Here is a 72,089-nt window from a genome sequence, read left to right as displayed (position 1 = left end):
CGGAACTAGATAAATTAACAGAAGAACTTGCTAGAGAGAGATCTAGTTGAAGAGAAGACGTTGGACACGAACGGAAAGAAATAAAGACATCCAAGAAACCCTATACGCTAAAAGAATTTTTTTTAGTGTTTATACTTACCGTGGTCATCCAGGTTAGACTCCTAGAAGAGAAGAAAAAGAAACAACGGATTACAAGTTTTGTTGAAGATACTTGAATCAACGTAAATTAGTTTTGTGATTTACACAAAGGGATTTGGTCAGGGTTTTTTTTTTTTTTTTTTTTTGTAGGCCTATGTATTATTCAAACCGACTTTCTACGGAGGAGCCACCTTAGCACCGAAGTGACAACAAAGTAAGATGGCGAGCCTACCCAAGAGAAAGGACGAATGCGAGAGCGGACTGCTTCGCAACATGGAGGATATAACATGGTCGGATGTATAATTTTTCTTCTTAATTGAAGGACTCGACTCTGAAAAAAACTGAAGGATTGAACGTTGTGCACAAACTTTTAAAATCAGTTGATTGACTTGCAGTTTTGTTATGAATGTGATGTGTTGAAATTGTGATGTGTTGACGAAATTGTAAGTTTTAACTTACAATTTCGCCGGGAAGCAAAACTGCGGTGAACAAAAATACCTAAAAGTAGAAGGAAGAAACATATGTATTAAACAATATAATTAGACAAAATTAGACAAAATATTCCAAAATAACATTTTGAAGTAACATTCCGGTACTTTTCTAACTAAATAGGGATCGATAGGTTAGAGATAACCTAACTGAAGTTTTAATTAGTGAATAAAATTAGAACTGATATGTCAAACAAACTCGGTGAACTTAGTGAGCCGCATCTAACCAAAGTAAAGTCTGATTTTTATTTTCTTTAATATCCAAAGAGGTGATGTCTTTTGTTGTTTCAGACTCTGGTAACCAATTTGTTAAGATTTCAATTTACCTTCTTTTTCTATAAATAAATAATCTTAGAGATGTGCGCTTCTCTGTTTACTGCCTCTCTTGATACCTAGAGTCTTTTCCATGGCCCAGTTTGTACCTATGGTAACACTACATTAGGGGTTACAGTTGGACACATTGATGGCGGCACTGGTACAGCATTTGCCCAGTCTCTCCAAGGCCAATTCTCCATCATCAAAGGCACCGGCAAAAACAAACTGTATTTGGTGAAAAGCCTAAAAGCTGAAGACACAGCTGTTTATTACTGTGCCAGAGAATCACAGTCACACAAAGAACTGCAGTGCTGAGCAAAAACTACTCAGGCATGTTTCAGTGAGAAACGCCGACATGGGACTGAATATAAATATTCTCCGTGTGAAAATCTCATGAGCAAAACAAACAGAAATAAGACAATAATATAAACATAGCTTGGGTTTGCTGTGAACCCTTTCTAAACTGAATGCTGTGTAAATAATTGATTTGAACTATGACTAATCGTTGGGGATCTATCTATAGGTGGTACCTGTAAGTGGAGCTGGTCACAGTTCATCATCTCAGATCATTTTATCGCTACTAGTTTTTATGTTGTTTCACCAGTTGACCATGTGCCATTGTGTTTGTCAATAATCAGTGTAAACAACTGGCCACTGTCTATTAGAGGTGTACAGAGACATTATTGTCTGTATCTGTAGCTGTTCAACCAACAAAATTATCTGTGTGTCTGTATTCAGAGAGTGCACCAGAAGTTTAAGTTAAGTTTCAGTGATTGCGCGCACACACACACTGTGAACAATTTGTCCTCTGCATTTAACCCATCCAGCACACCAGTAGTGAACACACACCAGATGCAAGAGCAGTTGGCAGCCTTCCCCGGGGAGCATTGGGGTTAGGTGCCTTGCTCAAGGGTACACAGCAGTGGACGTTGGGCCTGGGAATCAAACCGGCAACTCTCCAGTCACAAGCCCGGTTCTCTAACCTTTAGACCACGGCTGCCACCTTAGACCATGGTTGTCACTGGGTGTGGTTTATACAGGAAGTCATGTTAAATCGGTCAAATGTTGTATTTTCTAACCTAATATTTATTGGCAATGCAATTTTTTGTGCTTTCAAATCATCACATTGATTCAGTATTGGTATATAATTAATTAATTCCACATCCTTGAACTGTACTCTCTCTCTCTCTCTCTCTGTCTCTCTCTCTCGCCCTCTCTCTCTTATTTTTATTTCTAACTAAACTAAAGCTTTATGAACTGTCTCCCACCAACACCCCACTTTAAATGGGGGACACTTACTATCCGAATACAGATACAGAGACAGATCATTTTGTTGGTTTAACAAATACAGATATAGATACAGATACGGATAATGATGTCTCTGTACACCTCTACTGTTACTGTTATTGCATTTTGCTAGGGAAACATGAATTACTATTTTACAACAGTGATTTGCGCTGACTCAGTGGGGGCGACTGCAGAATATAGCGATCACTTTTCAGTAATGTGTAGTAAATGAAACGACTTCCAACTGTTTTTTTAATGGGGAAATTAACACATACAGCTAAAAACTACAGGTTGTAAACTTCATTTTTGATGTATAGGTTGTAAGGGTAATCCAGCTGTCTCGCTAGCTCTTGCACCTGACTTGGTGGTGGTGACTACAGAACATAAGTTCAAGTTTATTTAGAGCCCAATATCACTGTTTACAGTCTCAAAGGGCTTTACAGGCCACAACAGTCAAATCAAAATATGACGGCACCCCCTGACTTAATCCTCATGGCGGGCAAGAAAAAACTCCCCAAAAACCCAAGAGGGAAATGGGAAAATGGGAGAAATCTTGAGGAGGACCACAGAGAGAGGAGACCCCTCCTTGGCCAGACAGGCGTGCAATAGGTGCTGTCCACGTGGGCAGTTACAATTGAAAGTAAATTGGGGCATGAACAAAGGGGATGGCGATGTAGACAGGAGGCTGACGGGGGATGGAAGATGATAACACCAGGATGGATCAGTCCACAGGGCGGGAGGAGTCAGGATCACTGGTGTCTCAGGAGTAGCATGTGTGGCTCGACAGAGAGAGAAAGAGAGGGAGAGAGAGAGAGAGAGAGAGGGAGAGGGAGAGGGAGAGAGAGAGAGAGAGAGAGAGAGAGAGAGAGAGAGAGACACACACATTGTCAGATGTTCATTTCCACATAATGGTAAAGGTAAATATACATCGTGTGCCGAGTGCAGGCAGGGACTCCAGCAAGACTAACTAGTACAGCATAGCTAAAAGGGAGAGCTAGAAGGTAATATGGACATGATGGCACTCTGGGACACAAGGCGGCCACCCACTCCACAGTCAACAAACCTGAGTGAACATGTTAGAGTGGGGGGGCGACAGCATCCAAACATCCCAGTTCACCAAACAATCTATGCCCGAGAACCCTCCACATCTGCTCCTTTGCCTAGTGAAGAGCTATTAGTAAAAGGCTTGGCTAAACAGAAAAGTTTTCAGCCTTGACTTAAACATAGAGACTGTGTCTGAGTCTCGAACATTAATTGGGAGGCTATTCCATAACTGTGGGGCTCTGTAAGAGAAGGCTCTGCCCCCTGCTGTAGCCATCATAACTCGAGGTACCAACAAATAGCCTGCACCTTTTGATCCAAGTTGGCGTGGTGGATCATAAAAGACCAGGAGTTCGCGCAGGTACTGTGGCGCAAGACCATTTAATGCTCTATATGTTAATAGTAAGATTTTATAATCAATACGAGATTTGACGGGGAGCCAGTGCAGTGTGGATAAGATAGGGGTGATGTGATCATATTTTTTGGTTCTAGTAAGAACTCTGGCTGCTGCATTCTGAACTAACTGTAGCTTATTTATACATCTATTAGAGCATCCAGACAGTAAGGCATTACAGTAGTCTAACCTAGAGGTAATGAAAGCATGAACCAATTTTTCAGCATCTTGAAATGACAATGCATTTCTTATCTTGTTAATATTTCTAAGATGAAAGAAGGCTATCCTGGTAATATTATCTACATGAGATTCAAATGAAAGACTGGGGTCAATAATTACACCAAGATCTTTTACATAGTGATCACTTTTCAATATTGTGTAGTATATGAAATGACTAGATAGTGAAATCAAATTCCGATGTTGAATTGGGAATTTTTATCTTGTGGCCATCCACAATGATATGAATCGATCTGAAGAAACATAACGGCTGACACACAGACATGTCAATCATGTTTTTTTCCCAGAATAATAATGAGCAACTTCTGCTAGAGGAAATGTTTGTTTCCATCACATTATTTGTGCTTTCCCGAATGCCGTATTCGGTATCGGGTACATCCCTACTGTCTATAGTGTTGATTTTTCTTTCCTGTGGTCTCCTATTAAACCCATAGAGCAGTGATGAATTAGGACTCACTCAGAGACTAATGTCATGTTCAGAGCTGGTAACAGTTCATTGTATCTGTTCATTTAACTGCTGATGTTTCCTCTGTCTGGTATTGTTTTTGAGTGTTATTGATTTACTTATTACAGTTCATCTTCTGGTAGGGCATTCTACTCAACAGACAATATCTTACAAATACCTTGTATATTTCCATGATGAAATATTCATAAATACTCACAATGTCATATGACACACCCAAAAACACAGATAAACAACAAATCATCTCACAATTATTTAGATGCTGTGAAAAAGAACCAATAAGCACAACCCAGCTACTCACATAGTCTAAGGTTTGTCATGATTTCAGTGACAAGTGAATAATTAAAAAGGTTTTGTGAACAGTACATTTAGAATTTGCATTATGTCATGGAGTTGTATGACTGAAGACATTTTACTCTTCAAGCTCTTTTTACACCATTAAAAATGCAGCTCTCAAATCACTACTTTTGACAACACTATATAGGCCTACTTTTGACTTCCCATAATACCTAACATTTCCTGTGGATTCATTCATCCTACAAAACATAATTAGACAATATGTTTGATGTCCAAGTTTTGGCAGTAAGCGTGTGACAAGCGCTCTCTATACCTTTAAATAGAAAGGGCTACGAAATGTGTTTAAAGGTCAGGGCAAACTACTAAAGTGCGACAATAATCCACACTGGTGTTGTGCAAACAAAAGGTGTTGCTGCCCTTCATGCTTCGCTGCTCCCCCCCAACCTAACCTGCCTCCTGTTCCATCGTCCCCCCCACTGTTTGTCAAACCAATCAATGGGAACCTATTTATTTTGCCTTACTTATTAATAAAACAATTATATATATATATATATATATATATATATATATATATATATATATATATATAATGCTATACAATTATATGATTAAGAATATTTTAACATTCACCCGTTTAATCACAGAGTTTTCACAGTTATGTGAGTCCATGAATTTCGCTCCTTGAACTGTCCTCTTACACATGACTTTTCTAGATTTAGAAGTTGGTGAAAATTCCTTAATTTTTTTGTTTGTTAATTTGTTTGTTTTGTTTTGTTCTCAGCCACAATTGTGATTGGTTGGATTAAATGGCCAGATACTCTAATCACCAACATAATATAACGGATTGGAAGCTACAATAACATTTAAGCAGGCCTCTCTCTCTCTCTCTCTCTCTCTCTCTCTCTCTCTCTCTCTCTCTCTGTCCATTTGGCAATGGATGGATTTAAAACTGATGTATGAGGGTAGAGTAATTGCATTATACTTAACATGTGTCTGTTTTAACCAGTATATTTTGGGTTAAGAGAAGAATCCTCTATGCAAATTCTCCCTCTTTCTGTCTAATGCGACCTGTTGGAAAGGCCGCTCCTCTGCGCATGCGTCACGCAGAACTTTCTTGTGAGACCCTAACGAAGTAGAGAAGCCCTGTGTGTTAAGTGTGCGTGATTGCTGTGAAAGTGAGTTCTACCCTGTTCAGTAATATATTCATTGTTAGTTTAGCCTTTTCCCTATATATATTCTAGCATTGTTATAGTTCGTGGGGTTTCTCGGAACGTAGAATGAAGCTTGTTTACCTCGCATTAGTCTGCGCCATTGTAAATAGAGTTCACTGCTTGTTTACGGATTAAGTAATTGATGCCGTCACGTTTATATCGTTACATTTTCAGTTAATTCCTTATTCGTTGCACAAATGTACACTTGTATATACTTGTGATGCCACAGTTACCGCCTTTATTTTGTGTATAAAGTGTTCGCTCGTTGTCGCAAAGTGAAACTAGCCTGGTATCCATGTTTGTTTTATATCCTAGAGCTTCACGTCCGCCTTGTGGTTAATTCAGAAAGCGCCGCTAGATGGCACTGTTGGACCGTATACATTACTTAACGTTCTGTAACAGCAATGCATGTTCCCTGCTCTAACGATGTTTATGTGACTACTATTAATGTAAATAATGTAAATTATTGTTTGTTATCACCTGTCTCTGTCACATTGATGTAAATGTGGTCTTGCTGTTTATTGTTACAGACCACACTGACACATACCTTTGTATCCTGCTGTCTTTGGACAAAAGGGGAGTAAAGTTATAGTTGCATTAGACGGACTACTGTGTGTCCTGACCGACACCCCAGGGAGACACCTACTTCCCTCATACTACACCTTACAGTCCATCCAGCCACAGCTATCCAAAAGCGACCAATCTCTATTTAAATCCTAAACAGCCTCTGAGCTCTACAGGAAAACATTCTGAAAAGTTGAGCTTCAAAACCAATCATGTACTCTGTGTCTCTAGTGTTGCTATTGACAGCCACATCCTGTGAGTTTATCGGAATTATCTGGTATGTTGGGAACTTACACTACAAAGACTATATGAAAGCAAGTTCAGCATCTCAAGAGACACCAGCAGTAACACAATAACATTACGAGGGAATAACCTCCAGACTGAAGACACAGCTGTGTGTTACTGTGCCAAAAATTATTTCACAGGGTATTATGAACAAGCAGCTATCCTGTGCAAAAACCTCCAGGTAGGCATTTGTAAAAAAGCATAACCTTAAGCCAACATATATTCATATCCATAGTTACTATATTCCCCCCAGAAAGAAAGTGTGACATATCAAACAAAAAAAAAAAAAGAAAGAAATTAAGCATCACTTTAAAATTAAGAAATATTAAGAACAGACATGATAATAGTCCAGAGTATAGTTTATTGACATTTGGTACTAACTTGTAATTGAACTTTGTATCAATAAGATATTTGTAGATGGGCCCTTTCTATGACCCTGATAGGCTCTGAGCCTGTACATCAACGAGACAGAGAATAGTAGGGTTATGGAGGTTACACATGGGCAAAGACAATCCCAAAACCTAGCAGTGAGTTACATATTCATACCCCTCCCCTGTTCAGTCATTCAGCATCCCAAATCACCATTCTGATCAGCCAATTATTACACATCTGTGAACACCTGGTTTGTCTTTGTTTACCACTTTAGTTATTGTGTACAAAGAATAATTTCTTTGTTCAGCTCTGTGAAATCTCTGCTTAACACAAGACCATAACTCTTTCTGTGAGTGATTCGACACTGTTAACCTGTAAGTTAATTCCAAATCAAAACCTGCACCTGCGTCCTGTGACCTCATCCTGCCTGAATCTAGTCTTCCTTTCTGTTTCTGGTTTTTGATCCTGTAGATGTTCTTACACTCTCCCAGTCTGTTTAATATTATCACCCAGGACTTGTATATGTATCATATCTCTCATGAGTTCTCTGATGCACTGTAGTGTCACAGAAGAGAAATATATAAATAGTCATATGCACTGAAGCAAAAAAAGAATCCAGACATGACACATTTAAAGTGGAGGCAGAAACACTCATTTGCTTCTCTTACGACAACAGGAGCCTTTTACTCTCAATATAAAACATGCTCCTTCCTTACCCAACACTGCAGCATTTTCTTTAAAGCAGCTTGGTTTATCCAATCAATATTTGGCAGTTGAACACAACAGCAGGTTTCAAAATCACCTTAAGCATAGTGTAAGCATTTTTCTTTGTTTACCAACATTTTCGATATGACAACACCGTCCGCTTTACAATAAATGTCATTAATTTCAATATTCATGAGTAATTTCTGTTTCCAGCAAATAGTCATTTTGTTTTTAAGCAGCTCATTTACATCTTATCACAAGTTCTCCAAAGAGGTAGGACACAGGTGCAGATAAAATTGATGATAGATTTAATAACTTTAAATTGAGATGATACAAAATCAACAGGGATAAATAAAACAGAAACATGTATTCAACCAGGCAAACACTAGCGGTATGAATGCGAGTGCTCAGTAATCACAAGAGAGTGAAGATTTCGCAATGAGAGCAAGAAAACAAGTAGTATAAATACATGGAGAAATCAAAGGCCCTGTTTACACCTTGCATTAAGATCCAATTTTGGTGATCTGATCACAAGTGGACATCTCTAAGTACATCTGTTTACACCTGGCTTTAGAATCCATGTCTTGAGTGAACACTTGAGATCAGATCTCACTTCCCCGCTCTACTTACAAATAAACATGTAAATCATTTCCAACATGCTACCCCTTTCATTGAATTTCAGTTTTGCTTTTTTTTGACTGGAGATAGTGCTTATGACATGTGAGATGTCAGACAAATTTGGTGATCATTGATCACTATTTTGGGACATTGAGGCATTTAAAACCCATTTAGACCAATAGAGCTATGGGCAGTGGCTGCTTCACCGTTTCCACCCAGTTGAAACCAATAGGATATAACTGGTGTTGTCTGCTATTTATTTCAACTGGAAACAATTGGTCTCAACTGGACTAACAAACCCAATACCTTGGCAGTTGGTGAGAAAGAGCTGTAGATTGAGAATGCACTCAAAAATAATGAAATATCATGAAATAAATTGCTTGATGCATCAATTAACAACATACAAAGTGCACTAAAGAGAATACATTGTTTTTTGAGAATGTCAAGTCATTTGTAAAATGTTTTAACCGTTAGCGTATCTTTTAAAAATGAGTGTTTTTAAATTGAATATGAATATGAAACACTCATTTTTAAAGTTGTATATTACTTAAAGAAAGTTTTCTGCCTTCTTATTGGTCAGTTTTTATTAATTATATTTTGCCGGCTGTAAACTGACAAAAGAAGTGCACACATTGTTTATTTTGACATGATCGCTATTTACTGAAGCAATTATATCAGAGCAAGCATTTTGATTACACGATCAGCTTTGTGGGTGAAATTCTCAGCCTGGGCCAAATGAGACTGAGTCCCAACGCTACACGACACCTGTTCTGTGACAAAACAACAGGAGTCTAACAATGAGTCAGATGCAGTGTAAGTTTATTGTATAGTTCAAAAGGCATACAACAAACTGAGTCAGGTCCCGGGGAGTGACTGACTCCATCTCACAAAGCACCGGCCTTTATACACGTTTTCTTAAAAAAGATACACATTCCTTAGTCTCTTTGTATGTAGGGCACCTCGGCCAGCCTGTCTTCACAGACTCCTCTTATCATCATTATTTTCTAGCACCTTTTACTCCTAGCATAAGTTGTCACCAATAGTTACTGCCCTGCTAAGACATACCATGAGACCTTGAACATTTCGCCATCTGCCTGCGTTGTTGATGACAACAACACTCTGGCAGAGGCTCCTTCCTTATCTCACAGGCAGTCCTTAAGAGCCTCACTGACCTCTTCTTTTTGAACACAGAGAACGTGATATTTCTTGTAATACAAAAGATTGTATAGTTATAACTTTTAATATAAATGATTACATTGATTCACCCCTATAATAATGAATACATTGTGGTTACATTGTTTATCATGGTTACTATGGTTAACTTAAAGGAGAGTAATAATTTTCCAACAGCTTGTCCTCCGTCTTGATTGAGGAGATACCTGGGAAGGGGGCATGGCTTCTAGCCCTACTTGAGTAATCTGATTAGTGTAATCAAAAATACTTGCTGTAAAGTCGGGCCAAGGCAATCAAAACCCACGAATTTCGCTTCGGTTAAAACACAGCTTTACAGTTAGCCTAAATTCACAGTAAAAAAAAAGTTTGCTCTGGTAAGGTACTTGGAAGATCATTATCGGGCTGTTGTTCCCATTTCTCGTATAAAAAATTTCGATTTCGGCAAAACTGCCAAGTACTGAATGTTTGGATGACGGAGCCTACAAGGTCAGGTTTAGCTATACTGGTAAGCTACCCATTGCATTGTTTAACATATTTTACTTAACTTACTTTAGCTTTTACATATGACAAAAACAAATATGTATACAAACTTCTCCTCGAATTCGAAAGAGAATTGTGATGAATCTGAGAATCGTTTAAATGTATAAGAAGTTGAAAGTGTCATATTACAGAAGTTCTTTCATTAGGAGGAAAAAAGAATGTGTAACAGAAACAGACACAGAGCAGATCTTCCTGACTCTAGGCGCTTTCGCACCGAACAGTTCTAAGGTCTAATTCGATAGGAACTACCCCCTGCGGAGCTTCCCCTAGAACTACATTCGTTCTAGGGCCTTTTTTCTGTTTGCTTTCGCACCGCCAGTAGGAACGCTGAAGTGACGTAAGCCGGCCGACGGTATAGCAGCTAAGAGCTGTTGTTTATGACTAACCAGGATAGCTGCACATTTTGAAGTACAAATTTAATGACTTTTAAGACCTTTTAAATACCTCCAAAAGGAAAAAAAGAACCATTACTGCGGCAAAAGAAATCGTCAAACTAGACTACAGTATACGCAATGAGTTTTATTGAATTTGAATGACAGAAATATTGATTGCACATTAGATAACCTATAACTGCCTTCTCATTAACGAAAATAAAACTGTATGGCGATAGACCCAGTCCAATGGAGAAAATAATTTCCCAATGCATTTATGCATTTACCACTGCAGTAGCAGTGAATGACTTGATGGGCATAGTACTTTTCGGGTGCTAGCATAGCGCTTGTGCCTGACCCTTGTTCGCGGCATCGTGTTTTTTTTTCCCCTTTTTCCCCGCCGCAGCCCTAAAATCGTAAGCTGGATAAACACATTCTTATTTTAGGTTAAAATGCGGATCACAGCCACACAAGCGGACACACAAGCACCTACCGAAGCGGAGTGTACGCTACCTCTTCAATGTACAAATATACATTGGACGTTGCAAAATGGTCATTGTTGGGGGATATAAAATACCGGTAAAATAAAACATAAAAACTATGTGCCCCCTCCTACAATTTCAGACATTTTGAGACATGAATATCAAAAGCTAAATGTAATATGTTCTAAGACTTTATATTTTGCACGGATCTTTAAAAATGGCGGTTGCAATCATCGTATACCTGCGTCTGGACCAATGGCTGTACACCTACGTCACAAGGTTCCTATTGTGCTGCAAAAGTACCTACCCTGGAGTAGGGGCTAAAAAAGCCCCTCAAAACGGCGTTCTTAGAACTAAAATCATTCTAAGTTCCTGCGGTGCGAACACGCCAAAAAGGGGGTACTTTCTCCAACAGTTCTAAGAACTATGAAAAGTTCCTCCGGTGCGAAAGCGCCTTCTGTGTCAGCCTATAGAAAACAGGTTATGCTAATTAACTATCAACAACTACACTTTATATAACTTTTCACTATATTCACTGAAGAAGTGGAGTGCTGTGCAGACATCTATAGTATAACCTTGTTGGGCAGACACTGTGCAGCTTTCAGAATGAAAAGGACACTTGTTAACCTTAAGTGTTCCTTAGTAATTAAAGTTGCAGTTGTGTAAACTCTCTCCCTCTTTTTCACCCTTCCTTATCTATTTCTGTCACTCTCACTCTGCCCCTCTATCCCTATCCCCTTTGATCAGATAAAATGCCAGACTCCGTACTATCCTAAGGTTCAGCTCCAGTTGAGCTCCGGTTGTATCAGCTGTAATGTAAGTCCGTCCGTTCAGTCCTGCTCGTCTCCACGAAGAATCAGCCCAGGCTCACCGTTACGGAAGATACGCGACGCCATCAAAAACATCACTCAGATAGTTCTTTTGGTTAAGCGCGCCTTCTCGTGAGTAATGCCTCATGCTCGCGTAGTTGTTCATTCATACATACTATAGGTAACGAGGATATTGTTGTTGTCTACCGTTAGTTGTTCGTCTTCTTGTTAGTAGTTTAGATGCTGTTGTATGTGTGTGTTTGGCGGATGTGCCTTAATTCCACCTGAATCACAATTTATTCACCACTAGATTCATTCTGTACCGTTTGAATTTGATCGTTGTAATAAACGTGTCGTTTGTATACCTACTCTTTGAGTACGTGATAAGTTATTTCCTAGTTACTGAATGTGGTGATCCAGGAACTTAGCTAGAAGTATTGAATTTGAAGAGTATTATTGTACCTGCTACTTTAATGCTTTTATTTATTATATGTATGGCTAAAGAAGAGGTATTCGGAATAATTTCTAGGTTCAGTGTTCAGAGCGCTGAGCTATAAATAGAGTTTTTCAGAATATCTGTAATTTCACTGGGTTCAGGTTCAGAAATAAGGATATGGTTACAGCTAATTGATATTAGTATTAAGTCTAATATTCACAGTGAACCATTAACCAGATTTACCTCCCACCATTGGCCCGACAACCTGTATATGAAAGAATTTGGCGATGGAGACCAAATCCCTGTTGTGTGTCATCTTTTTATCTCACTTTTACTGTAAGTGTTCAGTGTTCTGCTTATTTATTCTCTATGAGTGTGTGCTGGGATTCAGAGGGTAAATCATATTAAATGTCTATATGCCTTTGTTTTAACAGTCATCAGGTGTGAAGACATAGGACCGGATCAGCCTCCTGTTGTGGGGACTAAAAAAAAAAAAAATCATTTAAGATCTCCTGTAAAATCTCTGGTTTCAAAATGACAAGTGCTTATATGCACTGGTTCAGACAGAGACCTGGGAAAGCATTGGAGTGGATTGGGAGAATGGACGCTGGCTCAAATTCTGCTATTTATGCAGAGTCTCTGAAAGGCCAGTTCACTCTGACTGAGTATGTCTCCATAAGTACACAGCACATTGAGGCCAAGAGTCTGTGAACAGAAGACACTGCTGTTTATTACTGTGCTCGACAGTCACATTGACTGAGGCTGGTGAAACAGTTGTACAAAAACCACAGACTACTGTTCTAATGAATGAGTCACAGTACAGGAAAATACATTTTGTCACAGAGAGCAACTTTTTCACTTGCTTTTCAGGAACATGATCAGACCTGATCTGAGTCAATAGTACTGTTTACTGACATTCAGTAAACCCCTAATTGAAATGTTTATAAGATATATTGCGTGTGAAAGACACAGGTCCTCTGTGTGGTCCTGATAAACTCTGGATTATGAAAAGTCTGTACATCTGCCGGGCGGATGTACACACTGCATCTCTGTGTAGTATCTCAAATGCACAGCAGCTGATAGGAAAGCTCTTCAGCAGGTCGTCTCCAGACCAAGGAACATCACTGGGATGCAGCTCTGAGCCCTGGACATCCACAGCTCACGCTGCCTCAGAAAAGCTACCAGCATCTGTAAGGACTTTAAACACCCATGTCATCATCTGTTTGAACTCCTTCCACGTGGCAGATGTTATAGGGCCTTCAACACTCGCACCTCCTGACTGAGAAATAGGTTTTTGCCCAGAGCTATGACTGCTCTGAAAGAAGTCCACCAGTTCCCCATAGTCTGTCTGACTGACCCCATAACTGTCTGGCACAACTGACTTCACATACATGTACCTATTGCACTATGCCACCAAAAAAACTATATGGTACACAGGGTCCATTCTCATCCATTCTGTGTTATTGTCTGGATACTGTGTTCAATAATCCATATCATCAACATAGTGACAGCTGCTGTAATTAATTACCTCCGTGTACAAGACTAATACACTCACCCAAATTGGGTTTTTATGAAGACTCTTTATCTGCATTTTCATACTGGTCTGGCTTTGTTGCTGTGGTTTGCACATCTGAGCTGTTTGCATTATCTTGCTACTGCTTGGTCACTGTTTATACTGTCATATACTGTTTATACTGCAGTTTGGACATCTGAGCTGTTTGCACTACTCCTTACTGCTGGACACTGTTCACACTGTCTATACTGCCATATACGGTTTATACTGTTAATCCATACTGCATTGGCTCTGTTGCTGAATTGCACATCTGAGCTGTTGCACTATTTATTAACTACCACCGGACACTGTTCATACGGTTTGTTGCTTTTTTTACTACCTCATTGCTTTTTTATCTCATTTGTTGTTTTATTTTTACCTTATTTATAGTTTTTAACAAAATCAAGTGTGGAAGTTGCAAACTTAATCTCGTTGTACTTGTGGAGTGGTGTTACGTCCCAGGTGTATAATGGTGTATAGGGGTATGATTTAGGGATGTAGCATTAAGGAATCCCACCACCTGTGCTGGTTTGGATCGGACACGGGAACAATGTACAGGGGAAGTAAGTTATATTGGTAATATTTATTAAAAAAAAATAAAATAAAATAATAATTACAAATATATACAAGAATATTTACAATGACAAATATACGCATGAATGGGCAGAGGACGACAGACGGTGCCAAGGGAACGAAACGAAACAAAACAAAAACCACCCTAAAATACCTACACGAAAAACACACACTGAACTGCCAAACAAAAAAGTGGCAGAGCCAAAGGAATCCTAACTACACTAACTATCTAATAACAAAAATATACACAAGTGGCACTCGCCTCTAACTTATCTCTGTACACAGTGAAATACACCCGAGGGGATCCCCTACCTTACATGTCCTTCTCCCACGATAGTCAGAAACAACCAGAGCCAATGTGCAAACCACAAACAAAGTCAGTAACGAAAAGCACAGAACAGCAAGTTTGTTGAACAGCAAAAACATGAAAGCACAGTGTCAAAAAACGAGATCGAAATCTAAACACAGCACATCCAGCTTCTTTAAATCTTGACGCTCCGCGTCCACTTGGTTGAAGTGAGAGGGATATTCCCTTACTGGTTGGTCAAACGGGAGTGAGAAGGTGGGGCACAACACCAGGCCTGATGGGATCGACAGTGGGTCGTGCGGGCAAGACACACAAATAAAACGCACAGTGCACCGCATGTAACAAGTGGCAATTGTACTTGTCCAGTGACAAAAAAAGATATTCTGTTCTATTCTATTCTATTCTATTCTATTCTGTTCTGTTCTGTTCTGTTCTGGGGTCTCACTCCTGTGGGTAGGAGGTTGTCTCTTTAGAGGACTGAAAAAACAGTAACTCTGGAGGGCTCAGGATGGACCATCTTGCAGCTGAAGCCAAACAAGTTTTACTGTCCTTAAAACCCAACCACTGGGCTGGCAAACTGCTCAGACCTGCTCACAGATATAATCCTCAAAGGTTCTGGTGCAAGAATGGCACCCTGTGTTATTCAAATCCCAATTTAACCTTCCATCATCAAAAAAAATTGCTCCTGGTTAAACATACAACAAAAAACAAAACAAAAAGCAACAAATTAAAAGTAGAAAAAATCTAATTAAATGATCATAACTGACACCCAACAACATCCAGTGCTCGTAGAACAAGCTGTACAGGTGATGACCACACTTCAGAAGGTAAGCAAGCCCATTCTTTTTGTGTGGTGAGTGTTAACTTGCAGTGATTTTCTAACGTAAACAAAGCTAGTGCTATTAAATAATTGCAGTTAAGACACTGACTGGCAATGATGGTTATACAAGCATAATCAACTTTAACATTGCTGTTAATGAAATGTTAATGCTGTTAAAGAAAAACATTAGCTAAGCAGCTAAGTTAGATAACTGGTGGTTAATACAGGCTCCTTCATTTCATACAGGAAGGCCAAAGGTATCATTACTTTGGAAACACATGTTTTTCACAGTTCAACAGCTTTTTAAATTGACTCCAAGTTCCCCCATGTGTATTTTGTAGTGATGATTTCGAGATTCATATCTTCCTCAAGAAATACATACAAGTGTTGAGTGCATGCAGTAATGTTCATAAGTAATATCATAGTTTCACTGTATTGAATAAATATATAATCACCTAAAGCACTCCTTTATAAGAGACACTGCATGTATCAGCATGGATGATTTAAGAAATAGGTGCAGTCTGTTTAATAAAGCACCACATAGCTGATATTCACAGCATCTATTTATTTATTTAGAAAACCTGCACTTTACAGCAGGTATAAGAGTATTTCTTTTTTTCTTTAATTAATTGTGCCAAGTGAATGAAGTGTCCTTATTTGTTGGATCAGTTTATGGCCTAAATGCCATCCCAGAATCTACTTTAAAGGTCAAATAGTGTTGTACCTAAATGATGAAATTTAAGGCTGGGTATTAAGCACTCCTTCAAGAAAGGCTCTATTTAGATATATCAGCATTAATGATTTGAGAAATTAGTGCAGTTGCTCTAATAAAGCAGTACATAGTTGAGATTCAAGATGACCCCCAGAATAATATTAAACACCAAATGACCTTGCCCCTTAAATGATGACAGTCAAGGTCTGCTGGGTCATCACTGTCCTCAAAACCAGCTGGCTGTATTCACACAGTTAAAGCATGGGGCAGTCCCTCAGTTCTGTTTTCAAGTCATTTACATGAACATTTCACTTCAACTTTATAGATTATATTTGCATAAAGTATTTGACTTGTCACTCTTTCACTTGAGGGAAAAGATCAAACATAACAGATTTTCTCTGTAACCTTCACTCCCTCTGATGGTATGCATTTTTTTTTGTCCAAAATCCTATAATTAACATTTAAATGTGGAAATGGTTTGGTTCTTAAGTGCCTTGCTTTAGACTGGAACTCAGTGCCTCTAAAAATAAAAAGAACTTGTTTTCACTATAATATCTTTTATCTCTCACTTCTCTAATGTGGTTATTTTAGAATTATTTGAGGTCACACTATGCTCTTTCTTCTTTCATATATTTTGTGTGTGTGTGTGTGTGTGTGTGTGTGTGTGTGTGTGTGTGTGTGTGTGTGTTTTCATGAGACGTGTTTTAAAAATTCCTCAACATCAATATTGCTCTCAATCATTTTTTTACTTTTCTTTGTATCTTTCAATTTTATTATTTCCATCACTTCGTAAAATTAGGTAAGAAAACATATTAGTTCTTCTCCTTACAAGATTATACACAATTGGTATATTATATAGGCATTCGTAATTGCACATCCATTACATTTAATCTACCCATAATAAGTTATTGTAGTAGTTTCTATCTTTTACTTTAAGAACATTGTTAAGAAATATGACTCGACTTCAGAAGAACTGAAGCATGACCCACAGGAAACACCTGCACTCTCAGCAAATTTCACTACAGACTATAAATAACATCTACATGAACATTTTAAGTTCAAGTTCAAGTTCAAGTTTATTTAGAGCCCAATATCACTGTTTACAGTCTCAAGGGGCTTTACAGGCCACAACAGTCAAATCAAAATATGACGGCACCCCCTGACTTAATCCTCATGGCGGGCAAGAAAAAACTCCCCAAAAACCCAAGAGGGAAATGGGAAAATGGGAGAAATCTTGAGGAGGACCACAGAGAGAGGAGACCCCTCCTTGGTCAGACAGGTGTGCAATAGGTGCCGACCACGTGGGCAGTTACAGCTGAAAATAAATTGGGGCATGAACAAAGGGGATGGTGATGTAGACAGGAGGCTGACGGGGGATGGAAGATGATGACACCAGGATGGATCAGTCCACAGGGCGGGAGGAGTCAGGATCACTGGTGTCTCAGGAGTAGCATGTGTGGCTCGACAGAGAGAGAGAGAGAGAGAGAGAGAGAGAGAGAGGGACATTGTTAGATGTTCATTTCCACATAATGGTTGAGGTAAATATACATCGTGTGCCGAGTGCAGGCAGGGACTCCAGCAAGACTAACTAGTACAGCATAGCTAAAAGGGAGAGCTAGAAGGTAATATGGACATGATGGCACTCTGGGACACAAGGCGGCCACCCACTCCACAGTCAACAAACCTGAGTGAACATGTTAAAGTGGGGGGGCGACAGCATCCAAACATCCCAGTTCACCAAACAATCTATGCCCGAGAACCCTCCAGATCTGCTCCTTTGCCTAGTAAAGAGCTATTAGCAAAAGGCTTGGCTAAACAGATAAGTTTTCAGCCTTGACTTAAACATAGAGACTGTGTCTGAGTCTCGAACATTAATTGGGAGGCTATTCCATAACTGTGGGGCTCTGTAAGAGAAGGCTCTGCCCCCTGCTGTAGCCATCATAACTCGAGGTACCAACAAATAGCCTGCACCTTTTGATCTAAGTAGGCGTGGTGGATCATAAAAGACCAGGAGTTCGCACAGGTACTGTGGCGCAAGACCATTTAATGCTCTATATGTTAATAGTAAGATTTTATAATCAATACGAGATTTGACTGGGAGCCAGTGCAGTGTGGATAAGATAGGGGTGATGTGATCATATTTTTTGGTTCTAGTAAGAACTCTGGCTGCTGCATTCTGAACTAACTGTAGCTTATTTATACACCTAGTAGAGCATCCAGACAGTAAGGCATTACAGTAGTCTAATCTAGAGGTAATGAAAGCATGAACCAATTTTTCAGCATCTTGAAATGACAATGCATTTCTTATCTTGTTAATATTTCTAAGATGAAAGAAGGCTATCCTGGTAATATTATCTACATGAGCTTCAAATGAAAGACTGGAGTCAATAATTACACCAAGATCTTTTACTGCTGCACCTAATGAAAGAGAAAGGCCATCCAGAGTAACTATGTGGTCGGAAAGCTTACTCCTAGCTGCATGTGATCCTAGTACAAGTACTTCTGTTTTTTCAGTGTTGAGTGAGAGGAAATTCGTAAGCATCCAGTGCCTAATATCCTTTAGACATTCCTCAATTTTGTTAAGTTGGTGTCTCTCGTCTGGCTTCGCTGAGACATACAACTGTGTGTCATCAGCATAGCAGTGGAAGCTAATACCGTGTTTACGAATAACATTACCTAGAGGTAGCATATATAAAGAGAAAAGCAGTGGGCCTAAAACAGAACCTTGCGGGACTCCGAACTTTACCTCAGTATGTGCAGAGGACTCAGATGCTTTGTCCAGCAAAGATGCATAAATATTTTCAGAAGAACATATAGTTCATTGTGGAAGAAAAAATGACTGTTCTGAGTGTCTGACTGGGGGGGGGGGGGGGGGGGGGGGGGGGGGGGGGGGGGGGGGGATGGGGGGGGCAAGAGTGAACAGAAAGTTTAAGAATTATAATCCACCACGCCACCTTAGAGTATTTAAAGCTCTGGAAACTTTCAGCATTTTAACATTCTCCTTGACTTTTTTGTTGGAAGGTAAAGAGTATCAAAATCAATAAAGGACAGAATAGGTTAATGGCTCACCATTGCTGGCAACTCGTCACTTAATATGCCCCCTGGTGGTGCCAGTCAGTTTTATTAAAAGAGAAAAGGGAAATACCCAGCCTAAAATAGACTTGGACGTTCATTTGATGTTACAGGTTGTGGGAAACAACACAATTCCAACAGTGTAGTTAGGCTGAAATTTAACATTTAAAATCGTGTTAGTCAGTTGTCTGTTACTATCTTTGCCTCAACATATACAAAGTAACCTCAGAGTCTAGACAAATATACAAAAAAGATCATGAAAAATCATAACGTCGATATGTGATTAAACGTTAGAGAGTGACACTATGAAATATCAACTCTATGAGAAAATGACTAAACATTGGAAAAGTGTTAAAGAATAGACTCTTTTACAGAACTTGATAAATGATCAAAGCATTGCATCCGTTATTACAAGGCTGGTTACAAATTAAACATGTTTATCAGGATCTTTAATATATTACATTGGAATATTGATTCAAAATATAAAAATAAAGTATATATTTGAAATATTGCATAATCCTTGAATTAGAATATATGGTATAACTGTTCAGCTTTTAATAAGGGTTTTAGGAGTAAACCTGTCTAACTGATAACAGCCATGTGATTCTCAGTGGTGAAGTGGATGAGAGACACTGCTCTAAACAAATTCACTGTCTCACATCTTCATATTTAAACCATGTCTGAGTGTATGTGAGCAGAGAAACACCAGCTCCAAACACATCTGTCTCCTCTTAGACCATGTTCTCCTCCTCTCTGCTACTGCTGCTGCTGCTGGCAGCTGTAAACAGTGAGTACCAGTGAATTCACCTGTATTTTAAAAGTGTAGAGGTAATGTGAATTAAATTAGTTATTCTTGACTGTGTTTGTGCTCTGACAGGACTCCACTGTATTGAACTGAACCAGCCTGATTCTATGGATGTGAAGCCTGGTCAATCCATGACTTTGTCCTGTAAGATCTCTGGATATTCACTGACTGATAGCAACTACTGTACAAACTGGATTAGACACCCTGCAGGAAAAACACTGGAATGGGTTGGACAAATATGTGGTAGTGGTAACGCATTTTACAGTGAAAAACTGAAGAACAAGTTTCAGGTCTCCAGAGATACCTCCAGCAGTACAGTGTCACTGCGAGGACAAAGCCTGCAGACTGAGGACACAGCTGTGTATTATTGTGCTCGATAGTCACAGTGATACAAATCAGAGGACTCCCTGTACAAAAACTCCATTACTGTCAAACAGGCCTGTAGAGAACTGTAGAGAATTACACAGTAGATATTCTGTCAAAATGATATATAAAAATGTGCATCCCAAAAGTTACATAGTTACAAGTCCCACAGATACAAAGCAATACATAATCACACAGAGGTACAATGAGAAGTGATCTATATTTTTACAGATTAACAGGTTGTTCAAGAGTGAAAACACAGCTCTGTATTCTGTGTCAGAGATAATAAACAATCTGTAGTTAAGAACATGCCTTCTCTGTTGTGCGTGTGTGTGTTGTGGGTGTGGCATCTCTCTCGCTCTATCTACACTTCCAAATTGCCTACACACCTGCGATCAGTTGCCTCATCACGTCATAATATTTAAACCCTGGTGTTTCATCCACTCTTCGCCAGATCGTTGTTTCAGCCTATGCGGTAGAGCTCGCTTCTCGGTCACTCATTGTATTCTATTGTGTTTTCGTAGTTTGCATATCTGTGTTTATCTGCCTGTTTTTCTCGAAAGGATTACCTCTGTGCCACTCGGTATCTCCAGTGTGCCCTTCTCCTGTTATCACCCTTCAACTCCGTCTCATTAGTCTTACTACTAGCCTCACTCACAGCTCCACTCTGCAACCTCTCCCATCATCTGCGTCCTTGCCTCCTGCCTTCATCTCCTCTGCCTATTTCCATCTCCATACTACAACGTGTCAATAAACTCTCACTCCATTCTAAACCTGAGTTGTGTTCTGCATTTGGGTTTACTTAGTAGATTGCCACACCAGTATTCTGTGAGGTCTGATATGAAAACTGAATGAAGAGAGCAGCTTTCATCAGTTCATTTCAACACAACATGGTACTTGTGTTTGCTGCTTCTGTCAGTAGCCATACAAAATGCTTTAGTGAAAACATTTAAAAGATTCAAGATTAAATCTTAATTTTTTTAAGCTTAACACCAGGAACTTCCCTTTTTAAAGATCAAAGACGCACTCACGTACTGTGAACCTGTCACAGCCTGCACCTCAGTTTGGACTTTTAGTTTGTCATGTCTGTGTGCCTGATCTCTGTCTCCGCCCTTCATCTGTTCCCGTTTGTCTAATTATTAACCTTGTTAGTGTTAACCAATCCTGTTTTGCCCTGTTTAGTTTCCCTCTGTATTTAAGCCCTTGTGTTTCACTTGTCCTTCGTCTATTGTTGTTTGTGTATTTTGCGTACTGTCATGCTGCACCTTTTTGTTATCGGCTTTTGTTATTAGTTTGCACTGTATTTTGATCTTCATTTTAAGTAAAGCCTTCCGTTTCGTCACCGTCAATCATCGTGTCTTGCACTTGGGTCCTGCACCACACCACCAGCGTGACAGAACGATAGACCACACAAGGACCCAGCAAGACACTCCTGTCTCCCGGGCAGAGACGGCTCCAGCTCCTGACCTGGGTGCGGCGGGGCTCCCTCTCTCGGTAGGTTCTCCAGCCCCTAACCCGGGGGGGAATTTTTTGGGGGGGGGCTCCCAGCCCTAGACCCAGGCACCACATGGACTGTGGTGCTGGGCCTAACCATCTCTAGGGCTGTGTCCGCTCCTGGGTCTCCTGTCTCTGCCACCCTGAATTCCCCTCTTCAAGCAGTGACTCCGAAGGCTCCATGGAGGGTGCGCTGCCCAGCGCGAGGAATGCGCTGCCTGGTGCACCATGGAGGGTGTGCTGCCCAGCGCGAGGAATGCACTGCCCGGCACACCATGGAGGGTGCGCTGCCCGGCACACCATGGAGGGTGCGCTGCCCAGCACGTGGAATGCGCTGCCTGGCGCACCATGGAGGGTGTGCTGCCCAGCGCGAGGAATGCGCTGCCCGGCACACCATGGAGGGTGCGCTGCCCGGCACACCATGGAGGGTGCGCTGCCCGGCACACCATGGAGGGTGCGCTGCCCGGCGCACCATGGAGGGTGCGCTGCCCAGCGCGAGGAATGCGCTGCCCGGCGCACCATGGAGGGTGCGCTGCCCAGCGCGAGGAATGCGCTGCCCGGCGCACCATGGAGGGTGCGCTGCCCAGCGCGAGGAATGCGCTGCCCGGCGCACCATGGAGGGTGCGCTGCCCAGCGCGAGGAATGCGCTGCCCGGCGCACCATGGAGGGTGCGCTGCCCAGCGCGAGGAATGCGCTGCCCGGCGCACCATGGAGGGTGCGCTGCCCAGCGCGAGGAATGCGCTGCCCGGCGCACCATGGAGGGTGCGCTGCCCAGCGCGAGGAATGCGCTGCCCGGCGCACCATGGAGGGTGCGCTGCCCAGCGCGAGGAATGCGCTGCCTGGCGCACCATGGAGGGTGCGCTGCCCAGCGCGTGGAATGCGCTGCCCGGCGCACCATGGAGGATGCGCTGTCCTGCCCTGTTCCTGAGGCCGCTTTCCCGGCCCTGGTCAGCTCCCGTGCTGACGCCCTCTCCTGGTCAGCGCCCGTGCTGACGCCCTCTCCTGGTCAGCGCCCGTGCTGACGCCCTCTCCTGGTCAGCGCCCGTGCTGACGCCCTCTCCTGGTCAGCTCCCGTGCTGACGCCCTGTCCTGTTCCCGAGGCCGCTTCCCCGATCAAGCTCAGCCGACGTTGAGGCTGTTTTGAAGAGTCTGCTCCATTCCTGTTCTTCTGCCCGGTTTGGAAAGCCCGCTCCGGTGTCCGATCCAGCCAACCTCTCACCTGCTCCGCTGCAGAGGGGACCCATCAGCAGCACCTTCGGTCTTCCCTCTGTGCGCCGCTCCCACCCACCCGGTCTGTTCTGGTCTTTTGTTTTTGTTTGGGTCATCTGGGAGCCGCCCCTTAAGGGGGGGGGGGCTCTGTCACAACCTGCACCGCCATTTTGGACTTTTAGTTGGACATGTCTTTGTGCTCCTGTTCTGTCTGTCTCCGCCCCTCACCTGTACCTGTTTGTCTAATTATTACCTTGTTAATTTTACCAATCCTGTGTTGCCCTGTTTAGTTCTCCCTCTATTTAAGTCCTAGTGTTTGCCTTGTCCATTGTCTATCGTTGTTTGTGTACTTTGCACACTGTTATGTTGCACCTTTTTGTTATTGGTTTTTGTTCCTTTTCTACACCTGTATTTTGGTCTTCAGTTCAAGTAAAGTCTTCCGTTTAGTCACCTTCAACCATCGTGTCTTGCACTTGGGTCCTGCACCACACCACTAGCGTGACAGAACCATTACAGTTTTCTATGATTTGCTTACACACTTGTTGTGGAATTTTGCGCACTGTCAAAACTCTATGCACAAACGAATGAGACACAACACTTGGAGATAAACATCTCACTTCTATGTCAAAACTTAACAATCCTTTTCCAGAATGGCATTTTTGCGACAAAATGATACACACTTGCACCATTTGAATTACTCTTTGAGAGCAGCAGCAACACACTGTTGTACTTTATACAAAACACGTCTGCCTCTAGTATTTCATATACCTTTTTAATTTTCTCCTGTGAAAGATTGTTCCAGTACAGTACATCTACTCTCATTTAAATGAACACAAAAAAAGAAAGGCTTCAGGAAAAAAAAGCATACTGCTTATTTTTTTCGCTATTGTAGGTTTTTACAACAAGAAAACACAAAGAAAAATAGAATTGCAGTACAGTAATCAATACAATATGCTAAACTCAAAAATAATTACAGTAAAATTACAGTGCAATGGTAAACAAAAATTAGTATTGTAAGGGATGAGGTGGATGGTTTATGGGTCCTGCCCTCTGTCAGGGTCTGGCCACATCGACTCATTGACATCACAAGCAATGTCATCCCTGGCTAGGAAACGGAAAATATTGCCATGTGTGCCATATCCAACCCTGGACTGACCCCACCTCAATGTCTCCCCATGCCTCTTCCATTGCTTGCAGAAGAGGCAGGCGGGCATGTGGTTGGTGGTCATATACTTTCCAATGCCAAGCTGAAAAGAATTTCTCAGTAGGACTGAGAAATGGGGAGTAAGGGGGCGAGTATACAACTATGAAGTTATTGTTGTTGGTGAACCAGTCTTGGACCAGAGCAGCCTGGTGGAAACTAACATTATCCAAGATCACAACAAACCTGGGCTGCTCTGGTCTGTCCAGTACAAGTATGCAGTACATCCAGAAATGTGATTGTGTGCTGTATTGGAGCCACCTAGGGTGGCATGGTGATGGAGAACACCTTGCAATCTCCTTGCAGGAGCCCCAACTGACACCCCACCCCCACCAAAAGCTTACCTAAGATCTATTTGTAGTGCTAAGGCTCAGACTGATTGGTGTTCAATTACTGTACAAGTGTTTTCATGTGTGTGTTTGGGTGTTGCCAATTTCAGCTGTGTTTTGCATTTCTGATAGACGTGTTTTCCCAATGATTGCAAGAGGTTCATTGATGAACAATGTGTCTAATGTAAGAAACAGTGTGTAGTGTTTTGCAAACAGTGTGTTACAGAATTGCAAACAAAGTGCAAAGCCGAAAATGTGTTTGTAGTTTTGGTGCCTTTGTTTAAGATATGGTTGCAAAAGATAAGGTTTTGGTGCTTTTGTCTAGGCATTCACTTCCAGTGTGTAAGCAATCGGCAAAAACTGTAATCTGACCACTGCATGTAAAGCATCTTTACACACCAGTAGTGATCACACACACACAGTAGGTGTGGGAGCAGAGGGCAGCACACCTGCGCTTGCGACGCGGTTCCCAAGGACACTTCAGCTGTGGATGTTTTCCTGTGGGTACTGGGAATTGAACCAGTGACTTTTTGGTTACATACCCGCCTCTCTAACCTTTCGGCCACAGGCTGCCCCACGCATTACTTAAGATCCATTTCTTTGGTCTCTGTGGTTTTCCTTCAGGTGCCCAGTGTCTGGTTGTTCTCACACTATCTGAGCAGTCAGTAGTATTATTATTTTCTTTTTTTCTAATTTATTTTATTTCATTTTATCTTATTTTTATTTTTTAAACAATAATGCCCTACATACCTGTGGAGCACACAGCTATGAAATGGTACATTGTGGTAAATGTTGGTAAAAGTTTTAAGTCGTATAGTTACATATACAGTCTGTCTATGGTTTTGGCATCATTACAGTAGTGAATAAAAGAGTTTGATCTCATATTCTGGTTTAAATAGGACACAATAATAAAGTAAAAGTCTTTATAATCAGGTAGAAATATACGGAAATGGCAGAAACTGAACAGACACTTCTACCAAATACTCCCTTTTTCATTTTTTGAGCTACAATGTATAAATATGCTTTTCCATGTTTTCATCTGTTTGTATATTTATATGTTGGTTGAATTTGTTCCAAATACAAGTGAAATCATTTAAGAAAAGACCATGTAAACTATTCTTTCCTGTATAATCACACACGAGACCTGATAATGATAATGAGGATGAGGATGGTCATTCTCTTCTTTTACTTCTCCTTCTTCTTCCTCTTCTTCTTCTCCTTCCTCTTCTTCTTCTTCTCAATATTGCTATTATTAAAATGGAGGTAACAGACATAGCTTAATTTTACATTCTAGCCTTGAATAATGAGAAAATCATCACAGATTTAAAACTCTGATCACAATGCCTCTCACTGTATCTATTTAATTAGAGGATGGACTATGCAAAGTTATACTCCACTTCAGTCCTTTATAATCTCATGTCTCTTTTCATCTCTGTCTGCACAGTATTCACAGGGGCAGCACCTGTCAACTCAGCTATGAAGTAAAGATATATACAGTATGTGTATGTCCTCATGTTGATGTTTGAACAATGAAAGACATCTCTAAACATTCACTTTCATTTTGATGCATTAACTTGAATGTTTTTCAATTTGTTATCATTGTTAAACTTTCTTAAGTTTTTCTTTAATCGATTACTGTATTTTCTTTGTTTACAGATGTAATGGGTCAGACACTGACTGAGTCTGAACCAGTGATCATCAAACCTGGTGGATCTCATAAACTGACCTGTACAGCCTCTGGGTTTACCTTTGGTGACTATAGCATGAGCTGGATCAGAGACTGTGGCAAGGCGGTCAGCGAGGTTCACTTTGGGCACACTTTTTAACCGGTTGAATGCTCTGCAACGTGCAAAGATGAATTGTTGTGCTTCATCTTTTATCCTGGTTAACTGTGAGAGTGTTCAATGACCATTAAAGTTGTTTGCATATTTAGTGATAGTGATACTCATGGCTGATGGGGAAGCACCCCCCTTTATCATCTGTACATTTATAACAGAATAAACAGTCAATCTGTTGAACTGTTTACAATGTGGAACACGTACTGTAAGCTTTACCAGACACATAATATGATGTCTGTTGTAAATTTTACCTTCAGATAACATTAACAAGCCAGGGTGTGTATTTACTTGATCCAAAGCTCATTGTTACAATGATTCCTGAGTTTGTAAAGGAGACACACAGCATGGAACAATATGTGATATATTTATTGCACAACAGAATTAAATTCGCTATCTGAACATTTGCTAAAAGTTGCAAATAACTCACTCTGTGTGTTTACAAAGATGGTTTCTTGAGTGCACACAGTGACCGGAGCAGGTGACAAAAATGGAGTAATAAATCGGCTCTCGCAGCACCCTCACAAGTAAAACATGTACACACACAGTAAGGCAAATTGTTTAATACTTTAAATTTATTAAAGGATTTAAGTACGGTGTTGCCGAAATCAATAAAATCTAAATTGAGTTGATTTCATATCAATTAATTTGGTCAAAATTTGGGGCCTAGTTGATCTGAGGTTGTGTAATTTTCACTCTAAATATGTGTGTGTATACAAATCTTGAAAAGAAAGATAAAAGCAGAGAGCAATGGGGAAAAACTCCACAAAGTGTGTGAAAATAAAATCATTCTTCAGGTAAAGTGAAGTTGTTGACCTTGAAGAGGGTGATATTCATCTTCAAGTGATACTGTTTGTTTTCAATGATGTCTGAAAGGTACATTTTATGAACATGCGGACATATGTTCAGACCATTCATAATTTCTCATTGATATTACAGTTTTTGCCGATTGCTTACACACTGAAAGTAAATGCCTAGACAAAAGCACCAAAACCTTAACTTTTGCAACCATATCTTAAACAAAGGCACCAAAACTACAAACACATTTTCGGCTTTGCACTTTGTTTGCAATGCTGTAACACACTGTTTCTTACATTAGACACATTGTTCATCAATGAACCTCTTGCAATCATTGGGAAAACACGTCTATCAGAAATGCAAAACACAGCTGAAATTGGCAACACCCAAACACACACATGAAAACACTTGTACAGTAATTGAACACCAATCAGTCTGAGCCTTAGCACTACAAATAGACCTCAGGTAAGCTTTTGGTGGGGGTGGGGTGTCAGATGGGGCTCCTGCAAGGAGATTGCAAGGTGTTCTCCATCACCATGCCACCCTATGTCGCTACAACACAGCACACATAATCACATTTCTGGATGTACTACATACTTGTACTGGACAGACCAGAGCAGCCCAGGTTTGTTGTGATCTTGGATAATGTTAGTTTCCACCAGGCTGCTCTGGTCCAAGACTGGTTCACCAACAACAATAACTTTACTGTTGTATACTTGCCCCCTTACTCCCCATTTCTCAGTCCTACTGAGAAATTCTTTTCGGCTTGGCATTGGAAAGTATATGACCACCAACCACATGCCCGCCTGCCTCTTCTGCAAGCAATAGAAGAGGCATGTGGAAACATTGACGTGGGGTCAGTCCAGGGTTGGATATGGCACACATGGCAATATTTTCCCTGTTTCCCAGCCAGGGATGACATTGCTTGTGATGTGAACGAGGTGATACGGCCAGACCCTGACAGAGGGTGGGATCCATAAACCATCCACCTTATCCCTTACAATTCTTTACAATACTAATTTTTGTTTACCATTGCACTGTAATTTTACTGTAATTATTTTTGAGTTTAGCGTAACATATTGTATTGATTACTGTACTGCAATTCTATTTTTCTTTGTGTTTTCTTGTTGTTGTAAAAACCTACAATAGCGAAAAAAATAAGTGCTATGCTTTTTTTTTTTTTTTTTTTTTCTGAAGCCTTTCTTTTTTGTGTTCATTTAAATGAGAGCAGATGTACTGTACTGGAACAATCTTTCACAGGAGAAAATTAAAATGGTATATGAAATACTAAAGACAGAAGTGTTTTGTATAAAGTACAACAGTGTGTTGCTGCTGCTTTTCAAAGAGTAATTCAAATTGGTGCAAGTGTGTATCATTTTGTCGCAAAAATGCCGTTCTGGAAAAGGATTGTTAAGTTTTGACATAGAAGTGAGATGTTTATCTCCAAGTGTTGTGTCTCATTCGTTTGTGCATAGAGTTTTGACACAATGAGTGAAATTCCACAACAAGTGTGTAAGCAATCATAAAAATACTGTAATCTGGCCTTGAGATGAATGGGGAAATAAAGTCTTAAATCATTTCACTCATTTGCGTAGAGAAGTAACTGTAATTAAAAGTCACAAATTCAAGGTTTCACATAATTCTAATGATGATGCTGTATCTGTTTCTGAAAATAAAAATGAAGAATAAAAAAATAATAAAATAAAAAGGTAGATAAAATTATGCAATCAGTTACAGGGAGAAACAATGAAGAAAGCATGGATAGCACAACTCATGTGGTGTGACTCCTCTATGTAAATTCTCCCTCTTTCTATCTCATGTGACCAGTTTCCATTTAAATTATTTACATAGCCTCTAAACTCTACAGGAGACATTTTCAAAGGTTGACCTTCAAAACCAAGCATGTTCTATTTATCTCCAGTGCTGCTCTTGGCAGCCACGTCCTGCGAGTTTATATGGTCTAATTACAGTAATTAAACCTGCTGTTTTTTGAAATTCATTTTACTGACAGTATTGAGTATTTGACTGAGTGTCTCATGTTTTTGTAATAATTATTGAATCTCTTCCAGGTGTCCACTCTAATGAGCTGATTCAGCCTGACTTTTAGACTGTTCATCCAGGTCAGCAAATGACCATCAACTGCAAAGTCTCATATTCAGTTACTAGTGAATCTACAGCTTGTATTTGATAACCAGCAGGAGAAGCTCTAGAGTTCATTGGACTTATCTGGAAAAATGGAGGCTTACATGACATAGAGTCTCTGAAAAACAAGTTCAGTATCTCAAGAGACACCAGCAGTAACACAATAATATTACAAGGGAATAATCTCCAGACTGAAGACACAGCTATGTATTACTGTACCCGTTACACACATTATTTCCATCTGGTAGAGGAGCTGTACAAAAACTCACACACAGCCTCAAAACAATACTTATATACAATGTCACACTTTACATTACTGCCCAATGATCTTACTACATATAGGAATATGTGTTTTAACTGTATAACACATACGTATTTTTTTCTGAACAGTTTCTATTTTAATGTAAGGAGCTATCAGCATGCTTGTGGCCACCTGTCAGGACCATTTCATTTTCAGACTGTGCACAAACACATATCAAATGGATAATGAAGTATAACTGTAGTGATGGCATGTTCACATAGTTATGCACACATACACACATGCTCACTTACAGAAAATAATTCACATTCATTCATCTTATTGTTACCACATTGGGAATCTGAATGCAGAACTTCACAAGGGGAGACGAAGTATGATTCTTCACCCTGGGAAAAAAAAAATGAAGTGTATCTGTTCTTTAAAAGGCAGTTAAATCAAATTGAAATACTTAATATTAATCCACATCTCAATATTGAAATACTTATTTAATGATTACTTAGTTAAAAGGTTGGCCACAGGATATTGGGGGAAAAAAAAAATTAACCTTTCATTTTGACTGTTGTTATTGTTTTCTGATTCTGAATGTATTTCTTTAGGTGGCTGTAAAATCAAGATAAATGTTCACTGCAGATCACAGGGGTTTGACACTCTCAGTCCAGTCACACCAGTGATTATGATGCAGTAAGGTGGAGTTTATGCAAAACTGTCAGAATCTCTTTCACTATTTCTTCATATCTCACACTGCAGTAATACACAGAGAGGACATTGTTGGCTTTAAACTGACTTCTCTAGAAACTGTTAATAAAGCCATGACTTTCACAGAACTCCTTCTATTAACTGTGTGTTTAACAGGTGACTCTTTTTTCCTTTGTGTGCTAAGGACTACATATCCAATGGTTATGAATCTTGCTTTTCAATGTTTCATTTTCCTGTTGACAGGCATGAGGGGACAGACACTGACTGAGTCTGAACCACAGGTCATTAAATCTGGTGGATCTCATAAACTGACCTGTACAACTTCAGGCCTCACATTCAGTAGCTATGGTATGGCTTGGATCAGACAGTCTCCTGGGAAAGGTCTGGAATGGATTGCATATATAAGCACCACTAGTTCCAAAGCAGCAAAACACTGAACAGACACTTCAGTCAAATACTCCTCTTGTTCAGTTGTAAGCAACAATTCATATGTTTGTACTCTCTAAATCACACATGCCGCTTCTTCTCTGCTTACATAAGAATTGATTAATTCTGTTGATTTTGTTTCAAGTACAGGTGGACTCATAAAAGCAAAAATAAATAAATAAATAAATAAAATACTCATCACAATGGCTCTCATTTTATTTTTCACTTTCACTTTTCAGGCTCTAGAGGGCAGATCATGCAAAACATTCTATTCTTTCATCATCACATACTGGATCTGTTCATCCATGTGAACCAGTCTATCATTTATAATCAAACACCAGATTTATTCATTCATTGTAAACTAGTGATTATAAGCTCCAGTCACCACTTCCCTGCACATCTTTGTTTTAACCTCTTTTATTGTCACAATTAATGAGTAATAAAGAGCTTGATAATTTAATTGATCAGTTGAATCAGGTGTGTCAGTCACTGAGTTAAAACAAAGACTTGCAGGACAGTGTGGCCCCCAGGACTGGAGATGAAATCACAGACGCAAACAATTTCTGCCCCTTTTTAAGCAAGGTCACTGACCCTCTCACGATGAAGCTGAGGGATATTTTTATTCCAATTTCCAAGCTGTTGATAGATGACAGGACTTTTTCAAATGTATTATGTTTAAATACTTTTTTATTTACAGAGGTAATGGGTCACTCACTGACTCAGCTTGAACCAGTGATGATTAAACCTGGTGGATCTCATAAGTCGATCTGTAAAGCCTTTGGCTTTAACTTCTGTAGCTATCAAACTTTTTTGTACTGTACAGTACAGTACTAATGACTCTCAAATGGCTTGACGGTTGGTAGATGGGTCACTGGGGTTAATTATATATATATGACCCAAAAATCTGTTTCACAAAAACCTGGTAAACTTTTAGCTTGTTTTTGGATGTCTGACTTTTTCAGCATTTCTTGATGAGCTAGTGAAATACTGATGGTAAAAACTGATGTGTCATCTCTCATTAGTGAATTTGATTATCCAGTCTCACACTCTAATTCTTTTTCAAAGCAGAGCATTCATGTGTGTAATAAGGAATGTGGAAATCAAGAAACAGACAAAAAAGACAACCCCCCCCCCCCCCCCCCCCCCCCAAAAAAAAAAAACAAAAAAAAACCCAATGTAATATCCAGTGCATTAATCCTCGCTAACAAAGTTAGAAAGATAATGCACTTATGTGTCATATGTCATCACAACCTGATTTTGCCAAATTACAGATATTATGCCATTAGTGAGGGTCGGGGGTTCGAGCCTGGTTGAGCCACAGTTGACGTCAGCAAGGGAATGTGGTCAAGTAAAGTGCTACACTGCAACATCCAAAGTCCCTGCAAAGGGCACCGCCTTACCCCCTACAAAGAGGGGTTCCTGGTGTAAAAACAAAAAAATGGACATTATGACAACCTTACTTTCTTCATGGTAAATTATTTGACAGGAAATGAAACTGACAACAATTCATAAAAACATAATGCAATGTTTCTAAGTGATGTGTGCATAGAAAAAACTAGTTGGGTAGCTGTCAAAATTATTTTACCATCAGCCATAAATTTAACATCAAATTACCTGAAAACAAAAAACAAAACATGTAAAGATAATGAACAATGCTGTAAATGCTTCCACATGCTTCTACTTCCAAATTTATATCCAATAGGAATTTCATACATTGGAAACGTGCCTTTGATAGAGTGTCAAACCTGTGTGGCATCATACAAAAAAAAGTTCTATAAACTGTTATGAATGCTAAACCCCAACCAAAATTTAACTTTTCACATCATTTTATACAAATCTATTTGCAGGATTTTGTGTCAAGTGTAAACTGTCAACTCACACTGGAGAGTTCACTAAAATAATTGCAATGTGAACAGATTGTAAATGAAGCAAGGAGTAAACTTGATATCGTGTCAGTAAATGTGTTTCCTGAGTCTGGAACACTCAGTAAGTGTCATCAACCAAAACACAGGAATGTCTGGAATCTCTTAGGTCACTGACAAAGAGGAAATCAGTTTTGACACTAAAGGTTTTGATGGCTTTGTTGGTCTATATGCAAAATCACTCTCGACAAATACATGCAAAATCACTCTCATTACAAGGTAACTCAACAAAAGACCTCACAAAGAAACCAGAAAAAAGGTAGTGGAATTTCTAGTGGAACTCAAAACCAGGTCAAATAACAGAAGACAAGACAGACGAGACAGGGCAGAAAGGGAACAGAAACAGATAAAATGACAATGAATGAATAAGAGAAACAACTGAAACGTAATGGTGAAGTGGCTAGCAGAGGGAGGAGGAGAAAACCTGGGCTGTTACAAGACAACCGCAGACATAAACAAACAAGGCATTAATTCAATGACTATTTTGTCTGGTGAATTTATTATTTAAATTATTGGAATTATATCAAGGTCCTTACTAATCACAGGCCACTTGAGTAAAAAGGAGATGATTCGAACACACACACACACACACACACACACACACACACACTATATTATTATTATTATTATCATTATTATTAGTAGTAGTAGTAGTAGTATTATAACTAGCAACACGTCATTGATCAGTGAATCAAATAAAGATAAATAGTAAATGTTAATCAGCTGAGCTCATGTAAAACACCAGCAGTAACACAATAACATTACAGGGGAATAATCTAAGGAGACTGAATACACTGCCATGTATTACTGTGCCAAGTAGCCACAATGTTATAAATTATCAACTGTACAGAAACCACTATGTAAGAGTTTGTAAAAAGCATACTCTTTTGCCAACCTATTTCCCTATCTTAGTTATTGTATTCTCCCAAAAATGTAGTCTTCATGGTGACCGAAGAAAGAAAGAAAGAAAGAAAGAAAGAAAGAAAGAAAGAAAGAAAGAAAGAAAGAAAGAAAGAAAGAATGAAATGAAATGAAATGGAATGAAATGAAAAGCATGACTCTTGAGTAAAATCGTTTCATTCTTGAAAGCAGAGACCCTTTTACATTTTGGTAATAGATCACAACAGTATTACCTCTAAGCACAATAGTGACTCAGTAAACTTAAACTGACATTTCATCTCACCAATGACATCACTTTATAAATGTAGTACTTTCCAAATATTCTGCTATGAAAACTTACAATTAAAATACCCATTCATTTAATCTACACTTTAATCTATGATTCAGCATCCACTGCAATAATGTCAACTCGTCCACCATAAACTGATAGGATGGGATTTCGTTATCATTTTTTTTTTTTAATGTATGAAATTCTCATATTTGAAACAAAAATTGGACATATCAAGAGACATTTGTGCATTTTTGTAAATGTGTTCCCCACAGAAAACACTTTATTAAAACTAATAATAATAATAATAATAATAATAATAATAATAATAATAATAATAATAATAATAATAATAATAATGCTTCGTGAAATTTTGAAAAGATTAAATAATGGCTGCAAGCACATATATCATAGACATAAACATACTTTTATTTTCTCATCCTCTAACTGCGATCATTTATTCCTTTCACAGATCTAAATGAATTTATGTTTCATTTATAATTTCTCTCAGTTCAGTTTAAAAGAGCACCCTCTTATTCATACACAAGAGAAGTAAATTAAAGGATCCTGAAACCTTAAAGTGGGATTCAAACAGTTTTAATAACACACAATATACTTAAACATCACAGACAGGGGGCAGTCTTCTCTATATAATGCAGCTCATTGGCTGTTTTGAGATTGTGCGGTGATGAGTCTCTTCAGTCACATCCTCTATCCCTCTCCCTGACTATAACAGTTATGCCTCATGCTATTGTCCACTATTTCTCCTCACAGAACACCTTGGCCAATGGAAACCACACTCACTGCATCTTTCTTACTTCAGCTGCTGGCATGATTGTGCTCTGAGCTGATTCTATGATGAGAATCAAAGGCAAGCGCTATTTTGGCATTTCTTTTAAAGATTTTAATTATGAAAAGTATCCTCTAGCAAAGAAGATGAAAAAAACAAACAAACAAACAAAAAACCCCCAACTGCAACTAGTGTTTCAAAAGAAGATTTAAATACCATTGTTAATAACCATGACTGAGAATGAATGATTAGGTCTCATTTGATTGGCTGTTTGAGATATTGTTTCAGCATTTATGTCTCCGCCTACTTCTCATTATGGATGTAAATGATGACTCTGATGTATTCATTGCTCTCTGCATTAGGCTTAGTTCACTGTACAGTGCTAAAGATGACACATACACTGCTCTCTCCTCTTCACATTGAGCCTTGCTCGTGTGTATTTTAAAATCAGTTACTCTATGTAGCATCATGTTTTATATCACTACTTTTTTTTTTATAGTGGTTAGTTGTTGGTTATATTAATATCAATTCAACTGTACTTCTTTTTTTTCACAGGGGTGAACTGTCAGAATCTGGAATCCATTCCTTCCACTTCAGTACAGAAAAGCCCTGGTGAAAGTCTCAATCTCTCATGTAAAGGATCTGGGTTTAATTTTGGAGGCTATGGTATGCACTGGATCAGACAGCCAGCTGGGAAAGCACTGGACTGGGTGGGGGTTATCTGGGGGTTATCTGGTATGCCAGTAAAACCTTATATGCAAAGAGTTTTGAAGGACGAACTGAAATCATCAGAGACAACACCAATAGTTTGGTCTATCTGAAACTGTCTCATCTGACATTAGAGGATTCAGCTGTGTATTACTGTGCAAGGTAAGCACAGTGACAGAAACTCATGATGAAGCTGTACAAAACTCCCAAAGGACAGAAGAGACACTGATGATGAGATTATTGCTTTTTCTGTAGACTGAACGGGTGATTGTAAAGCATACTCTGTTTGTTGAAGAAAGTTCATGCGATTCACAATTTGAGATCACAAAGATTTGAGGAAGCCTTTGAAGACTACAATGTTCTCCTAAAGTGAATTTTCACATTTGTTTTCACTGACCACACTCACCTTAAATTGTGTCATTGTAGAGCCGGAAAGTAAATTAAAAAAAAATATATTATTTTGAAAAATTATTATTTCTGATATTGTTGTTGTTGTTATCAGTAGTAGTAGTAGAAGTAATAGCTGTAGTGTTTTCTTTTATTATTATTTATCTCCTAAATAAACACTTTGATGATTCTTTAGGTAAATAGGAACATTTTTTTTTCATTCTTTCTTTGTTTTCTATTTTTAAACAACAAACTAAAAACCCAAGATCCAAAAGAGAACATTTCAAGAGGAATTAAGTTGTTAGAGAACCATATACAGCATCCTAAAAATAAATTACCGTAAAGCTGAATTATCGAAACACCATGTTTGTTGTTTGCAAATGGAATATAGAACAAAGTAGAGATGAATATTATGTAAATTCAATTTGATGTAAAAAAAAAAAAAAAAAATCAGGATGGTGTGTATCAACACACATAAGATATATCTATCAACACACACATACACACACACACACACACACACACACACACACACACACACACACACACACACTCATATAAGTCTTCCTGCATTTTAGATTCTCTCTTATATCCCTCTCCCGTTCCCTTCTTTAACACTGCTCTTCACATCCAAGTCCAATTCTGTGATTAACAGTCAAGCACTCTGGCTCCCTGTTTCCCTGGACCCTGTTCCTGACCAGTCAGTCACCAATACCATTACATATTCTTAAAAATATTTAAAGAACCCGCTAATCCCACATTACCACTGGATGGCATAAGGGATACTATAATATTGACATATACTCTCAGCTGGACATGATTTGCTATAAATCTATGCAAATCAAACCTCTTCCTTTTATTACCAGTGTCTGTGTATTAATGTACCAACAGAAGTCCCTGATCTCAGGAGAACAGAGAGAAACAGATCAGACCAGTTTATTCAGGATAAATAATGTCCCCTCTACCACTGTTACTGCTGCTGGAAGCTGCATCTTGTGAGTTCAGATTTATTAAAATTAATAGTGTAAAAGTTGATGTTCTTACCTCGAATACTTACAAAGCCACAGTTCAAGATACACAAAACAATTGACACAGAGACGATTATCCTTTTTCCTTGCTGATTATCATATAGTTTTTTCCAGAATTAATTATCTTTTTATGCACTGCATAACCAACCAGTCCCGATTTTAGTCGCTGGGAATAATCACGCACAGAATATGATGATAACAACCAATGTTGGGACCACAGACATATAACGCTCAGCTTCCAGGATCAGACTACACGATATTTTTGTCTTTCACGATGGTCATAATGTCATATTAGGCAATAAGAGTGCAACACTACAAGTATGACCCTGACCAATCACCGTACGCTGCCTTTCACGACCGTGCGAGTTCAGAGGTCATGGGGGAGGAGGGTCAAGAAATTCTCGTAGTAGAACATGTCGAAGGAGATGTCAAAGTAGGAAGGAAAATGGAAACAATTCTGACAAGCTAGATGTTTGCTGGGGTTTCGTGGGGCATCCCAGACGCCACATCTCTATTCTTAGATTATGTCACACCACATGGGGTAAAGACTCCCATTCGTCGTCCCCGACATTCGTATTTAGGTCTGATGCTGGAAGTTTGTCCGCAACAAAAAAATCATGTCAGAATCGAGCTGAATGCATTAGTGGTATTTATACAGAACAAAAGTACAGGAGTAAATTAGTGAGAGGCAGGGAAAAGTACGAGGATTGGAACAGAAACAGGTGCAAATAATAATTAGATGACACAGAGATCAGCCCGGTGATCAGCAGGCTGGCGATGCTGAAAGCTGAATGGTGGATCCAGAGGGGGGAGGAGACAAGGTTGTTAGAGTGACTTCCAGGGTTTTCACACACAAGTACATATTTTAAAGAATCTCAAAACTCATTTTAAGTAGAACAATGCTTGGGTATTAAAAAAAAAAAAAGTCCTAGAAAAATATTATAAATGAATAAATAAATCATTCATCAAGGAGAAATGATTAAGTGTCTAAATATTTTAAACTGAAATATCTGATATTTATTATACAATTTGGTAACGAATGATAACTGAAACCAAAACATTTAAAACTAAAATAATCATGATATGAAGCAACATAAAAAATGCATTAAAATAAAACAAGAATAGAACTATCCTACTCTTCATCCATGAAGTAGAATAATTCTGTCGTGTAGAATAATTCTTTCAGTATTGGGGTGTCAGTAATAAAAGGTATGTACTGGCTACACTTTGGTTTGGTCAATTTATCTTAATTCTTTCATGTCAGTAAACTTTATTAGTAAATGTTAAAACCGTGTCTCTGCTCCTCACTTTATCAGCTTGATGGTTAGAGCTATAAGCCTATGGACTCTTGGTGAAAGAACTCAGGTGGTAGTTAAATTTTAATGGAGCCAGGGGCAGATCAGGCAATAACAATCGGTGTTGGGGAGTAACTGGTTACAACGGTATTACGTAATTAAATTACAAAATAAATGTAACTGTAATCCGTTACAGTTACTGAGAAAAAAAAAGTGTAATTAAATTACAGTTACTAATTAAAATGTTGGTGATTACAAAGGGGTGAAATTATATGTAGAATATAACATTGACTCTGTTGCTTTGCATCCTTTCGCCGTGCAGGAATGCCATCTTTTGGCATATTTTCAGAAAAAGTGGGTCGCGAATTTCCGAAATGTAGTATGGCAGGGAAGACTCATTAACATTCATCAAAGAAGCGCTACCTGTTTGGCCGCTACAGCATTTCGAAGGGTGGTAGGGGAAAACTCATTAATATTCATTAAAGAGGCGCTACCTGATTACGTTCTGGCTCTGACATGATGTATTACTGATAATGCATGGGAACCCCAAATGCTACGCAGATATCACTGCTAGTTTTTACATATGTCGATCATCCACTAACTTTGTAAGACTCATACTCTTACTCCAACTCGATGACAGCAGTTTAGGATTGCCATGGTTTTGAAAGGCTTTCTGCACATTGTATCGGCCAATCAGGTAACGCTTCTGTTATGAATATTAATGAGTCTTCCCACTGTCCCCCTACATTTTGAAAATTTGCACGTGGTCAGCCAAGCCTTTGGGACAAATTTGAGTGTAACACCTCAGTTTTCATATCCTTTTATAAAGGTTTGATAGTAGTCAGTGTTGACTACTGTTGTGAGGTTTACACAGGTTTAAACTTATGTTTTTAGTACTGTTCAGCTTTATTGCCTGGTTTAAAAGTAATTAAAACAGTTACATCACTTATTACATTTTTAACAGGTTAACTACTAATCTGTAACCTACTACATTTCAAAAGTAACCTTCCCAACACTGATAACAATGCATGTGGTGAGCTGAGCTACTGGATCACTGACTAAACAGTTTTTAATTTTTCCATCTCTGCCTATGACAAAGGATGTTAAACTTCAAATAATACACCAACTTTGAGACCATGTAGAGTCACCTCAGAAAATGCTTTTGACTTTATTGGGAAAATAATGTGTTTTAATTAAGGGGCCAATCAGTGCATTCAGTGAAACTGAACTGTTCGTGTTCTGTGTGTCATGACATATTAATATTAATGAGAGTCCACATTCAGTGACATTATCTTAAAGCAGGCCCAGTCCATAGACTCTTTATTCCCCTGAATTGAGTCCTGTCTGACAGCTGTTGAGAGGACTTGAGCCTTCTCCCACAGTGACAGTGGGACCCCAATGAACAGGGGCAGGGAGATTCAAAATAAAGTTCGCTGACACAACAGAGAGACATGTTAGTGAAAGAAATATAAAAGAGAACAATGTGGAGAAGTTCATTATGTTTAATGATTGATGAAATCTAGTCATGTTCTTGACAAAATATCAACAGGAGAACAGGAGAGATTCTCCTCTACATCTCTCTTTAAACTTCTAGAGGGCAGACTATGCAAACTCCTCCTCTTCTACAATCCTTTATAATCATTGTTTCTCCTCTGTATTCTTTCCAAGAAATTTCTCAGCCACAACTCCACGTGAAACAGCTTAGCAATTATGAAGATTATCTGGATTTTAATTTTCACATCAATTCCATATGGCTGAAATAACTGCAACCAGAAAAAAAGGTTTGTGTTGCAACTTAGATGCATTTAGTATGATTTTTTTGTTATTATGACTTACCTGTTGTTATGCTTTCTGCCTTAATAGATCTCTTGTAAAATCTCTGGGTTTGATATGACTGAACATTACATACACAGAGACCAGGGAGAGCACTGGAATGGATTGGAAGAGTTCATTCTGGTCACAGTTCTGATATCATTTATACAGAGCCTCTGAAAGGCCAGTTAAGTCTGACTGAGGATGTCTTCATAAGTACACAGTCCACAGAGGCCAAGAGTCTGAGAACAGAAGACACTGCTGTTTACGACTGTGCTCAGTGCTCATGTTTATTACTGAGTGTTTATGACTGCGCTCTAAGGTGACAGTGACTGAGGCTGGTGAATCAGCTGTGGCACCAGATTCCCACTTGTATAGTGAGAAAGAGTAAAAAACAACGCCATACTGAAACTCACTGGGCCTCATTCACCAATATCTTCCTAATTTTTTTTTCCTTAATTTGTTTTTGAGAAATGTCCTAAGAAAAAGTCTATGTCAGATTCATGACCTGTTCTTAAAACGCAGAATTGTTCGCATCTTTGTTCTTATAATGATGAATCCCATTGTCCTCGTAAAGCACTTGAGAGCGCGAGCCAGTTGTTCCTAATTAGCACAGGTAAACTCCCCGCGAATCCCCATAAAAGGACATGGGTCTGCAGGGCCACGTGCACACACAGAAATCTATGGAAGCCCATTTCGACCACATTAAAAAAAAAATATATATATATATATATACTTAATTGCAACTTTATTTCGTGGATTCAGACTTTATTGCTCACAATTCTTCCTTTATTTATCATAAATCTGAGCTCTTTTCTAACAACTAACAAGTAGCTTGAGCCATCACCTCTGCTCCTGTTACACTCCTGAAGAGTGGAGAAATACAGTGTTTAAAGAAAGATCACAAAACACCGTGCTGTTTCGTCAGGTTGCTAGTTGTAATGATATGGAAAAGCAGCTATATACAAAATAAAACACAAACACAGACACTCATTTTTTTAAATAAAACAAAAAAAAACAATACTCTTCTCTTTTCCTCTAACAGTCCATTGTTATGAGGCATGTAAGTTACCAAACGCAAAAAGGAAATATCACACAGGTGAATACATTCTATAAATTAAGAGGTACATCACTGCAAACAAAATCTGTCAAACGTGTTAAAAGTCATGTTGTTACTCATTATCAGACTTGTTAACTATACCGTTGTTGTACCTCAACTGGCAGACTGACTGTGACAGGCGAGAACATCGCAACAATTCAATACAGGCCACACTCGAAGCAGCACTAGGTAACTCAGTTATACTGATTTGTTAGCAGAACACATTAAACAGGTTTTGTTACATTCGACATTCAACCAGCGCATCTTATAACTACACAGTACATTCAGTCAAAATTAAAGAAATTAGACCACGAATAGTCAACTATTAAAGCTGTTACTTCACACAATGCCTAACTCAGATTAATAACGAACCATGTGTTCTCCCAATGTTCGTATACAATTAGTAATCATGACTAGCAATACTTTTCTACGGAAAACTACATAACCTTCAGAGAACACAATAATAACAACGAAGTTTCTCTTGTCGCAATTACAATCTAGTGACCAATTAATTAAGATTTAAACAAAATGCATACCTGAAGAGTGGAGAAATATAGTGTTTAAAGAAAGATCACAAAACACCGTGCTGCTTCGTCAGGTTGCTAGTTGTAATGATATGGAAAAGTAACTAGCTCCCTCCCCTTTTTGGCAGCAGCACATCCCCCCAATCACCAGGCAGCGCCCTCTACTGGTTACCCAAAAAAACATATCTGAAACAATTTGAAATCTCATGGAGGGTCTTACCCATAGGCTTATTGCGCCCCCCCCCCCCCCGCCCCCCCAGAGCTAACTGGGTATACCATGAGGCTCATAGTCACCATATACCACACTCCCACTTTGATAGCTCAATGCAATGTGCATTTAGCAGCAGACAGGAGCGAAGTTAGAACGGCTGCGTCTGCTCTGTCCAGGTATAAAAGTAAAACTGACTGATTCTCTAAATTTATCTTTGATTTGCAATGGTGACATTTGCTTGATCAGTTGTCTGTTGCCCATTTGAGCGTTACATCAAAGATATCATGCCACTGTGTGGCTCAGTTAACCTTGTCGGAGTGGGCACCCTGATCCTTGCTTGTGAGCTAGGTAGGCTTCTGCCTGGGAAGGTCTCCCAGGTCTCTTTATTATATCTTTTTATTTTTAGCTGTATATAGGTTTAGTTTTTATTTTTCTTCTTTAATTTTTATTATAGTTTTGTCTGCACTATTGATTTATGTTTGCACAGTTGTTTGTGTCGGAGTTGTTGCTGTTCATTTCAGTGCTACTGTACTTGTACAATCATTCATGTGACAAATAAATTCTTGACTCTCCCACACAGAAGTATGAGATGGGAGGGGACAGGGTTAGGCTGACCTCAGGTCTCCCCTCTGGAAGCCTGTGGCAAAGGGAGGGGGAATCTATCAAATAGCGCACCTTTAACTTTTTACAGTACTAATGCAATTAGTAAAATCAGTCACACTATGAAATGCTACCAAATAGAACACAATTTATTCATAATACTGTGAATATATAGTTTCCCAAAGTACATAACATGATAATGTTTAAAAAGAGATGCGTTGGAACGTGCAAGAACTATATACAGGACAAGGAAATTGAAAGTCCATTTATTTACCAACTAGGGGCCGATAAGTCCAAAATTGTCCAGTAAATATGTTCATGTATTATATTTGTACAGTAATTCATTATTAATTTCATGTGATGGTTGATCTGTCTTTTCAGAAGATGTTTGTAACAGATGAAGCATGAGCAAATTTGATGGTTACTGGTTTAAACATTTTTTCTTGGTAGTGTGCCCTTGGATTCTGAACTGAATTAGGGGAGGTGGCGGAGGGTTCAGTAGTGTCACACATTCACAAGAGCAGCTCTTTTCAATTCAGCTGTTTAAACCATGCACATTTTAGTTTTGATGTATGAATGTGAATATTTAGCGAAATGTAATGGTTCTGAGTCTGAACCAGTGGTCATTAAACTTGGTGGGTCTCAAACTGACATGTGCAGCCTCTGGGTCTGACTTTGGTTACTGGATGGTTTGGATCAGAGAGAAGGATCAAGAAATTGTCTATATGGGGAGAATTACTTCAGAAAACCCATCACTAAAAGCTAATGAGAGACACAGAACAGTAAGCATTTGTTCCATTTCCTGTAACAGTATTGATAAGATCAGACCTGGTCAGTCTCCTGCTCCAATGGAAAGAGCAGTAGTCTTTAGAGATTAAGAATATTTTAACATTAAACTGCTTAATCCCAAAATTTTCACAGCTAGGTGAGACCATGAATTTTACTCCTTAAACAGCCTTACTACAAAACATGCAGGCCTTTTCTAAGACTTTTGGGGAAAGCTGGTGAAAATGGGATTTTTTTTGTTGTTGTTTTTTTCAATGACAACTGTGTCTTGGCTGGTGCGATAAATTGGTTAAATACTGTTATTACCAAAAGTACTGTAGTGGAACAATATCATTCATGCAGAGTCTCTCAAACGCCATCTCTCTCTCTCTCTCTTGCTCTCTCTCTCTCTCTCTCTCTCTCTCTCTCTCTCTCTCTCTTTCTCTATATGATTCTCTATATGAATATGATTTACAGAAAGCCCTAACCCTTAAAGTTACTATTGTTATTATTCTTTCCTCTTGTTACGTTTAATGTTATTTCAATTTTGTATGTTTTGATTTGTCTTTTTCTGTCTCTTTGGTATGCACGCAATCCTGTTATATGTAAAACTTTCAAGGAAATTATGTTTGTGAAGTTTATGAACATCAAGTTTTTTTTTTTTTTTTTGTTTTTTTTTTTTTTGTTTGTTTTGTTTTTTAAATGCCCCTTCACAGTGTGGAGGGCAAAACTCTTGGTGAATGAAATAGATTCTCATCTCATATCACATATCTCATGTTAAGAAAAGCTGTTTTATCGTTTGGGCGGCACGGTGGGTAGCACTGCCACCTCACAGCAAGAAGGTCTCGGGTTCGATTCCTGGCTGAGCAGCCAGGGTCCTTTCTGTGTGAGCTTTTCATGTTCTCCCCATGTCTTTGTTGGTTTCCTGCCACAGTCCAAAGACATGCAGGTTAGGTGAACTGGAAACGCTAAATTGCCCAGGGTGTTAATGTGTTTGTCTGTGTGACTGCCCTGCGATGGACAAGCATATGTATTAAGGGATTTATTTATTTATTTGTTCGTTTATTTTTTGACTTGATGTAAAAATATACCAAAAGGGCAAAAATGGAACACTGCTGTTAAACACTCCTTTTTCTGTGGCTCTTACTAATGACTATGCTTTTCCGTATTTTCATATGCGTTGTATTCTACTTCTGCCCATATAAGAACTGACTTTTTGTTGTTGCTGTTGTTTTGAGCACAGGCAGACCCACTAAATAAACCAAAAATACTGACCACAATTGTTGTCACTGTCACGTTTAAACCTCCAGAGGGCAACTCACTCTACGCTTTATAATCACATACTGAATCTGTACATCTATGTGAACTTTTCTTCCCTTTATAATCACCCCTTTAAAATGGTGATTATTTTTCTTCTTTTGTCCTTCTTCATATTAAAATGAATTAAACAAGCATAGCTGAGTTTTGATGACGTAACCCTGAAAAATGAGAAATCTTCACAGATTCCAAACTTTGATCACAATATTTCTCACGGTATCTATTTAAGTCTCTAGAGGGTGGACTATGCAAAGTTATACTCCACTTCAGTCCTGTATAATCACACGTCTCTTTTCATCTCTAGCTTTATGAACAGTATTTTCAGAAGCGGCTCCTGTCAGCTCAGCTATGGAGTCAAGAGATATTTTGTTTTTGATTGTCATGTTGATGTTCGAACAATGTAAGACATTTCTAAATATTTAATGTCATTTTGATATATGGATTTGAATGTTTTTCAGTTTCACACGATGTTCTTAAATTTAAGTTTTTGTTTATTATATTCTCTTGGTATACAGATGTAATGGGTCAGACACTGACTGAGTCTGAAGCAGTGATGATTAATCCTGGTGGATCTCATAAACTGACCTGTACAGCCTCTGGGTTTAGCTTTGGGAGCTACAGCATGCACTGGATCAGACAGGCTCCTGGAAAAGGACTGGAATGGGTGTCAGCTATTAGCTATGACAGTAGTGGCAAATATTACTTCAGTGGTGTTCAGGGAAGGTTCACCATCTCCAGAGACAACAGTATGAATCAGCTATATCTACAGATGAACAGCCTGAAGACTGAAGACACAGCTGTGTATTACTGTGCCAGAGAGTCACAGTGAGAGACAGGGAGGCAGTGCTGTACAAAAAGCTGATGGAGTTACACATAGGAGTTTATTTGCAATAAATTAATATAAGAGACAAACTTAAAAGGGGAAAAAAACCTCTAAAAGAAAGGCACAGAAGTCCATGGCTGCAAATTAAAATCCCAGATCAACACAACACAACTTATAGCACAGTTCCCATCAGGTGTTTTATGGACTGCTTGATTTTCCAAATTGCTATTAGTTTAATATCATTTATAATTTGAAAGGTTTCTTGGTACCACCTTACAATAAGGCTACCCTTATAAAGGATTTATAAATGATTTATAGTTCGGTAATTAATTAGGTTGTAAACACTTTATAAATCATTAATAAACAATTATAAACAAGTCATAACACAGTTTTCATGCATCGGTGTGGGATCACTATCTGGCAAAGTTACTGCTGCATTTTTTATTTGTTCTGTTAAATCTCAGATCTTGCTGGTTGCTTAGCTTACTTTATGTTGTCCTTTTATCAGTCTGCATTAAACACATTAAACTGTCAGCTTCATCTCATTTTATGACCATTTATTTATGAGTTACAAGCAGAGCCGGCCCATCGCATAGGCGGCATAGGCGAATGCTAGGGGCACCGTCCATCCATCAGAGCGCCCCAAATGAGGCACGAAAAGAAAATTAAAAATTTGTAACTTTCACTATTTTTTTTATTAATATTTTTTCTCTAGGTCATGACAAGTTGACAGTTTAGATCACAGGGTGCCGCAAAGCCTCGCGCTCTAGAATCTTTTATGACAGCGTTTTAACTCTCATTATTGATACGGTCACTGGACCGCAGCCGTAACGAATAAATAGCCTAGCCTCTCTTGTCCGTATGATCGGTCTTGACCTGGCCATAATTTCAAACATATGTCTATAATACAACATGTTCCTATTTTAAATAACAAAACAAAGACAACTGACAACAAAGACACATTTTCGTTTCTTTTATACTGGTATGTACTGAATACTTTTCACCATTGTTTTGGCATCTGCCTTCGCGTACCCCCTTTTTGCGCCTCTGAATTCAAATATGTACAGTATATCATGTCAAATAGACCAAAGTCCTTTGGTGCCCAAGGAAGAAAAAAATGAAAAGAAGAGGAGGAAAAACTGGGAAAAAAGAGAGGTAATGGGATGAAAGAATAGTTTATCTATTGCATAGTACTGTATTCCCTTGGAGCAGAGTGTTACTAGCTTACTTTGGACTATAGCAACGTTTGCTAATTTAATAAATAGCTAGAGTTAACGTCCGTCACTCCTACCTTAAATTCATTAGGGAAGTTGGACAGATTTCAGGTGTTTGGGGAATAACCTTCAGCATAATTTTGAGAAATACAACTTTTCTTTTAAGTGTGCTGCACGAACCATTCACTGCCTGCCTCAAGAAACCAGACATACTTTTTTTATTGACAACTTAGTCTAGTTTGCCACTGTTAGCCCTGCTTGTAATAGTCAATTAAAATGCTTTTACTTTTCCATCCCGTTTTGTAATAAATAGTTTGAATTTTCACTACTGCTTAGTCTTATATGTACAGCAAACAGCATGCATCAGAGAAGTGCTCATTGAATACATGCTTTGTGCTTGAATGCTAGGTGTAATTATTCTTGCTGTTTGTATTTAGAATGTGATAGGCTGTAATGTTGTTTAGCAGTTTCTGTGTGAATGTATGAACACAATGATTGGTGGTGGAATTGGCTGTGATGCAAGGGGCACCAGCTAAAATCTTGCCTAGGGCACCAAATTGGTCAGGGCCGGCTCTGGTTACAAACATTTGTAACTGCCAAGAGGGAGCCTTGTTGTAAAGTTTAAAACACGTCACCATTTATTAATGACTTGCTGGGTTTTCTCTACAGTGATGACACTGCTTTTGCTCTTTTGGTAACACACCTTTTATTTTGCAACAGTGCAAACCAGGAAGTAACACACCTAACTTGGTGACAAGGTAAGGTAGGAGGGAAGTACATCAGTCACGTAGACAATTACATTTACGGTACACAGATAACATTAAACTATCACAAGAATTAACACAACACAAAGACTACATGAATACACATACTAGCCACAATGGAAAACATAAACTGAACAATAACAAATTGAGGCTAAAGAACAGTCCATTTTGTCAAGGCATGCTGGGAAACTCCGGCCATCTGAAAAGGCACAGAGAGAGGTACAATGGATGAGTGAACAATAGAAACAACTGAAACAGAATTGGCAAAGTGGCCACCAGGGGGAGGAAATGAGAACCTGGACTCTTCCAATATGACCAAAGTCATAAATAAAAACATAACATTTATGTAATTATGTTTTATGTATTTAATGTATTATTTAAATTAATTGAAACTAATCCAAGTCCTGAGTAGTCACTGGCCTTGTTAGTGTAAAATGAATTTCCCTACAAAGAACCATGTTCTCTCTATATTTATTATCACTGCTGGCAGCTGCTTCCTGTAAAAACAGACATGACAAACAGTCACTAACAAATGATCATGTTAAAAAACAAGAAAGCTACTGTTTTTTTATTATTATATCATGTTTCAGTTGTGTCTCTGTAGATCAGATATAGGAAACAGGTGGGCATGTCCACACACACACACACACACACACACACACACACAATATATATATATATATATATATATATATATATACACACACACACACACACACACACACACACACTGTGACGGCTGGTGGTGATATTGGATGGATGGGCTAACAAGTGGATACAAGTGGATTATACCCATCAGTAGTTTACACTGCAGCAACAGCAGCATCACATCCGAGACACCAAGTTACAGCAAGGACAATATTACCTTACTGGAGCAAGTGCTCTACAACAACACCATAGAGAGGTATCCACAAGAATGGCCTGATGCCAACAAACTCCCCCCCTCCTCTCTCTCTTTCTCACACACACACACACACACACACACACACACACACACACACACACACACACACAGGCTACATACCATTTAACTATTTTCCTCTGTACACATTAACACATGCCATTTTAACAAAAACAAACATTGTGTGAAAAGTGGTGTATTCGTAAATGTCCAAATACAGCTGTTAGACGGCGGTTTTCGGGCATCCGTGTGACCACAGTCGTTAGCTGATGGCTTGGCCTTTCAAATGCTAATAACAGTCAGCGGTCTAGGTGGGACTGGGTACAGAAGCCTGCCCCCTTCCTCACTGTAACTTTCTATCAGTTAGCCTACATGTAATATTTAGGCTATATTCTGACAACCACGCAAACTTGTTAGGTGTTGCATGGTGTATAATACAGCAGTGGTGGGCCCATGTAGCCTTTAATGTCATTGCTCTGTCGTGCAGCTAAATTACGATGGACTCTTCAAATGGAGCATACAAAAACACACTGAAAACATAATTTTAAAAAAAAAGTCTAAATGAGAGGTTCATTAATTACATATTTGATGGTTATGCAACTGTCCTTTACTTGGGGTCAAAGGTATAGGGTAACCAGATGCAAACAGACCAATGTGGAACAAGTAGTAAGTTTGTGTGGGACAATGTGGGACATGTTACCAATGCTGACAGATAATGCAAAACTTAGATATAATGTCAGTCTAACTGAATAAGAAACACTTGTATACACTTGTATTGATAGACATCCAACATGCATTGGCCATTACAGGCCCATCAAAGGCGACTGTACTTAAGCAAAGCAGCAGGCATCATACAGCTCAAGTCTTTCAAGTTAAACCCCTGACCAAATCCAACTACAAGAATAAATAAGGCTCAAAATAAAATATTACATAAAATAAAACTATTTCAATGCAAATCTTTATATCAAGCCAAAATCTCTATTGGATGAGTAGCATGGTCAGAAGGGATAAAAGAACCGTTTCCATTCTTTTTGACCATGATGTTGGCTGACAGCGTTTACCTTCATGTCTGTAAAGTTTTACTAAGTTTGGTTTTTGTGACGTAGCAAATAAATTCGTCCCCACTGAACCCCAGTGGCCACCATCTCCCATACCGACACCATAATCACAGACCCTGCATTTGTCTATAGGAGATTCAAACCAAGAAAATCCCAGCATAGAATAACAAGAGAAAACAAAGTGAGAGCTTGTAGCATGCCGAACAGGATAGACTTAGACTTAGACTTAGACTTAGACTGCTTTTATAGTCATTTCCACATATGCATGACTCATACATACAGGGGAACGAGATTGTGTCATACAAGGACCACAGTGGCACATAAAACAAATAACAAATAAATACCACATAAAACAATAAATAACGCGCAATACAGAAAGTACTGGGTAAGAAAGTAGTAAGTAAGTGAGTAAGTAAAAAGTAAAACTTCTGCAACATTTAAAAAAAAAAAAAAAAAAAACCCTACAAATTTCAAACCTAGACATACATGACATACACCTACAGACATAACACCTGGCACAGACAGTGAATTACTGGCAGTGGATGACTTGCAATGGAAAGGATGTTAATAAGGTTGATGTTTTATGTGCCCATCAATGTAAAATTTGAGATATGCATTATTAGAACTTCATTGCTATTATCAGTAAACAAGTAATGATCAATGGCATGATCTAATTAACAAAAAAAAAAAAAAAGAGTGATAAATTAGGAATACAGAGCCAGAAGATCATTTGTACTTGTTATATAGGTGACAATTACCTGATTTGTCTTTGCTAGTGTAATTTTATAATTTTCTTTATCTGATCTGATCGGTGTTCATCTGGTCTAATGTTTCAAACTGGCTGGCAATGTCCCGGAGTGCATAAAACAACCAGAAGCACTGCAGTGCCTGTCCTCAATTTGGTTTACTGAATCATTGCTTGAATAATCTCTTTGTCAGATTGACTATAGAGATAATCTGATGACCAGTTTCCTCTCTAGTCTTTTTTCTTTTTTTAAATAATAATAACAACAATAATAATAATACTAATACTAATACTACTACTAATAATAATAATAATAATAACTATAATAATAAACTGATTGTTCTATAACTGGGTTAAATATATAGTGACTTAATCCTATAAAGACTGGCATTTAGAAAGGATCAAGACAAAATGTTTGAGAACAAAATCTCATGGAGAATGTAGGTGACATATGTTTTAAAGGTGTAGATATGTATCAATAGTTTGTTGTTGTTGTTGTTGTTGTTATTGTTGTTTTTAGCTTTAAGGTAACTCTGCGGTCTACCAAGTAAATCTGGTAAGTCAAAATATGTCACTATAAAAAATAAAAGGATTTGTACAAAAATGTAACATCTCATTACATGTCCCCATAACTTTACCATTTACCACAGTACAAAATCAGCAAAATCTCTGAAATTTCTCCAGACTGCCCCACACCTTTACTCTGTGTTAATTCTACTATTTAATGGTTGCACTGCACATTTAAAAACCTGTATCTGAAGTTAAGACAGAACTGAGTGAATGAGGGAAAAGAAAGGATGCTGGTCTCCTTGTTGTCTCTATTTAATCCTGCAGTGGGCAGGCTATTCAAACTAACCTTCCCACATAACCCTTCATAAACACACACCCACCTCTACTGATCACATCAGTGCTTATTTTACTGCAGTGACTCCACACAAAATCAGCAATGAATCTACAGATCATTTGGTGGTTATTCTGCATGTTGGCCTCTTTACAAGGTAAATAAAGATTAATACAAATATTTAAGATTAAAGTGAACTTCAGCATAAGCATGACTTCAAATTTTACATGTTGTTATGTTTTTTCTTTTAATAGATATTCTCTGTGATGAGATCAGACTGGATCAGTCTCCTGCTCTGGTGAAAAGACCTGGAGAGTCTTTTAAAATCTCCTGTAAAATCTCTGGGTTTAAAATGACTGACTATTATATGCACTGGATCAGACAGAGACCAGGGAAAGCACTGGAGTGGATTGGGAGAATGAACAGTGGCTCAAATTCTGCTGATTATGCAGAGTCTCTGAAAGGCCAGTTCACTCTGACTGAGGATGTCTCCATAAGTACACAGTACATAGAGGCCAAGAGTCTGAGAACAGAAGACACAGCTGTTTATTACTGTGCTCGACAGTCACATTGACTGAGGCTGGTGAAACAGTTGTACAAAAACCACAGACTACTGCTCTGATGAACGAGTCATAGTACAGAAACATACACTTTGTCAGAATGAGAAACTTTTCCACCCATTTTTCCATCAGAAACATTATCAGATATGATTTTAGTAGATAGTATTGTTTACCAAAATTCAGTAAATTGAAACTTAATAAGATATATTACATGTGTAAGACATGGGTCCTTTTTAAGGCCCTCTCAAGTGCATGTGTGTGCGTGTGTGTGTGTAAGAATGCAGATTAAGGTAATCATGTCTGTACTTTTTCACCACCAGGGCCAACAATAGCCATGAGGGGATAGAGACTGAGGTGAACTGCAGTAAGAGAAAAGGTAAAGCAGTGCATAAATTCACAGTAAAAATAAGTAGTATAATAATAATGTTTGAATGTGTGTGTGTGTGTGTGTGTGTGTGTGACAATATTTATTTATTATTAAGGTAGATACAACCTCCCCAACTTCCTGGGGTTGTCATTTGGCAGAATGGTCTGCAAAATGTTCTGTGTCCTTGATCCAACCTACAGTTTTGAATGATTAGTGAAAGATGACCCTGGATCTTAAGATTTCAGGTTGTCCTTGAAAAACAAAACAATAGATACTATCCTTACAGAGGCTGAAAGTCTTTCTAATGTTGAGAACTCAAACAGCAACTCTGACACAGACACCAAACAGCAGAGACCAAGACCTGATGACAGCCTATCATACGTGAAAGGAAAAGAAAAGCCTGTAACCACTCATACCAGGCCAACAGTAGTGTGTTCACAGGTTTTGAGTGTTTTAGGGACAAGATGTGAAATGACTCAGATCCTTCTCAAAGGATAACTTAAGACCAGACTCAGTGACTAAACTTCAACACACATTGTGGAATATTGTGAAATAACTGTGAAATATTTGGTGTTCATACAGGAGGGCCAAAGATATCATTACTTTGAAAAGATATGGTTTCACAGTTCAACAGCTTTGTATGTTGACTCCCATGAGTCGCAGCCGGTGACCAAATTCTTTGGTGAAGCAGCAATCCCCGCCCACCCCCCCACCCTCCCAACTAACAAGCCTTTTCATCTTTGAAGAAGGGGCGAGGCAGTATAAGATATAGAAAGGCATTATATAACCTAAATGTCAATGTCAGATGACAAACCAATACAAATAAAAAAGAGGTGTTAAAACAACCACAGAATCAGAGAGCTAAACAGATTATTTGGTTGAGAAAGCAAGACTTGTTTAGTTGAAATCCCACTCACCGCATCAAGGCACAGGCCACAAGTGGGGTGTAGTAAGATAGGACAACCTTCTTAACTTGCGCTAGCTTGCAGACCATATTAAATTTCAAAAGAGGCAGATAAATAAACAATAATCCCAAACAAGATTTCCTCAGCTAGACCCTGCATTGCCAGATGTAAGATAATTATCGTGTTTGTAGAAAGTTGTTTGTCTCATTAAGGACGTGTTTTCTTAAAGTACACGTTTAGGTCTATTTGCTCTCTCGGTTATGACTCGCTAGTACAGGAAAACAACCTCATGTCTGTGGCAGGAATGATGACAACCACATTTTATGTTTCAAAGGAAGAAAAAACGTGACTGTTGTAAATGTAATGGGGAGAAGGTTTCCCCCTAATGGCAAGTTCTGTCTGTCATACGTTTACCCTAGGAACGGCCACTCAATTACCCAATTTTAATTCCACCTTATAAATAGCCACACCTCATCCAGTTGATGAAATGTTTTCTTGGGTTTCCGGTGCTGCGGATGGTGGTTGTTTTTATGAACAGTCGGGTTACCAGAAGTTTTAAGTAACGTCGTGGCTTTGGTAGAGCAAGTTTTACCATAGGTAAGTGCTGTGTAGCCATTGATTATCCGAATGAGGTTCGTTGCGTTAGCTAACAACCAATGTTTTGCAGGATCCCTGATTCTGCTCACCTCGTGGTTCGCTGGTAGTCCAGTTTGAGGAGGTATGTTTTAAGGTTAATTGAGTACCTCACATCTGCCAACTTGTTACTTACCATGGTTTCATTTTAGCCGACCTAGTTTTATAGAGCGGTTGTTCACGACGGCGTAGCATTACCCTGCGGCACCAAAGTAAACTGTATTGAACCATCTATCAGTGTATTTTATTGGAATGGACTAAGTTTTAATCAGAGTTTCGTTGTCTTTTAGGTTTACAGCCACTGCTGTTTTGCCTTATTGCTTTACTTACTGTTTTGCCTTATTGGTTTGTTTTGCCTTATTGGTTTGTTTTGCCTTATTATGTTGCTTTACTTATTGTTTGGCTTTACTTACCATTTTGCATTTTGTATTTGTGTTGCTGGCTTTACTGTTTGTTTTGTTTGCTTGCTTTATTGTTTTGCTTGTTTGGATTTATTTCTTGTTTATTTTACTATTTCATTGTTTTGCCTACTTTATTGTGTTTATTGGCATGAGTTACCGTTTACAGCGTTACCTGAGTGGTGTGTGTGTGTGTGTGTGTGTGTGTGTGTGTGTTTGATTTGGTATTATTTTTTAAACCAGCTGCTCTCTAGTATTTGGTTCTGGCGGTCGTGCTGAGGGGAACTTGCCACTGCATGCTTAATTGATGTGCTTTTCTTGCACCTGACCTCTGTTTGCACCTTCTTTGCAGTGTGGGTGTGTGTGTGTGTGCGCCGTGTGGGTGTGTGTGTGTGCATGTTCACGATCACGTGTGGTGGTGGTAAGTAGATCCTTTTCCATCCAGGTAATTTCACCATTAGTCCCCTCAGCAGCTGGCTTAGTCTGTTTTTAGTGCCCCTCTTTTATAACATTCTGGTAACCTTAGTGACAGTTGTAGACAAACACTTTGTTTAAAACTTTTTATTGGTTTATTAAACAGTAAATTAAATTCTTTAGTATTTGAATAAAGTTGTTTCTCCTTGCATGAACTCTCTTGCAGCTCTTTCTTCCATTACAGCAATTTGAAATAAACTTACTCTGATACTTGACAACCACATCTCTGCTCTTGCTTTACAATAAAGGACCTGTGCAATACTTACTGTTTACCAAAGGATTAGGTAAAACTATTTCTTTGGGCGAAATTTCCAAAGTGGCGTTGTCGGTACATACGTTGTCCCTTTTCATCTACCCTCCTCCTCCTTGCCCGGTCACATAAAGTTTTTTTGTTTATTTTTAAACTGATGAAAGACAACAAATGAAACGGTGTAAGAGAAGCCTCCTCTATGTATTTTGGAGTGATGATTTAGAGATTCATATCTCCCTCAAGAAATACATAACATGAATGCATGCGATAATGCTCATAAGTAATGTTATATTTTCACCGTACTGAATGAATATACCATCATCTAAAGGACTCCTTTATGAGAGGCACTGTATGTATCAGCATGGATGATTTGAGAAATAGGTGCAGTCTGTTTAAAAGACCATCACATAGTTGGTGTTCATAGCATCTATTTATTTATTTAGAAAACTTGCAGCTTCCAGCAGGTTTAAGAATCTTTTGTTTTTAATTAGTTGGGCTAAGTGAATGACGTGTCCTTATTTTATGAAGGATCTAAAACCTGAGTTTAGTTTGTGGCCTAAATGCCTACGCAAAAATCTGTAATATTAAAGGTCAAGTGGCCTAACTCCATAAATGATTAAATTTAAGGCCTAGTGTAAAAAAAACCCAAAAAACATCAAGAAAAGTTCTGTAGAGATTTTGATTTGCATTTTTGAACTGAGAAAATAAGAATGAGTTACTTTAATAAGGCAGCACATAGTTGGGATTCAGAATGCCCCCCAGAATTTATAATACTGAAAAACCAAATGGCCTTGCCCCGTAATAATGACAGTCAAGGCCTGCTGGGTCATCACTGTCCTCAAAACCAGCTGGCTGTATTCACACAGTTAAAGCATGGGGAAGTCCCTCAGTTCTGTTTTCAAGTCATTTACATAAACATTTCAGTTCCTGCTTATAGAACATATTTCCATAACATATTTGACTTGTCACACTATTGCAACATTACACATTTTCTCTGTAAGCTTCATTCTCTCTGATGTTGTATCATTTTTTTTTTTTTGTCCAAAATCCTGTAATTGATATTTAAATGTGGCAACGGTTTTGTTCCTAAGTACCTTGCTGGAAAATGGAACTCAGTGTCTTTACAGATAAAAGCGTATTTTCACTATATTACTTTTTTCTATCACTTCTCTAATGTGAAGTTGTTTTACAAATATTTGAGATCGCACTATGCTCTTTCTTCTTTCATATTTCTTTTTGTGTTTGCATGGGTCATGTGTTTTAAAAAATCCCTCAACATTAATATCACTCTCAATCATTGTTTTATTAATGTTTTTCTCTTCTTTGTATCTTTTAATTTTACTATTTCCATCAATGTGTACAATTATGTAAGAAAACTTTTTTTCTCCTTACAAGATCATATACTGCTCATACTTCATATATTGCACACCAGTTACTTATAATCCACCCATACTAGCTTATTATTGTAGTTTGTATCTTTTACTTTAAGAGCATTGTTAAGAAATATGAGACTCAGCTCAGAAGAACTGAAGCATGACCCTCAGGAAGCACCTGTACTCTCAGCAAATTTCAATATAGACCATAAATAACATCTACATGAACATTTTACCAATGCTTTGTCTAGTGAGAGTGTATAAAAATAATTTGAAAACACCATATAATTCATTGTGGAAGAAATTTTGAATTTTGTTTGAATCACATAGTTATTTACCACACATAGATGTCAGATACAAAATTTAACAAAAAAGACCAACATTAATGCCCTTATGTTACATGACAAATATTACTGGTTTAATTTCTTTCCTTTCATGTAGTATCTCAGCTGTCTGTTTACAGGTCTCTGAGGATAGTGACCTCTGTTCTTCCAATAGGACTCTGAGCCTTTTGGGCTACCAGAAATCTCAGTTAGTATTGTCAAAAGTCATCATGAACTGAACTATGGGATAAGACATCAGAAGAACTGTTCTGGGATAAGTGAATGAAAATGAAGGAAATTACTGACAGCCAGCTGAGTGTGAAGGTCACTTCTGTTGTGTTTGTCCTGTTCTGAAAATCTATGCCTAGGGGAGCCAAAAGTGAACAGAAAGTTTGAGAATTATAATCCACCACGCCACCTCGTACTATTTAAAGCTCTTGAAACTTTCAGCGTTTCAACACTTTCCTTGACTTTTTAGTTCAAAGGTGAACAGTATCAAAATCGGCATAAGATAGCATAGGTTAATGTCTCACCATGGCTGGCAACTCATCACTCAGAGTGGCCCCTGGTGCTGAAAGCTGTTTCATCTATTAAAATTTCTATTAAAATTACATTTTTTTCTTTATTATTAAAGAGAAGAAGGAAATACCCACTCTAAAATAGAGTTGGATGTTCATCTGATATATTATACATTGTGGGGAACAACACAATGCCACCAGTGAAATTAGAGTGAAATTTAATATTTAAAATCAAGTGTTAGCCAGTTGTCTGTCACTGTTGTCTCAGCAGATACAAACCGACTTCAGAGTATGAACAACTATGTAAAAAAGATCCTGGAAAATCTTAGCACTGACATGAGATCACACATTAGAGAGTGATACCATGAAATATCAACACTATTAGGAAAAGGCCGAACCTCAGAAGAGCATGACAGAGTAGACTCTTACAGAATTTGATAAATGAGCAAATCATTGTATTAGTTATTTCAAGGCTGGTTACAAATTAAACACCTTTATCATGATCTTTAATAATATATTACATTGGAGTCTTGATTCAAAACATATATACACTGCTGCTTCAAAGTTTATGAACCCCTTAGAATTTTCTATATGTTTGCATAAATATGACCTCAAACATCATTAGATTTTCCTAAAAGAAGTCCTAAAAGTAGATAAAGAGAACCCAGTTAAACAAATGAGACAAAAATATTATACTTGGTCATTTGATTTATTGAGGAAAATGATCCAATATTACTAAACATCTAAGATCATTTCATTACTTCTAGTTTATATGTTTCTTCACCAGTTGGCATTGTGCTGTTGTGTTTGTCAGCAATCAATGTAAACAGGTGGCCATTGTCAATGGGTTGATCTTCCTTTCCTGTGGTCTCCTATCAAACCCACAGAACAGTGATGAATTATGACTCAAACAGAGACTTATGTCATGTTCAGGGCTGGTACCAGTTTATTGTCTCTGATTTAACTGCTGACATTTCCTCTGATTTACCTATCACAGTCCATCTTCTGGTGGGACATTCTGTTCCACAGACATAGAGATAACACCCTATAAATAAACAGGATATGCTTGTCATAAATATTTATGATGTCACATGACACACTCAAACACAGTTAAACAACCAACTATCATCTTGCAATTATTCAGTTACTGAGGAAAAAGATCCAAAGAGCACAATTTAGTTACTTACCCAGTTAGTCTACCCCAACCCCACCCCTCGTATTTCGTGATTTTTGCAATAAGTGAATAATTGTGATTGGTTTTGTGAATTGAGGTTTTAGAAATTGCAGTGCGTCATGGACACAGAGTATCATGTATGACTGAATATATTTTATTCTTCAAGCACTTTTTACACCATTAAAACTGCAGTTCTGCAAATCTCTACTCTTGTCACCTTTATATTGTAAACTACTTCTGACAGCCCATAATACCTCACTTTTTCTGAAAAGCATTTGTTTCTCAAAACATAACTTGCCGGTATGTTTGATATGCTAGCTGCAGAAATAAGATTATAAAATAAAATAAAATTGAAAAAAGAATATTAAGAATATCCTAATTTTGACCTGTTTGATCACAACTTTTTCACACTTAGGTGAGATTATGAATTTTACTTCTTGAACAGCCTCATTATACCTGCATGCCTTTTCCAAGATTTTCTAGAAAATTTGGTGAAAATATGTGCTTTATTTTCTGTCACAACTGTGACCATTGGGATGGCAAAATTTTCTGATCACTGGAAGTACTGATGTGGATTGGAAGTTCTGTTATCATTTATGCAGGGCCTCTCAGAAGCCATCTCTCTCTCTCTCTCTCTCTCTCTCTCTCTCTCTCTCTCCCTGTAGTAGTTTGTAGTTTTAGTTACACATGGTGACTGGAACACAGTTTACAGTAAATGAGGAAACAAATGAATTATCTCACAGTGCTCTCACAGCTAAAACATGTGCATGTACAGTATGGTCAATGGACTGTTTGTTTCAGTAAAGACAGCATGTTTAATCAACTCATACTTGCCTTTTATGTGCATGTTTGAAGAGATCCAGAAGATTCAAAATTAATTTGGAGAAGTGGACACTGTCTTTGGTCCTGTATTTGCTGTGAACAGAACTCAGATTTGGCTCTAAATGACACACGACACAACGATTGTTTAGAACAAAAGAATATACCATGTTACCATGAATGTGTCTATAAGCACTCTAATCATTCAATCAAACTGTCTGCACATGTCTGCCCAAATATATTACAGAGTCAGTCATGTGAAGGCACAGAATTTTGTTCTGTTGTGCTTAATCCCAGTTCTTTGCAGAATGAAGACACACAAGCTGTGTGAGAGAGAGAGAGAGAGAGAGAGAGAGAGAGAGAGAGAGGGGGGAGAGAGTGAGTTTCTGGGCATTTCTGGAGTATTTACAGGCTGTGTTATACGCAGGTTAAACGGACATGGAGAAGAAACTGAACAATCCATTCAGAAATCTCAGCAATTTAAGATATAATAATCCTTGGAGATAAAAACAAAGAGGGGAAATCTCCACCAAGTTTGTGGATATAAAATTACTCACCAACAAGTGTAACTGTTGACCTACAGGAGGCGATATCCATCCATAAATTACACTACATGACATCTGAAAGGTACATTTTCTGAATATGTGGACAGAATTTAAAACACTAGAAAGTTCTCATACATATTAATCTGGCCTTGAAAGAAATGCATGTGAGGGTAAAAAAAAGAGAAAATACTGATATCATCTCACTCCTTTACATTGTAATTAAAGGTCTCAAATGAAAGGTTTAATTTAATTCAGATGATGCTGTCATTTCAATCTGTCTCTTTGTTCTTTCTTTTTTATAGGTGGATAAAATATGTCATATATTACAAGTTGAAAAACTGAAGAGATATTGGTGAAAACTATTTATATCATGTGACTCTTCTATGCAAATTCTCCCTCCTTCTGTCTCATGTGACCAACAACGTTCCAGTGTGGCCCACTGCAGGACTAGAGCCCGGGTTTACATGACAATAGGCGTGCTCAAAGCCCGGCTCCAGCGTCTGCGTAAAGTCAGAGTAACCCCAGAGAGGGCGTGTGACACTATTTTGCCATGTGTTGTTCTCCATAATATTGCCACAATTAGAGGAGAGCAGCACCCTGCCGCACAAATGAACGACCCTGCGGAAGACAGTCCCATCCACCCTGCAGATGTCCTGGATGGAGGAGCCGTCCGAGACATAATTTGCCAAAATCATCTAACAGATTAAGATACCACCACCAACCGCAGTCGGATAAAGAAAAATCAGTCACATTTCATTTGGTCTTCTTTATTTCCTGCAAATGCAACAATTACTGTATTTAGACTCTTCCAACAATTAACAATTCACCTGTGACCATGCGCCCACCTCTAGCTGGTGTTCCAATAGTTCAATTTCAAGATAGGCCCTTTTAATCTGCTGCTGCAAGTACACCATTTCCAAGTCAGTTTTAGCCATTTTCTTCAGGAGATGCATTTTTTACAACTCCTTAATTCATAACTGAGAAAACATAAGGATGACATTAAATTCTACAGATCTACATGCAGAATTAACCTGGCATTTACTGAACGTCTCACTGTGTCAGACTGTGCTGTGGAGATTGATGGACTCTCATCCTGGTAATGCCCAGTCATGCTCTGTTTAAAAGGATAAGAACGTGTCATCCCTTCAGTGTGCATTTTAAACTCAAAATTCCACACAAGAATGTAAAAACATTTAAATGGGGAGAGAAATATCAGTAGCTACCATACATAATATTAAGATGTAAACCACAGTAGGCCTTTCTGAATCCCTCTCTGTGGCAGAAGACAACATGTCTTCATCATCATCCTGTGATGAAGAAGAGCATTCTGTTTCACTATACTTTAAACTACTATATTTGGCAAAATCTCTGGAGCGTTGAGTACTTACAACTCAAATGTTAATCTGCTACGCAGGATATTAGGTGAGAGGACATTTGTGAGTCTTAAAACAGCATTCTGTTGGGAGTTCAAGCTACTCCAAGTTGAAATAGCCACTGAATGATATTTACTTTGTTTAATATGTAAAATTTGATAAAAAACCAAAATGAGGTACAGTCATGAGCCTATAAGGCTAAGAAAAATGTGCCTTACCTGTTTGAATCTTTTTATATTTAATTTTCAGCAGCTGCCAAGTGCGCTTTGTATTGCACCTAAAAGAAAATAGAATTTTATTCAATCGCATTCCACCACTTCCACCGGTAATATTAAAAGAAAGTGTGCTTAAATGAATAGACTACTGCATTCAAACTTACGCACTGACTCGGGCAGCAATTCTCTCCCACGCCAATTGTCTCGCCTTTGCTGATGTAGCTGCGTTGCTCCCCCTCTATTTTTATTTATTTTTTTATTTTTTTAAATTTGCTCATACTTGCCATAAGCAAGTATCAGAATTACTAACTGCAGCAGGGTGAAGAAAACCGACTTTTATTTTCGCCGGTTGCCATGGTGAATCGTAGTATCGGAGCTCCATTGATGATGACTTTTTACAATTGTCATGCACATGCTTAACTCAGAGTTAACACAGTTCAATCAACTCTGAGTATCTCAGATCAGCTTTTCTGGATCCGAAAACTCGGAGTTTCCCCAACTCAGGGTTCATCAACTCAGAGTTCAGGATTAGACTCAGAGTTTGTTAAACCTGCTTTCTGGAAAACCCCCCTGGTAACACTGAAGATATGGCTGGCTTTGTGAGTCCACGTGTGTCCTGACTATGGTTATTGTGAGTTAATGGTGTGCTTATATTTGCAGTAGTCTGCCATCGCTGTTTTGCCTGATTAAGTTTTGTTTCTGTTTCTTTACTTTTTTCCCTTGTATTTGTTTTCTTCGGTGTTTCTTGTTTCATTGTTTTCTTTTGTGGTTGTGTGACCACTTGGTTCCTCCGCATGTTTTATTCTGCATCCGATGGATGTGACTTTTTTTGTTTCCCTTTGAATCTTTTGGGTTCTATTGTATTTTTGTTTTTTGTCAATGTCCATGTTTGTTATCAGAGGTTCTGATTGGGCAATGCTCTAGCTGCTGTATTTTCTTCTAGCTCTCAGCTTCTGGGTACTGGCTCGTCACCTTGTTTAAATATCGAGGTGCATATATACTAATTATACCTCCCAATTCTCCCGTTTTTACCAGCAGGACTCAGTGTAACGGCGCCGGTGTTTTGGTTACTGGATGGTGGTTCCCTTCTCCCACATTGCATGAGGTGAATTGGGTGTAATATTAACGAGCATCCCCCACATTGTATGATGGCTTGCTGTGTGTGTTTGTGATGTGAAATTCTAGATATTGGGACACACTTGGAGTGAGTTTGATGAGCTGGCTTCCATCCCTCCCGGTAGCTGCACTCATCTGCCCGTATTTACAGTTTGGCGCATTAGCTTTGCTTCTTTTCATGACAGCCAGTACCCCTGTCTTGTAATTTCTTTTCTTTACCCTGTCCTTGGCTAAAGTGTTTTTACCTATATAGTCTATTTTTATAATAAAGCTGTGTTACTGAGGACATATTCCTTTTTAGGACTCATTTATTTATTTATTTTTAATAAAATTGACCAATCAACTGGAATACACATCTGTGTCCTATTCTTATACAGTTTCTGTGCTTTGGGGAGCCTATTAACCTGAGTTGATAGTTATGAATCTTAAAGCGCAAGTCCTTAGGTGGCGTTGTCTGGTCTCTTGCTAAATATATCCTTGTAATGTTCGGCCACACTCATGAGAGAATGGCTGACTCATAGCTGTTTCTCCTGCACTGAAAGGCTGAAGTAGGCAGAATTGATTGAAAGAATTTCATTCTGCCCACATTACCTCTTATCCACAGGGGGCACTTGTTATCAAATACTCACAGATGAGTCATTAATGTTTTCACTGGTAGATCCTGTAGTTTCATATCCTGTTTATGCCATCCTGTTTCACCAAACACCTTTCACAATCTAATTAGGACACTAAGAACAAGGCCGCTATTAGAAGAGAGCAGCACCCTGCCGCACAAATGAACGACCCTGAGGAAGACAGTCCCATCCACCCTGCAGATGTCCTGGATGGAGGAGCCGTCCGAGACATAATTTGCCAAAATCATCTAACAGATTAAGATACCACCACCCCAAGATGTCAAATAAAGAAAAATCAGTCACATTTTATTTGGTCTTCTATATTTCCTACAAATGCAAATGCAACAATTACTATGTTTAGATTGTTCCAACAATTAACAATTCACCTTTGACTATGCACCCACCTCTAACTGGTGTTCCAGTGATTCAGTTTCAAGATAGGCCTTTCTAATCTGCCGCTCCAAGTGCATCATTTCTCAGTCAGTTTTAGCCATTTTCTTCAGGAGATGCATTTTTTACAACTCCTTAATTGGTAACTGACAAAACATAAGGGTGACATTAAATTCTACAGTTCTACATGCAGAATTAACCTGACATTTACTGAACATCTCACTGTGTCAGTCTGTGCTGTGGAGGTTGATGGACTCTCGTCCTGGTAATGCCCAGTCATGCTCTGTTTAAAAGGATAAGAACGTGTCATCCCTTCAATGTGCATTTTAAACTCAAAATTCCACACAAGAATGTAAAAACATTTAAATGGGGAGAGAAATATCAGTAGCTACCATACATAATATTAAGATGTAAACCACAGTAGGCCTTTCTGAATCCCTCTCTGTGGCAGCAGACAACATGTCTTCATCATCATGCTGTGCCTTACCTGCTACTCCAAGTTGAAATAGCCATTGAATGATATTTACTTTGTTTAATATGTAAAATATGATTAAAACCAAAATGATGTATAATCATGAGCCTACAGGCCTCAGCAAAATGAGCCTTACCTGTTTGAACTATGTTTTTATATTTCATTTTCAGCTGCTGCCAAGTGCACTTTGTGCCCATGGGATTGCACCTAAAAGAAAACAGAATTTTATTCAATCACATTCCGCCAGTTCCACCTGTAATAAAAGAAAGTGTGGTTAAATGTTAAATGAATAGACTACTGCATTCAAACTTACACATTGACTTAGGAAGCAATTCTCTCCCACGCCAATTGTCTCATCTTTGCTGATGCAGTTGTGTTGCCCCCCTCCCTCCTTTTTTTTTTTGAAAATGTGCTCATACTCGCTATAAGCACGTATCAGAATTTCTAACTGCAGTGGCGTGAGGTATAATGACTTTTGTTTTCGCCGGTTGCCATGGTGAATTGTAGTATCGGAGCTCCATTGATAATGGTTTTTATAATCATCATGCACATTCTTCAGACTAATGTCTGATTTTGAATGTTTAATTTCATTTTTCACAGTCATAGTGGCATTGTATAGTTCCCCTCAACTTGTAACATCAAATGAAATATCTCTTCTACGGACACTTTTTCCAAATAATCTGTTCTCCTTCAGTCAGCAGTTTGAATGTTTGGACTGACAGGAGCTTACAAATTAGATCAACAATTCATTCCATCTGAGAACCATATGACAACAGCATAAAAATTCACTTTTTTAAAAATATATAATATATTAATCGGATCTTAATGCAAGGTGTAAGTATGGAGAATAACAAGACAGCATGGGCCTCAGTTGGGGTGGACGGCACAGCCACAGCAGTGCAGGAAGCCACGAAGCCGCAGCAGCCATCGGGATGAAGATGAAGAGAGAGATGACAGGGAGGGAGGTGGGGGGGGGGGGCACACCTAAGAAGAAAGTAGCCACATTCAAGCCAGACACTCATGCTCGAACAGATGAGCCACAGCCATGCAGGAAAAGAGGGAGGGAAGGAGAGCATTATTGGAGTAGCAGCACTTAACAGATGAAATAAGGAAAATAATTTTATAGAAGCATGAAGATTGCAAGAATAGTGGCTGAGGAGGGCGCAGGAGGAGCAGGGCCACACGGGGGGAGCAGGGCCAGGGACAGCAGGGCAGAAAGTCAGTCAGCGGGCCAAGGGAAGGCGCCACATCCAGGAAATAGGCGCAGACATCGACCACTAACACAAACAGAAGAGAGCAGGTTACTGACAGAAACTGACAAGGTTAAGATAAGAGCAGAGGAGAGGGAGGAGAGAGAGAAGATGAGAGGTATCTAAGCCGGCAGCTACTAAACTAAACTATTCCAGGAGAGACTACAGCAGAGACTGAGCCTCGCCGGATGGTCAGATTGAGATTGAGATTATCATACGACACAGAGAATAAATGAGTCTTAAGTTTGGTTTTAAAGGTAGCAAGAGAGTTTGCCTCTTTGATTTCTATAGGTAGGCTGTTCCAGAGAAAGGGTGCGTGGTAGGCAAAGGCGCGATGGCCAGCCGACTTCTTTTTAACTCTTGGAACAACTAATAATTTAGCGTCCCGAGAGCACAGGGTGCGGGGGGGGGGGGGGGGGGGGGGGGTCGTAGGGTGTAATTAATTCGGAAAGATAAGCCGGTGCAAGCCCATGGAGAATGTTAATAGGAGGACTTTAAAATCAGCCCTCATGTGAATTGGGAGCCAGTGAAGGGAAGCCAGGACGGGAGTGATATGATCGAACTTCCTAGTTCGGGTCAGGATTCTGGCAGCAGCATTCTGGACGAGCTGAAGACTTCTGGTACTAGAGGTGGGAAAACCAGAGTACAGAACTTTACAGTAGTCGAGGCGAGACATGACAAATGCATGGACAATGGTTTCTGCATTAGCTAAACATAGTAGGGGCCTAATTTTGGCAATATTGCGGAGATGATAAAATGCCGTTTTGGTAGTATTCTTGATATGAGTGACAAGCGAGAGACTAGAGTCAAAAATCACACCAAGGTTTTTAGCTGTGGAATTTTGTGAGGGAATGCAGTTGTCAAAATTTAATGTAAGATTATTAAAAAGATGCTTATGCGCAGGGGGACCAATGACTAGCATTTCTGTCTTACCTGCGTTAAGCATCAGGAAGTTTGAAGACATTCAATTTTTAATGGCACAGAGACACGCCTCAAGGTTGGCCAATTCAGACCGGTCACTGTGCTTGACTGGTAAGTAGATCTGAGTATCATCAGCATAAGAGTGGAAGCTAATGTGATAGCTGCGAATAATGTCTCCAAGAGGGAGCATGTAGATAGAGAAAAGGAGAGGGCCAAGGACGGCCCCCTGAGGGACACCACGGTTAAGCTCTCGGTACTCAGATGTCACATTATTGTAGTGGACACACTGCTTTCTCTCTGAGAGATAAGATTTTAACAAGGAGATCGCCAGGCCACGGATGCCATTTTGATTTTCCAGGCGCTTTAACAGTATGGTGTGATCGACTGTGTCGAATGCTGCACTCAGATCGAGAAGAATAAGTATTGAGGTATCACCAGCATCCATGGCTAGTAATACATCATTAGTCACTCTAGTTAATGGGGTTTCAGTGAAATGAAAACACCTAAAGCCCGACTGAAACACTTCAAAGAGGCTGTTAGAGGACATATAAGCAATGAGTTGTGCAGCGACAATTTTTTTGAGTATTTTAGAAAGAAACAGGAGATTAGAGATTATTCAAGCTTTCTGGGTCGAGGTTAGGTCTTTTAAGTAGGGGGCTAATCACGGCTGTTTTAAAAGCAGAGGGAAGAATGCCCGACTTAACTGACAAATTTAAAAGGTTGAGGATTGTAGGGCCGAGGATCGAAAAAAGTTCTATGTAAAGTTTAGGAGGTAGGGGATCGAGCAGGGAAGAGGCTGGTTTAGCGGAGTGCACCAGTTTGGAGAGCGCGTCTGGGGAGGCTCAAATTGGGTTAAAGAGTGCACATCCTGATTAGGCTCTGGGGCAGCGATGGGGAATATACCGGCGCATTGACTTTGTTGACTACTAAGTAAGTGAGAGCAATAAATCTTGAGAGGAACCAAGACTCAACAAGTAGGGGCCCACCCTCCTCTGGCCAGTACATAGAATAAAGATATTCACAGTACAGAGGAGTCAAGAGTAACCAGAGTCAATGGCCCATTAAATGTTTTACAGTTTATTATGTATTATGTTTACAGTATAAAAGATTTAAGATATAGAACCTTCTCATAGTTCCGGATTGTATGGGACACGGTATAGTTGATAACTTATTGATATTAAAACTGGCTGGTTATCTTAACAACAACAACAACAACAACAACAACAACAACAACAACAACGACAACAACAACAACAACAACAACAAAACAAACAAACAAACAAAAAAAAACAAAAGTTGTATACCGTTTAATGGTTAGCACTAAGACAGGAATGACCTGGGTATAAAGGACAGTTTAATCATCGTTCTACAGTAAGGTTGGGTCAGCACCACACGCTTAGGATAGGAGCTTGTAGGAGGTCCAGAAAAGGGGTCAGGAGTACATAGATTTTGTGAATGACATCTGACTCTTGAAAGAATTAGGGTTGTGCCATTCCACCTTTCTGTAGAACCTGAGTTACCCTCTTGGGTTAGCTAATTAGAGTCTTAGCTCTCCCACTGGGTAGTGGACACAGGAGGACACATTACTAGCTGACTAATTTTCTTACATTGCAAATTGTGGTGGCATGGTGGTGCTACATTGGAGCTACATTGCGTAATCCATCTACTGTGACCATAGAACCAGGAACACAGTCTGTGTTGAAGTTTAGTCACTGGGTCTTGTCTTCAGTTCTTTAAATTGAGGAGGATTGAAACTGTGTGACTGCTGATGACTAGTTTGTACATAGCACAGAGTTCAGGTCTGGAATGATATATAGATGACTTACTGACTAAATATGTGAGGATTACTTGTAATTTTGCAGCATAAGCTCATCAGAACTGGTAAGATGACAGAAGAAAAGTCAGTTTAAGTTTAATGTGTCACTGACATGCTGACTGTAAGAGATATTACTGTTGTGGTTTGTTGGCAATATATAAAAAATGTGTCTCTAGTTTCTATGTTTACACTTGTGGTTTTACTCTGAAAACACAGTTTTGGAAAAATATCGGACATGTTAATGTATGCTATGATGAAGTGATGCAGTTCATTTAATTTCTGATAAGCCACACTTTCAGTGGATCAAGCCAAGACCTCTTGCTGTAAACCAATGGCATGGGGATATATTTAAGGTTATACCAATGGAGCAACTGAGTGCAGTCTTGAAGTGAAATGTAAGTTCCTTTCATAGCCTATGACAACCCTTTCTGGATTAGTAACTACAGATGTGAATATATGTTGGCTTCAAGCTATCCTGTATCCTACAATGAGGTTTTTGTACAGGATAGCTGCAAGTTCATAATACTGTGTGTATTTGGCACAGTAATACACAGCTGTGTCTTCAGTCTGTAGACTTTTCCCTTGTAACATTATTGTGTTACTGCTGGTGTCTCTTGAGATGCTGAACTTGTTTTTCAGAGACTCTTTGTAGCTTAAGCTGCCATCATACCAGATAACTCCAATAAACTCCAGAGCTTTTCCTGCTGGTTGTCTGATCCAAGCTGTATTATAGCTAGTAACTGAATATGAGACCTTGCAGTTGATGGTCATTTGCTGACCTGGACGAACAGTCTGAGAGTCAGGCTGAATCAGCTCATAGGAGTGGACACCTGGAAGAGATTCAATAATTATTACAAAGACACGAGGCACTCAGTCAAATACTCTAAACTGTCAATTAAATGGACTTCAAGATACTGCAACTGCAATTTCTGTTATTAGAGCAAATAAACTCACAGGATGTGGCTGCCAGTAGCAGCACTAGAGACACAGGGAACATGACTGGTTTTGAAGCTCAACTTCAGAATGTCATCTGTAGAATTCATAGGCTGTTTAGGATTTAAATAGAGATTGGTCACATGAGATAGAAAGAGGGAGAATTTGAATAGAGGAGTGTCATTCCATAAAGAATATTTGCGAATGTCTTCCTAATTTTTCTCTTTGTAGAAATAAATAAATTATTAAAAAAAGAAAGAAAGAAAGAAAACTTCAATAGCAATATACGGTATCATCTGAATTGTGTAAAGCCTTCAATTTGTGATCTTTTATTTCCAGTAACTTCACTGCAGAAAAGTGAGGGGGATACCTGTTTTGTTTGTTTCTTTGCTTGTTTATTTATTTATTTTTTTCCCTTTTTCTCCTTACATTTATTTCTTCAAGTTATCATCTGAATTGAGTAAAGCCTTCAATTTGTGAACTTTTATTTCCAGTAACTTCAATGCAGAAAAGTGAGGGGATACCAGTTCTGTTTGTTTCTTTGCTTGTTTTTTTTTTTTTTTTTTCCTTTTCCTCCTTACATTTATTTCTTCAAGTTTTGTGAACTATGAGCTTTTGTGAACTATGAGCACATGAGCTTTTTTTAAACTATGTTTTCAGTGTGTTTTTGTATGCTCCATTTGAAGTGTCCATTGTAATTTAGCTGCATGACAGAGCAATGACATTAAAGGCTACATGGGCCTAACACTGCTGTATTATACACCATGCAACACCTAACAAGTTTGTGTGGTTATCAAAATATAGCCTAAATATTACATATAGGCTAACTGATAGAAAGTTACAGCGAGGAAGGGGGGCAGGCTTCTATACCCAGTCCCACCTAGACCACTGACAGTTATTAGCATTTGAAAGGCCAAGCCATCAGCTAACGACTGTGGTCACGCGGATGCCCAAAAACTGCCATCTAACAGCTGTATTCGGACAGTTGCGGGAGTTTTCAGGTCCGCATGACAAAGTTCTGCAGGCATCTGAATACCTCCGGAAAACAGCAGGTTTAGCGGAAGTTTACTTTGTCCGGATATTTCCGAATACACCACTTTTCACGCAGTGTAAGAATAACTAAAACACTTTTTATTCACCGTTTCTTCATGTCGAAATGAATGAAAAGGATCCGTTTAAATCCCTATTACGACTAACAATTAAATATTACACCGAATTGCAGACCTTCACACGGACGCGAATACGGCGCTAGCAAGTCCACACTTGTCTGAAGGGGGAGAAGAAGTAATTTGACCTGGGTTAACGAGTTTAGAGGACATCGGAGACTGGACGGATACACAAATTGAAAAGTACAAGAACGCGGACCCTGCAGCTCTGGAAACAACCTCGGGGAAGAACGCCGGTATAGGCCTACCTACTGACACGAGGAGTCCGCCCGCAGACGATCCACCACGGGTTGAAAACAGTGGAGTTTCTGAAGCTGGTTCAGCAGATGGACTATGCAACAGGCCAGGAGACATTGACCGTGGGAGGTATTGTCCCCATTGTATAAAAGATGACTGTAGGACACTTGTTGGTAAATTAAGGTGTTTATCGGGGGAATTTAACAGTCACGTGCGAACTTTTGGGTCTCTGTGTAAGACTCAGAAAGTTAGCGGAGGTTGTGGATGAGGTCAAAGATATCCTGCATAAGCTGGTTGAAGCTCATGAGAAACAGGAGGGTGGATACGACAATTTAGTTAAAATATTGAACAATCAAACCAAAGTTATCCAGGAGGTGTTCAAATTGTGTCATGGGGATTGGAACGCGTTGTCAGAGGTGTTAACCCGTCTTTCAAACATTGCCCATAGCTGATGTTTGTCACACCAACCTCCTTTATAGTGTTAATATGAGTGTTTTAGCCTATTTACACTTTTGAAACTATTTTACGTAATCATTAAACGTCTAAACAAATCGCCTAGTGTCAGAAAAGTAGCGCGCAACTCGAACCCAATTAAACACAATCACGATGTCACACCCACACAAGCATAGAAGACTTGATAGCGTGGATGGGGAAGGTCAACACACCAGGACCATTACAGACTTCAACAACACTTTGCATACCATTAACACTGTTGGCGGTAGAGCATAGCGCACAAGACATGGACATGAATAGAAACAGCCTTTTGAACGATGTTTCCATTTACCGCGTGTCATAATCCCTATCATATTATTATTACTATCATAATAGTAATAATAATAATAATAATAATAATAATAATAATAATAATAATAATTATAAGTAATAATAATAATAAGTTTATTTAGAGCCCAATATCACTATTTATATGTCTATAAAAATATGGCTTTACATGTCTATAAAAAAGTCAAATCAAAATTACATTATCCATAAGTTCAAGAAAAAGTCTTTAGTCTGGTTTTAAAGGTATGAAGAAAGCTTGCCTCCCTAATTGCTGTAGGTAAACCATTCCAGAGGAAGGGAGAGCGGCAGGAAAGGGCCCGGATGCCAGCGGACTTCTTTTTAACTCTTGGAATGACTAATAGTCCAGAATCTTCAGAGTTCAGGGAGCGAGGTGGGTTATAGGGTGTAATTAAGTCAGACAAGTAGGAAGGCACAAACCCATGTAAAATTTTATATGTTAATAAGAGGACCTTAATATCTGCCCTTGCATGAATTGGGAGCCAATGAAGGGAAGCCAGGACAGGGGTAATGTGATCAAACGTCCTCGTTCTAGTCAGAATTCAGCAGTCAGGCAGCAGCATTCTGGACCAGCTGAAGACTATTGGTCCTAGAGGCAGGCAGGCCAGAGTACAGAACATTGCAGTAATTGAGGCGAGACGTGACAAATGCGTGAACAATGGTTTCCGCATCAGCAGTACTCAGAAAGGTCCTAATTTTAGCAATGTTATGGAGGTGATAAAAGGCAGTTTTGGTTGTGTTCTTGATATGAGTGACTAGTGAGAAACTAGAGTCAAAGATGAGAGATGATGCAGTTGTCAAAATTTAGGGTAAGATCACTGAAGAGATGCTTATGCATAGGGGGACCAATGACCAGCATTTCAGTCTTGCCTCTGTTAAGCATCAGGAAATTTGAAGACATCCAATCCTTAATAGCACAAAGACATGCCTCAAGGTTAGCCAATTCAGAGTGGTCATTGTGCTGGATAGGTACGAAAATCAGAGCATCGTCAGCATAACAATGGAAGTTAATGTTTTAACTGCGAATAATGTCACCCAAAGGGAGCATGTAAATAGAGAGTAGAAGAGGGCCAAGGACTGATCCCTGAGGAGCACCATAGTTAAGCTTATGGTATTCAGAGGTCACATTATTATAGTGGACACACTGCTTTCTCTCAGAGAGATTTAAACCAAGAGAGTGCCAGGCCACGAATGCCAATTTGGTTTTCCAGGCACTTTAACAGTACAGTGTGATTGTCCGTGTCTGATTTGATAAATTAATTTGAATATGATGATGAATTAAGTCTATTTTTTGTGAGAAAAATTCAACAAAAACGTTTGCAGTAAAAGGGCTAGATTGAGGGGAGTGATTCTGAGTAAGTTTAGATACTGTATCAAAAAGGAACCTGGGGTTAGTTTTGTTAACATTAATTATTTTCGAGTAATACACGGATTTGAGTATTTAGAGAGCGCGTTTGTACTCTATCAGGCTGTCATGACATGTGAGGCAACATTTGGTTGCCCACCAGTTTCATTCCAATTTCCTACTGTTAAGTGTGGCGCGCTGTGTGTTTTATTTGTGTGCCTTGTTTCATTTGCGTCTCTCTCTCGCTCTCTCTTTCTCTCTCTCCACGGGTACCCAGCTGTGGCGGGCTGGCAATCCCATCTGGCCTGATGTT

The 72,089-nt window shown here is 38.9% G+C and overlaps 3 gene segments (V, D, J or C); 2 read left to right on the top strand and 1 right to left on the bottom strand.

Annotated features, from left to right (window-relative positions):
• The first annotated feature begins 20,000 nt into the window (after nucleotides 1–20,000).
• LOC115818842 (Ig heavy chain V region 914-like) lies at nucleotides 20,001–20,447 on the top strand. The segment is given in 2 exon segments: nucleotides 20,001–20,049; nucleotides 20,140–20,447. Coding segments are annotated over 2 exon segments (357 nt in total).
• Nucleotides 20,448–36,746: 16,299 nt separating this feature from the next.
• On the top strand, nucleotides 36,747–45,262 carry LOC115818844 (immunoglobulin heavy variable 3-30-3-like; the record flags this gene model as incomplete). The annotated part of the segment is given in 2 exon segments: nucleotides 36,747–36,789; nucleotides 44,961–45,262. Coding segments are annotated over 2 exon segments (345 nt in total), but the record flags the coding sequence as incomplete, so codon positions are not given.
• A 22,500-nt stretch (nucleotides 45,263–67,762) lies between these two features.
• LOC115819414 (immunoglobulin heavy variable 3-33-like) lies at nucleotides 67,763–68,294 on the bottom strand. The segment is given in 2 exon segments: nucleotides 67,763–68,127; nucleotides 68,252–68,294. Coding segments are annotated over 2 exon segments (408 nt in total).
• Nucleotides 68,295–72,089: the final 3,795 nt, after the last annotated feature.

This window comes from Chanos chanos, chromosome 8 (genome assembly GCF_902362185.1).
Source record: "Chanos chanos chromosome 8, fChaCha1.1, whole genome shotgun sequence".
Taxonomy (NCBI): domain Eukaryota; kingdom Metazoa; phylum Chordata; class Actinopteri; order Gonorynchiformes; family Chanidae; genus Chanos; species Chanos chanos.
The sequence above is the reverse complement of the archived record's forward strand: the minus strand, read 5'-3'. Positions and strand labels throughout refer to the sequence as shown.